Genomic DNA, 72,089 nt, shown 5'->3' with positions numbered 1-72,089 from the left:
CTGGCCACACGGCTTCCTCAGTGACCACTCCGTTTTCCCTATTAACATTGGTTATCTTACAGGGAGGGGCACGCGGCATGGAGCCGGGCCCAAAATCAGTTTTTTTCTACTTATTTTTAAAGATGGACGAGAGAAACAGAGATAAGATTTTAAGCGAGAAAGGCTATGACTTTTTGCAAACAGCCTGAACCTTAAGCAAGCCTAAGTCACAAATCTCAGGAATTTCTGAGCAGGTGCTCTTTTAAACTCCATTACTGAGGATCTCCCCTCTGCCCCACCCTCCCAAGGACTGTAGGGTCACCGTCAGGTCTGGGTGGGGAGAGTCGGGGGTGGAGCTACTCAAGGGGCCCAGAGCTGAGGAGAGTGCGGCCTGCTTGTTTGGATTGCTGTAAATGGGGCAGATGACAGCGTGTGCGCCTGCTGACAGAAAAATATGGAGGAACAGCGATGCTGGGGGAGCCAGCAGAGCTCCGTGGGTTGACAGGGTGGGGGGCCTAGGGCACTGGCGGGGCGTTTGCTCAGGACCGAGACAGCGACAGGTCACACGGTTACATTTTCCTGCCTCTTGCTGGTTGTGGAAGCAAAAAGACTTGTCCATGCAAAAAATCCTTGAGATGGTTGAAGAAGTGGTTGGCAAAAGTTCAGGTGAATATGGTTGATGTAGAAAAACTTCGTAGCCCAGTTCGTCCAACTTTTGAAACGCTGGTTGTGCGATGTACAGTCAGGCATTGCCATGGAGAAGAACTGGCCCTTTCTATTGACCAACACCGGCTGCAGGCATCGCAGTTTTCGGAGCATCTCATTGATTTGCTGAGCATGCGTCTCAGATATAATGGTTTCCCTGGGATTCAGAAAACTGGAGTGGATCGGACTGGCAGCAGACCACCAAACAGTGACCATGGTCTTTTCTGGGGTAAGTTTGACTTTGGAAAGTGCACAGAAGACAGGCCATGTGCGGACCGTCCACAAGTCAGGGAAAGAGTCCTCACCAAAACCCACCTGCTGATGCCTTGATGTTTGACATCCGGACTCCAGGTGGCCCACTGTCTAAGCCATGGGTCTGGGGCCTTTGTTAAGGGGGCCCTCCTGTCACTGCCTTCAGGGCAATGGACCGGATCCCCATTCAGTTTGGGTGACTGATCACACTCCTAGCCTGTTGTTCAAACCAGTGTTCAGACAGCCTTGGGTTTGGAGAATGGGACTCCTCAGATCTCTGCCCCAGATAAGCACATGCAGCCCTCTGGACCTGACAGTGTGAGGCAGCCTGGACCTCCCTTCTCCAGCCAATGACACAGGAGGAGCTGTGTCCCCACGGCTGCCCGGAGCTGGCACCGGCAGCCCCACCTGCCTGGCTCGGTGTGGACCAGGCCTGGATCTGCATCCCATCCTCCCGCTCCTTCCTGTGACTCTGGGTAACAGGACCTCTGTCTCTCCATCTTGGGATCTGGGAGATGGAGGTGCCAGGCTCATTACGGGCCTCAGAGGATGCCGTCACATACGGGGGCCCCTGTTGGGATACAGCTCTATCTGGGGCATCAATGGCACCAAATGCAGGCCCCCAGGCATTGCAGATGGATAGCTCTCTTCTTCCAGGCCCTCATCCCTAGATGACAGCTGGTCCAGAGCAGATGGGTGGTTCTGCTTCAGCAGGCCCTCAGGGGACCAGGATCCTCGTCGAGCGGACGCCCTTTGGCATGTGGGCCTCATCAGCACAGGGTTTGAATTCCAGCTCCTGGGGGAGGAGGCAGGGTAAACTGGAAGCAGAGGGCAAGCGTGTTTCTGTGAAGCACGGGGATATCACACACTCTGCTCAGAACTCTGGAGGAAATCGTTCAGTGGGCCCACGAGGCCTCCCGGGGGGCTGTGATGGGGGTGGGTGTGGTCATGTATCTGCTAAGCCCCTGCAGAGGAGCAGAGGCTAGGAGTCCCTTCCCTGTGAGGAGGGGTATCCTGGGGCAAGCTCTACCCAGCATCGCAAACCTGTGGTTCTCACGTCTCTTTAATCAGGTGACTCACTGGGACGCATCCTGAAACAGATGCGTATTCTTCACAAACTCTTTTCCTTGGGGAGTGACTCAGACAGGCTTTCCTGGGGAGGCAGGGCTCTGGGTGGTGGTCTGTTTCTTCTGTGAGGTTATAAGCGTCTGCTTGGCACAGCGGGGCTGGCCCACTGCTCATCTGAGATAAGCAGAAGCAGGAAAACTGCTGAAGGGAGGGGTGAGACAAAGGAAGGGCCGGGACCTCAACTCCCGGAGACACTGTGGGTTCCGGGAGGTTGGTGGACTTCAGGGAAAACCCATCAGTATTGCTGGAATTTCACAAAAAATAATGTTAATTTCTGAGCAACTTCCAAACTTCTGTGTCACGATTCAACTCTGAATTTCCAGCGCCCATGATCGGAATTTGGTGGATTTCTCTCAAAGGTTGCATGGTCACGTATTCCTTACAGCAGCCAGAAGGGAGGCGAGGCGCTCCCCACCACGTTCCTGGGGGGCCATGACGGTGTCCAGTGAACTTGGGGGCCTCTAACTCCCTGACCCCCAGGTACCATCTACAAATTCTTAGGAAGCACAAGGCATGAAGAATCTCCAGCATGGCCCCTGGCTTTTGATGAGTAAAAGTCCCAGAGGAACATTGCTGGGAGTCTGTCCCCCATGACGCTGCCCGGAGGATACTTCCAGGCTGCCTTACGAGAGGGTCAGCAGAACTGTCGTGATGGATCATCACTGGGTTTGCAACATTACAAACCAACTTCATTGCTTGGCTTATGATTCCAACTGTCCACTGTCTGTGTTTGGGTTTATGGAGCTCCTCATGGTTAAGTGAAGGCTGCGTTTCTCCCCTTTCTTCTCGGAGGCCCAGAGAGGGTCCAGGGGAGCAGGGCTGTCTGAGCCCCAGCCCTGTGGGCGCCTGCCCTTGGCTCTCAGTCCCCTGGTCTCTGGCAGCGGCCACGTCGCTGCAACTCCTGGCAGGAAGAGGCTGAAACCCCCATTTGCTGGCCCACGTCCCAGGGCGGCAGGAAGTCTCCTAGTGTTCTTTTTTATTTTCTTACCAGACAAAAATTCTTTGACTTCAGAATGATTTCCAGGAATTACAGTATGAGAACTTAGTATGTGAGAAATGCTTTTCTTTTTAAAAAATAAAAATAAAACCAAAGCAGAAGAAACCAGACGGAACACACCACGTGTGGCCATGGCCACCTTGTAACAAAAAGCAATTGTTTCTGATCCTCTCCGAGGGACCTTCAGGGGAGGGGCTGCTCCTCAGGGGAGACCGGGGGCAGGCGGTGCTGGGGGACCCGGGGAGGCAGGGGGGCTGCGGTCTCTCCTGCTGCGCCCTTCCTGGAGGTCCAAGCATCCTCCAGAAGTGGAGTCACTCGCTCCTGTCGCTCGGTAAAATCAAGGAATGGCTCAGGAAGGCGCAGGGACTCCGGGCGGGGCTCCAGCAGGGAAGGGCCTCAGCGTCTCCTCAGGCGGTGGCTGAGGAGGAGGCGGGGCCTCAGCGTCTCCACGGGAGGTGGCTGAGGAGGAGGCGGGGCCTCAGAACTCGGGGCGGGGCTCCGGCAGGGCAGGGCCTCGGCGTCTCCTCAGGCGGCGGCTGAGGAGGAGGCGGGGCCTCAGCGTCTCCACAGGTGGCTGAGGAGGCGGGCCTCAGAATTCGGGCGGGCCTCGGCAGGGCATCTCCACTCAGGCGGCGGCTGAGGAGGAGGCGGGGCCTCAGAGTCTCCACAGGAGGAGGCGGGGCCTCAGCATCTCCACGGGAGGTGGCTGAGGAGGAGGCGGGGCCTCAGGACTCGGGGCAGGGCTCTGGCAGGGCTGCATCAGGAGGAGGCGGGGCATCAGCGGCTCCACAGGAGGAGGCGGAGCCTCGGCGTCCACATGGACTCCAGCACCGCCCAGTGTGCCTTGGCCGTGGCTCCGAGGGTGCGGCGGGCAGCTCCCTCTGTCCACTCAGGCGTCGTCCCTGGTCGGGTGGTTCCCTCATCGTCCCTCACAGGCTGCAGCCAGGGTGTTGGCGGAGGCTGCAGTCAGGCCTGCTGGGACTGGAGGCCTGTCCTCCAAGGGCACGTGCTGGAGGTTGAAGGTCTCAGCTTCCGCTCGCGTGGCTTCTCGTGGAACTACCTCTCAGCATGGCGGCCAGTCACCCAGCAAGTTGTTCAAGAGCCAGAAAGTCTGCCATAACCTGATCTCAGGAGTGACCTCGTCTGTGCCCCGTCTGCTGGTCACACAGACCCCCTGGGAATAAGCAGTGAAGTGCGAGAATGTCGGAGTCCAGCATCTTTGTGGGACCCCTGGGGACAGGCGGTCACTCTGGGCCGCCCTTTCCTGCTCCGTTGTTGAGCCAGGAGCCTCTGGGGCGCAATGTGAACAGGGAGGTGTGTGCTCTTACCTGAACTGTGAACCTGCCGTGGAGTCGGAAGTCAGAGCCGCAGGTGGTGGGTCGTTCCTGACAGCAGAGGTAATGATGCTGCTTCCCTAAGGAGCAGAACAGTGAGCCCGGGGAGGGGCGTGTGGGGGTGCTCCGTGCACTTCCCCTGCAACCAGGACACCTGCGACTCCCAGAGCTCTGAATCATCTCAGGCCTCGCAAGGCTGCCGCTGTTGGCAGTCACTATGAAGCAACTGCCAGAAGAAAATGAGCACTTCTCTGAAGTAAGGCAACACTCTCCAAAGCTTCCGTAATTTTTCACAAACTGTAATCAACATTCAAAGAAAATTTACGAGGTATAGTAGAAAAATAATTCAAACAGAAAAGGTTTTTTAAAAAACATTAAATATAAACAAACCCACTGTTAATTTAGGTAAGAAGTGTATAAAACCAGAGACTTTAAATAAACATAATTAATGTGTATAGAAAACCAGATGACATTTTGAAGAACTACATGGAAGACTAAAACCTGTAAACTGATATCATAGAATGAAAATATAATAAATAAAATCAAGAACTCAATAGATGAATATAATAGTGATGAGATAGAGTTGAAGAGAGGATTGGTTTACTGAAAGATAAGATTGAGGAAATGTCAAGAAAGAGAGACATCTCCCAAAGTGGAAAATATACCAAAAGAGCCCAAGAGAAATAGAGAAAAGTCTGAAACATATTAACTGGAGATCCAAGAGTTCAGTTCAGTTCAGTAGCTCAGTCGTGTCCGACTCTTTGCAACCCCATGAATCGCAGCACGCCAGGCCTCCCTGTCCATCACCAACTCCCGGGGTTCATCCAGACTCATGGCCATCGAGTCAGTGATGCCATCCAGCCATCTCATCCTCTGTCATCCCCTTCTCCTCCTGCCCCCAATCCCTCCCAGCATCAGAGTCTTTTCCAATGGGTCAACTCTTCGCATGAGGTGGCCAAAGTACTGGAGTTTCAGCTTTAGCATCATTCCTTCCAAAGAAATCCCAGGGCTGATCTCCTTCAGAATGGACTGGTTGGATCTCCTTGCAGTCCAAGGGACTCTCAAGAGTCTTCTCCAACACCACAGTTCAAAAGCATTAATTCTTGGGCACTCAGCCTTCTTCACAGTCCAACTCTCACATCCATACATGACCACTGGAAAAACCATAGCCTTGACTAGACGAACTTTTGTTGGCAAAGTAATGTCTCTGCTTTTGAATATGCTATTTAGGTTGGTCATAACTTTCCTTCCAAGGAGTAAGCGTCTTTTAATTTCATGGCTGCAGTCACCATCTGCAGTGATTTTGGAGCCCCAAAAAACAAAGTCTGACACTGTTTCCACTGTTTCCCCATCTATTTCCCATGAAGCAATGGGACCAGATGCCATGATCTTCGTTTTCTGAATGTTGAGCTTTAAGCCAACTTTTTCATTCTCCACTTTCACTTTCATCAAGAGGCTTTTGAGTTCCTCTTCACTTTCTGCCATAAGGGTGGTGTCATCTGCATATCTGAGGTTATTGATATTTCTCCCAGCAATCTTGATTCCAGCGTGTGCTTCCTCCAGCCCAGCGTTTCTCATGATGTACTCTGCATATAAGTTAAATAAGCAGGATGACAATATACAGCCTTGACGAACTCCTTTTCCTATTTGGAACCAGTCTGTTGTTCCATGTCCAGTTCTAACTGTTGCTTCCTGCATACAAATTTCTCAAGAGGCAGGTCAGGTGGTCTGGTATTCCCATCTCTTTCAGAATTTTCCAGTTTATTGTGATCCACACAGTCAAAGGCTTTGGCATAGTCAATAACGCAGAAATAGATGTTTTTCTGGAACTCTCTTGCTTTTTCGATGATGCAGCAGATGTTGGCAATTTGATGTCTGGTTCCTCTGCCTTTTCTAAAACCAGCTTGCACATCTGGAAGTTCATGGTTCACATATTGCTGAAGCCCGGCTTGGAGAATTTTGAGCATTACTTTACTAGCATGTGAGATGAGTGCAATTGTGCGGTAGTTTGAGCATTCTTTGGCATTGCCTTTCTTTGGGATTGGAATGAAAACTGACCTTTTCCAGTCCTGTGGCCACTGCTGAGTTTTCCAAATTTGCTGACATATAGAGTGCAGCACTTTCACAGCATCATCTTTCAGGATTTGAAATAGCTCAACTGGAATTCTATCACCTCCACTAGCTTTGTTCATAGTGATGCTTTCTAAGGCCCACTTGACTCCACATTCCAGGATGTCTGGCTCTAGGTCAGTGATCACACCATCATGATTATCTGGGTTGTGAAGATCTTTTTTGTACAGTTCTTCTGTGTATTCTTGCCACATCTTCTTAATATCTTCTGCTTCTGTTAGGTCCATACCATTTCTGTCCTTTATTGAACCCATCTTTGCATGAAATGTTCCCTTGGTATCTCTAATTTTCTTGAAGAGATCTCTAGTCTTTCCCATTCTGTTGTTTTCCTCTATTTCTTTGCATTCATCGCTGAAGAAGGCTTTCTTATCTCTTCTTGCTATTCTTTGGAACTCTGCATTCAGATGCTTATATCTTCCCTTTTCTCCTTTGCTTTTCGCTTCTCTTCTTTTCACAGCTATTTGTAAAGCCTCCCTGGACAGCCATTTTGCTTTTTTGCATTTCTTTTCCATGGGGATGGTCTTGATCCCTGTCTCCTGTACAATTTCACGAACCTCAGTCCATAGTTCATCAGGCAGTCTATCTATCAGATCTAGGCCCTTAAATCTATTTCTCACTCCCACTGTATAATCATAAGGGATTTGATTTAGGTCATACCTGAATGGTCTAGTGGTTTTCCCTACTTTCTTCAATTTAAGTCTGAATTTGGCAATAAGGATTTCATGATCTGAGCCACAGTCAGCTCCTGGTCTTGTTTTTGCTGACTGTATAGATCTCCATCTTTGGCTGCAAAGAATATAATCAATCTGATTTTGGTGTTGACCATCTGGTGATGTCCATGTATAGAGTCTTCTCTTGTGTTGTTGGAAGAGGGTGTTTGTTATGACCAGTGCATTTTCTTGGCAAAACGCTATTAGTCTTTGCCCTGCTTCATTCCGTATTCCAAGGCCAAATTTGCCTGTTACTCCAGGTGTTTCTTGACTTCCTATTTTTGCATTCCAGTCCCCTATAATGAAAAGGACATCTTTTTTGGGTTTTAGTTCTAAAAGATCTTATAGGTCTTCATAGAACCGTTCAACTTCAGCTTCTTCAGCATTACTGGCTGGGGCATAGACTTGGATTACTGTGATATTGAATGGTTTGCCTTGGAAATGAACAGAGATCATTTTGTCATTTTTGAGACTGCATCCAAGTACTGCATTTCAGACTCTTTTGTTGACCATGATGGCTACTCCATTTCTTCTGAGGGATTCCTGCCTGCAGTAGTAGATATAATGGTCATCTGAGTTAAATTCACCCATTCCAGTCCATTTCAGTTCGCTGATCCCTAGAATGTCGACATTCACTCTTGCCATCTCTTGTTTGACCACTTCCAATTTGCCTTGATTCATGGACCTGACATTCCAGGTTCCTATGCAATATTGCTCTTTACAGCATCGGACCTTGCTTCTATCACCAGTCACATCCTCAGCTGGGTATTCTTTTTGCTTTGGCTCCATCCCTTCATTCTTTCTGGAGTTATTTCTCCACTGATCTCCAGTAGCATATTAGGCACCTACTGACCTGGGGAGTTCCTCTTTCAGTATCCTATCATTTTGCCTTTTCATACTGTTCATGGGGTTCTCAAGGCAAGAATACTGAAGTGGTTTGCCATTCCCTTCTCCAGTGGACCACATTCTGTCAGATCTCTCCACCATGACCCGCCCATCTTGGGTTGCCCCACGGGCATGGCTTAGTTTCATTGGGTTAGACAAGGCTGTGGTCCTAGTGTGATTAGATTGACTAGTTTTCTGTGAGTATGGTTTCAGTGTGTCTGCCCTCTGATGCCCTCTTGCAACACCTACCGTCTCACTTGGGTTTCTCTTACCTTGGGCGTTGGGTATCTCCTCACCGCCACCCTTCCTGACCTTCAGTGTGGAATAGGTCCTCTAGGCCCTCCTGCACCCGTGCAGCCACGGCTCCTTGGACGTGGGGTTGGTCTTCCCAGTCGCCGCCCCTGGCCTCGGGCGTGGGGGCGTGTGGTAGCTCCTCCCGCCTGCCGCTCCTGGCCTCGGGCTTGGGGAAGGAAAGAGAAAATGTGGCAAAAAATATTTAAGCAGCCAGAGGCCAAGTATTTTCCCAAAGTGGTGAAATCCATCATTTCACAGATTCGATAAGAATTATGAATGTGAGAGAGGAGAAATAGAAAGAAGTCACACCTAGTTACATTACTACAAACATTTTGAAAACTAAGGACAAATGAAAAAAAGAACTTACTACAGGAGGAAGGCTAAAAGACACACCACCCTTAATGAGCAAGAATAAGACTCTCACACACACACACACACACACACACACCACACGATACCTTCTAGGAGACAGTGGAACACAATAATTAAAATTATCAAAGAAAAAATAGTGAAGTATTCTTCAAAAGTAAAGGTAAAAATAGTATTTTTAAGACTAATACCAAGGGAATTTGCCAGCAGCAGACCTTCACTAAAGGATTATTTTAGGAAGTTCTGCAGGCTCAAGGCAAATGGCCCCACAGAAATGCAAGATGCTAAGAGGACCACATCAAAAAATAAACACAGGCTTCTATTTAGCAATAATAGTGCAGTCCAGATCTGTAGAACACCTACATCTCACATATTAACCCACTAAGCTCAGTAATCACGTACTCTATTACTGTTCCTTTTCAATACTGGGCTGGAAGTTCTAGCTAAATCAATAAGAAAGGAAAGGTATATAGACTGGAAAAAAAATAATAAAACTCTCTTTTTTTCACATACAACATGAGTTTCTATGTAGAAAATCCAAAAGAATAAAAAAAAAATCTTGGGATTAATAAATTATTATAGTGAGTCTGCAGGATACATGTCCATTGCTTTCACTTTTATATGTACTAGCAGTCAATAAGAAGCATTTGAAATTTAAAGCATGATGCTATTTTTGGTAGCATTCTCCACAATTGAATGCTTAGGTATATGTCTAACAAATTATGTACAAGATTTATATAAGGAAAACTACAGAATTTAGTTGAATGAAATCAAAGAGCTAAATAAATGAAGATATAATCCGTTTTCATGGAAATAAAGCTCAATATTGTCAACATATCAGTTTTTTCCAATTTGGTCTGCAGATGCAATGTAGTACCAGTTAAAAGGACTGCAGAACACATAACTCCACATAACTCAGAAAGACAACAGGCTGTATCCACAAGACCCACCAGCAACAAGAATCACCTTTGTGATTGGAGAGTATCTTGTTCTTTTGCTTGAAACACATCCTTCTGCTTCTTCTTATGTTAATGGGCACCGCCAGGGCTGTCCCCCTAGGGCTCCAGGTGGGACTGGGGTGGGACAGGAAAAACCAGACCTCCTTCTCTTCCTAGAAGAGGCCCATCTGCTCATTTGGAAAGCTACTGCCTGAAGCACAGCTTCTAACTGAGCACCCCAGGGACTGGGGAGACCGCAGACACCTCACTCACCTTCTCCCTGTCCCCCTGTCCAAGTCACCAGAATCCCCCTGGGAGGAATTTGTCACACGTCTGAGTCCCAGATGTGGCCTGAGGGATGAGTCTCCAGGTCCTCTGGCTCTGACAGCCAACGGGGATTCCATTAGCAAGTCCCACAGGCCTTCGGGGAACAAAGCAGCAGTTTGCTGTGGGAGCAGCTGCACGTCCTTCCACTCCCCATCCCCCACCAGCATAGCCACACCTCAAAGCCCAGCACAGAGACACCCACCTCCTGGTTTCTCTCTGGAAGGGGCTTGGCTGCATACTTTCCTAGCTAATGAGGACTGAGGGTCTGGGTCCCCGGTCAGCCCATATCTACTGCTGACTGTGACCCTTCCTTCGGGCACTGACAGATCAACTAGGGGGCTTCCCAGGTGGCTCTAGTGGTAAAAAACAAAAACAAAAAACCTGTAAATGCAAGAGACGTCAGAGACCAGGGTTCGATCCTTGAGTCAGGAAGATCCCCCAGAGGAGGGCATGGCAACCCACTCCAGTGTTCTTGCCTGGAGAATCCCGTGGACAGAGGAGCCTAGTGGGCTACAGTCTATGGGGTTGCAAACAGAGACAAGACCGAAGCGACAGCACACACAGCATGTCTACTGGGACCTCTGAGAACAAATAAGGTGGCCTGGACCATCCCAAAAGTTTGACAAGCAGCCAGGAGCTCGAGTTAGGATGATCATCAAGGTTCATCTCCTACATTAGTGAAGACTGGGAGACATGGCTGTTTTAATCTGATGTGCAGAGTGGAGATGAATGAAGAAGGAAAAGAGTGTGTTTCAAACAAAAGAACAAGATAACTCTCCAGAAACAAAGGTTGATAAAATAAAGATAAGGCAATATCTTACAGAGTTCAAAAGGAAGATGCCCACTGAGGTCAGGAAAACCGAGAAAGGTTGGCTCAGGCGGCCTGTGTGGACTCCAGCACCATGACCACCTTAGGGCCAGTGCCCATGCACTGGTTTAGAAGCTGCTCTGCCTGATCCTCTGGGAGGTTGCCCCCCAACTCTGCGTCCACCTCCTCCGTCCTCCCGCTGGCGTTCACCCTCGGCTCTCTCAGTTCCCATGGCCTGAACTGCTGGCCACATGTGATCCTGGAGGGATGGGGCTGGTTGTGAGAGAAGTGGTGTTAGCGTCTTAGTTGCTCAGTCATGTCCGATTCTTTGTGACCCCATGGACTGCAGCCCGCCAGGCTCCTCTGTCCATGGGATTCTCCAGGCAAGAATACTGCAGTGGAAGCCACTGCCTTCTCCAGGACCTTCCTGACCCAAGGATCAAACTGGGTCTCCTGCAGGCAGGTTTAGGTGGTAGATGCTCTAAGATGTTACGGCTGGCTGCCTGGAGGCTGCTGAGAGAGAACAAGGCAAGCCTGTCGCGTGGCCTCGCCTTGAGACCTTGGAGCTGGGAGGATGCACCCAACCCGATGGGTGTGCTGGGGGAGCAGAGGCTGTGTTTGCACAGGAAGAAGGAAAAGCTGTGGGTCTGGGAAAGGACGCTGAGCAGAGCCCAGTGATATGCGCCGTCGGTGTGGAGATGGACCCGGGGACTTTTTGTGTAACAACTGTCATTATTTCTGATGATGACAGCAGGGACAGCTGTAGGTTATGTTGAAGACTTAAATTTGGAATTAAGTTAACCACCCCCTCTCTAAATCTGAACTTCCTCTCTTTTCTGGGTCGGATTCACAGAGAAGCATCTACTGAGCTGTACCATGTGCTGTCCTGACGCCCCGCCAGGAGCCCAGACCCCCCTGCAGCCACGTGGACCGATGGTGGTGAAGGCAGGAAACGAGGGAAGCCAGGCTGCTCCCGCCACGGTGCATAGTGGGTCTTTGTTACTTCATTTCGGAAGGAGGAAATTATTCCTTTGCGTCTTGATGAAACAGATGATCCTTCCACTTCTAAGAGAATGAAATAAACAATTCTGAGCCCGTTGCTTTAAAAGCCTCCTGTTTACGTATCGGTTTCTGCCAAAGATGTTGAAGAAGTGAGCTGCTGCTGGTGGTTGGCTCTCCCGCCCCCGAGGCCACGCTGCTTTCGTTTCTGGGTTTGCGCTTACTTCCTGGGGTGAAGAATCCCAGGGATTTGTGCTTGGACCCAACACAGAAGGCATGTGTTTCTTCTCCGGAGAAGCTTCCTCCTGCCCCTGAAAGGGTCAGTACCTGTTGCCACCTCTCCAAGGAGGCTCCATGCTGCGTGGAGTTCCTCCAGGCACCAGTGGTCAGTGGCCCAGGAACAAAGTGGAACACCCGTCTTCACGGAGAAGAATCTGCTACTCAGATTCGGGTTTGGAAGCCAGTTCGGGTTGTTTGTCTCAGTGATTCTGAAGTATTTCGGAGACCACAACCACCATAAAATACGAGCTTGGGATCTTTGTTCCTACGGATGTAGCTTAAGACTTATTTCTTTGTTCATGTTCCATGATTTTGCGTATCATTTTCAAATGGGATAAGCATGGTATATATTTTAAAATTGCTGATTATTTACTTATGTGGCTTAGAAAGCTATCCAAGAGAGAGCTTATTCAGCATGACATGGCCTCAGCCAGGATTCCACAGTCTCAGCCACGTGCTGACTGTGCTTTTATTGTCTACCAACCATGCACCAATTCAGTTTTTAAATTAACACATATTTATGTTAACATATTATATTAACATATATTTACACATTACACATTGCTAGAAAAAGCCCAAATTATGCTGATGGCTTTTATTGTCTCTCCAAAGAACACAGCAAGACAAACCGCAGAAATATTTCCTAAATTAAAATGAAATTCTATAAGAAGCTACTTCACCTCACAGACCTTTAAGACTAACATTCTAGGACTGCTTAGACTTTATTTAAAAATTTATGTTCATAAATAGTTCTGTGGATAACTTTACAAAACTAGTATTTGTAGTTTTGTGGTTCTATAGTTTTGTAGATAGTGACAATTGAAGGCCTTGGAGTAAGAAAAAATACATACTGGCAGGCTGGGTTAGGAACAGGGGGTGCGAAGCGTACAAATGTGGTGAATTAGCTGGTTAGTTGCACTCAACCCAAGGACACTGCTCTGGTCTGCCTTCAGCATGGGTTTGCAGATACGGATCACAAAGGACTCATGAGCAGAAGCAGCACCTCCCTCCCGTCCATCATGATCCACACCCACACTGTCCTTCGGGGACGACAGCTGCTTGCTTGGTCCACAGGGGAGGTTCCTCGAGGCCTCTGAGAAGCAGTGTGCAGGGCTGGGGAGGAACGGCTGGCGTTCCAGGCCAATGTCAGGAGAAGGCCTTTGTGTGTGATATTTGCCATATGTGATGATCTGTTTGGGATGATCTTTGGCTAGAAGATCCAAGCCATGGGATCTACCCCAGTTCCAGGCAACTTGTGCCTGTTCTTTAAGGACTGACTCGTCTCCCGTCCTACTGAGCCCCGCCTACCTGGTCAGGTCCTCCCCTACCTGAGCCCTGCTTGCTCGGGGGTCAGGTCCTCCCCTGCAAGCCCCGTCTGCCCAGTTTGGGGCCCTTCTTTGCCCTCGTGGCTGCTCTAACAGGCCTAGGCATGGCGTGCCACGTCTTCTGTATGAATTCACTTTGGACACTGCCTTTTGCTCCTGTGCTCAGCGCTCTGCCTCACACGCAGCGGCTACAAGCGCTCAAAGGGGATGACTGTCTGTCTGGGGGACAGCCGCTGGGCCACAGTATGCCGGGCTGAGCTTGTCCAGCCTGCCTACTGCCTGGTAACCCAGGGCCGGTAGAGACAGAGTCAGGCTTTGGCAAACGTCCCGAGTTGTTTGCTGACTGCTTCTGAGCAGCGAGGCCTGTGCTGTGCTGTCCCCCTTGGGTCTGTACTCAGCCTCTCGCCCACAATACCCTGTGACACTGCCCCTCACCTCCTCAGATGCCCCTCAGATCACAGAGGAAGCCAGGACCCTGTGAAAGGAGGCCCCTCTTGTTGGGGATGACTGGCGGGGTGACAACTCTTGGTTTTGGCCAAGCCCTTGAATGTAAACAAACCCGTTCTGGGGAGGGCATGGTGGGGTAAGGCAGTTCACAAGCCTGATTCCCAGGCCTGCCTGATAACTTCTCCTCCTTGTTGTGGGGTGCAATCACGAATCACCCAGAGGGTCATCGTGGCCTGCCCAGGGGTCAGGGGTCAGGTGTTAGTCATCACTTCAGCCACACAAACAAGAGAAAAAGCTGACAAGCATGTGAGGTCATTTTTCTTGAGTAACCAGATTGCATCAGCACCAGGAGCATCAGAGATGTGGAAAATTCCACAACACTTAAGGCCGTCGCCTGGGAAGCAGAGCCACTGGCCATGTTCCCACTTATCCCAGTGCCCAGGGGCATCTGGAAGATGGACTTTGTGGGCCCGGGATGTCGGGTCAGTGTGTGACGGGATGGAGCTGTGGCCTCCTGGGGTGGGGTGTTGGGCCAGAGTGAAAAAGAGCGGAGCGTCAGGAGTGGATGGAAGGAGCCCCACCCTGTGGAGGTCCTGCCCGTCTGCACAGGGCCCCTGATGGCTGACCACCTCCCCACTGGAGACGCAGCCCCCACCGGAGTCCTGCTGTTGGGGGCTGAAGCGTGCAGAGCTCCCACCTCATGCAATTTCAGTTACTTTTTTTTTCTTGTCAATCAGTGTGGAATTGATGCTGCTTTTAACACTAATAGTGTCATCATTGCCCTGAGAGCTGGAAAACCAACGCCGGACATCAGCCGAAGAGTCCTTGCGGCTCGGCATGGCAGGGAACTCCCTAGAGGAACGGGCACTGCAACTGGGTGAATCAGACCTAGTCACGCACAGTTCTCCACCATTCCGTCCTGTAAATTTATTATTTTTTTGCATGTGGTAAGGTTACCTACCTTTCTTCATGTGAGCTTTGACAGGCGTGAAGCCAGGTACCCCATCGCCCCAACCCACTGATTTCCTCATGCTGACACTTCATAATAAACCTCCAGCCCCAGAGAACTCCTGATTTTCCCCTCCATTCTCAGTAGCCTTTCTTTTTCAGAATGCCATAAAAATGAAGCCATACAGTCTAAACTTTTGCCTCTGGCTTCTTTCATCCACCACAATGCACTTGTCTCACCTATTTGCACATATCAAGAATGTGTTATTTTTTCTTACTGAGTAGTATTCCATTCACCCAGGTAAGAACACTTACGTGGTTTCTAGTTTTTAGTGCTTGTCAGGCTTCTAAAGAAATTCACACCCAGTTTTCATGTGACTTTAGGCTTTTATTCTTCTAGTGTAAATACAAGTAATATTGCTGTACCATTTGAAAGTGTGTGTTTAATTTTGTAAGAAAATGTCAGAATGTCTCCAGAATGGCTGTGCATTTTGCTTTCTATCTGGCCGTGTTTGAGGGTTCTAACACGTAGGCTTGTTTGTGATCCATGCACTTCCTATAACGCAGCCCCTGCCAGGCCTGAGTGGTATGTGCCTGTGTCTCCGTGCTTGGCATCCTGAAGGGCACGTGGTGTGTGTCATGGTGCTTTAAATCTGCGTTTCCCTGATGACCAATACGGAGAAGCCAGTGGCACCCCACTCCAGTAGTCTTGTGTGGAAAATCCCATGGACGGAGGAGCCTGGTGGGCTGCAGTCCATGCGGTCGCTAAGAGTCGGACACGACTGCGTGACTTCACTTTCACTTTTCACGTTCATGCATTGGAGAAGGAAATGGCAACCCACTCCAGTGTTCTTGCCTGGAGAATCCCAGGGATGGGGGAGCCTGGTGGGCTGCCGTCTATGGGGTCGCACAGAGTCGGACACGACTGAAGTGACTTAGCAGCAGCAGCAGCAGATGACCAATAAATTGTAGCATCTTCTCATGTCTTAACTTTCCCCTTGTCTATCTTCTGCAATGAAGCCTCTGTTGAAATCATTGGACAATTTTTTATGGGATTGTTTGCTTTCTAATTATTGAGTTTAGAGAGCACTTTATAATATTGTGTAAATAAGTCCTTTGTCATATAAATGATTTGTAGATTATTTTCCCCATATATTTTTCTTTTTTCATTTTCTTAACAGTGTGTCTTTTTACAAAAGTTTTGAGTTTTTATGAAGGAAATTTATTTTTTTTCTTTTATGGATCTTGTGTTTGGTGTTAGATAAAAAACTCATACTCTTATATATACCACTGCTTTTTCCTCACACTTGGGTTAAAAGTCTGGGATTTCAGTCTTTGGGCACCATCACATACTTCATTTTAGAGAAAAATCACTCTTCATGCCAGAGGGGCCCATTTTCAAAAATTCTTAAATTCAAAGAAAACTTCCACTGTAATTTCATAAAATCATCTTCCACAATATCTCAAAATATTATTCTCCTTGCTCTATAATGCCAGTTTAGGTAACACAGGGTTATTGGAGAGGGATCTGGTATGGCCTATACCAAGATCAGAGGATGAGATGGTTGACTGGCATCACCGACTCAATGGACATGAGTTTGAGCAAGCTCTGGGAGTTGGTGATGGACAGGGAAGCTTAGCATGCTGCAGTCCATGGGGTCACAAAGAGTTGAAAATGACTGAGCAACTGAACTGATACCAAGATCCTACCCTAGCTATCCGAGCATCCCGTGACACATCTCCAAAATATTTATACATGCATGATCAGGAAATAATGACTGTCAGCATTTGCTTTCACAGGAGAAAGATGTTCTTATATTTTTTGTTTCATAAAGAAAGAAACAAAAAATATATTATGGATATTCCCAGCTAGTATTTTTACATTTATGTGAGCAAATGAAAGAGAACCATTCTGAATAAAATTTGTCATTTTTTTGCACTTAATTTTAATTTTGCATAAGTTTTTTCTCCATGTGTATTAACATTGCCTTACAGTTCTCTCTTCGTAGAGAAAAATTAATTAGCATTTAACACCAAGATATTAAAAACAAGTTGTTCAAATTCCATAAAATTCCTTAAAACTTAGAACATATGTATGAAAGATGAGTGAAGAATATGGTGTTGATTTATAGAGACGGTTTGGGAATGTGACAATGTTTTAAATATTTTTATTGGGCAGCTCCAGCTGCATTTCTGAAATGTACACTCAGACAGCTCAGCTTAATTTTAAAATATCGCAGGTGACTGATTTCCACTCCATGGGTCCAACTCAGTTTTCCGTGAGAACTTTCCAGCTATTTCCCTACGAGGGTTTTCAGTCCTCCCTAATTACGACTTTTAAACATGCTCTCTTTGGGAGGTGGGTCGTTTTTTTGTCTAGGAAATTCTTTCCTTTGGAGTGGAGCCTGCCGCTCTGGAGGGCCTCCATGGAATGGTGAGGGATGAAGTGGACAGCACGAAGCTCGCCAGCGAGCCAAGGTGGGACGCTGCCAGGGTGAAGTCGCCTCGCCCTGCAGCCTCTGTGCCTCGCCCGTGCTTTCCCCTACCCTCCAGGACGGCCGCCTCGCCTTTGTTGGAGTGTTGAGTGGGATCCCTTTCCCTTCCGTATCAAGAGGACGTTTTCCTGGCTTTCCATCGCATGAACACACCCTTCTCGCATTCACTCAGCATGTGTTTCTTGTCTCCCAGGCTGCTTCAGCGTCTTCACATGATCAGTGAGCTTGCAGGCCCAGGTTACCACTGTCACTTCTACAGAAGCTGAAAAATTCCCCCAAGGGGACTCAAGTGTGCTCATTTGCACGAGCAAATCTTTGGGGCACAAATGTAGAAGGGCTGGAATGGAGCCAGTAGTTGGTAGGACGACCAGCTTGCTACACAGACAGCACAGTCTGAGTGGTTGCTGCTCTTGCCTACTGGTTGGCAGACGGTCTAATATTCCCCTGATGACATACGCTGAATTGAGGAAACCACAGGGCCCTGGGTCCTTGGAGGACAGGTCGAGCAAACGTCCTAGTGACAGTGACGAGGTGATAACGCTGGCAGGAGGCTCCCTAGGAGGTCAGGGGGAGGGGCCTGCCCGGCCGTGGGCGTGGAAACTCACTGCCCTACAGTGATGGCTAAACAGCAGACAGGTTGTCAGAGACGGATTGGTGAAAACAGCGGCCTCTCAAATTTCCAAAAATGTAATTCTAAATCTCAAATTGCTTCAATTTTCTATGTTTTAAATTTAAAAAACAGCAAACATTAAAGCTGAGAGTCCTTCAAACAGTTATGTGTACAGGGGAAATACTGATGTCATTTTGGTTAGAACTAAATGTTAAAACTACAACTATAAATCTTGAAAATGACAAGAGAAAATCATTACAACCTTGGGTTAAAAAAATGTTTTTCAGCCACACCACACACAGAAAACAGACTCCATCAAAATGAAAACTTCTCTTTGAAAGAATATACCAAGGGAATGAAACAGAAAGATAAAATATTTACAAATCATATAACTGATCATGTAGATCATTAAAAACTCATTCATTTGAAGATAAACAGCAACAACAACAAAAAACAGCAAATGAACAAAGTATTTGAGCAGACACGTCACCAAAGAGGATACTATTTCAAATCAGGATATTAAAGATATTCAGCATCCTTAGTCGACAGAGGGATGCAAATTAAAACTACAAGGAGAGAACACACCCCTTTAAAACACTGAGATTCATCGTACAACCACATCAAGTGCCGGCCAAGATGTATAGGACCTGGGACTGTCACTTAATGAAACTAGTGGGAAAGTACAATAATGCAAGTACTTTGAAAAACAGTTTAGAAGCTTCTGGAAAACCAGTAATACACACACCCTACAGTACGTTCCATCCGAGGCATGTATGGCGGCATGCGTCTGCACAAAACCCTGCAGACAAGCGTCCGTTGCGGCTTTTTTGTGATAGCCACCTTTATTTCGGATGCGAAACAACTTCACATCCATCGACAGCTGAGTGGATAAATGTTGTACAATCACACAGTGGGGTGCTCCTCAGAAATAAGAATAAGCTGTTACTGCATGCTCCTACACTGATGAATCTCAGAATAATTATGCTGAAAATGGTGACAGAAACCAGACTAAAAGTGTCCATAATCCGTAATTCTGTTTGCTTAAGATACAAACTACTTTTTAGCAACAGAAAGATCCGTAGTTTGCTCGGAACCAGGGGCAGGAGCAGGAAAGTGGGCGGAGGAACAGAAGCGCCTTCCGGAAGCCGGGGGCGCCCCTCGCTCTGCCTGTGGCCTCGAGTGGTGGAGATGCCGGCAGTCCCGCGGGAGCACGCTCCGTGTTAGAGCAGCAGCCCGTGCGCTTCAAACGGACGCCGTTGTTTCACGCTGGTCGCTCCGCTTGTTAAAAGCACGACGGGACGCGTTTTCACTGTGACGATGATGACACGTGTCTGTGGGAAGTGGAGGAAATGTGGAAGGAGGTCTGAGGAGCTCCCACCCGGGCCAGAGTAGAAGGTCATCCTGGGAAGAGCTCCACGCTTGTCAGCATGGAGATGAAGCGCGTGGCTTCATTGACAAGGGGTCCTTTTCGCTTTGTTTTCTGAATTTATTTTTTGATCTGTTCAGTATTCTCGGAGAAGGAAACAGCAGCCACTCCAGTACTCTTGCCTGGAGAACCCCATGGATGGAACAGCCTGGCAGGCTCCAGTCCATGGGGTAGCAAAGACTCAGACAAGACTGAGCAACCCGCAGGCAGCATTCTTGGCTTTTCAGATGGAGCCCTCTGCGCAGCTCAGCACCGAGTTACATCTGGCTGACTCCCAGCTCTGCAGTGCTTATGTTTTGTCAGCAGACAGCTCTCTTCCTTGAGGGATGCGGTGTTTCTTCCTCCATATAATTTACCATGACCAGGAGCTTCTGGTGGATGGTGCGGGAGCACTGTCCCCCGAGCACCAGACCTTCCTAACAACTGTGTCCGCTTCCTCTCCGGCACCCGCGCGTCTCCACAACCCTGTCTGAACAGTGCTCTGGAACACGTGTTCTCGGAGCTTCTGTCTCGTCTCCACGACCCTGTGAACGGCACCCTGGAACGCGTGTTCTCGGAGCTTCTGCCTCTGCCGAGTGTTGAGCAGAACCGCCTGAAAGAGGGTCGGTGTTCACAGTAATTGAGAAATGAGTTTAACAGAGGGTTTTGTGTTTGTTTCAAAATCCTTTCATTGCACATCTTCCGAAGGTCAAGGGAGGTAGCACTTGCACAGTTTCCCCAGGTATTTTCTCCAGGTATGGTTTGCTCTGAGCATCTCTTGAAAGCAGCAACCCGCCAAACAGACCCAGCCGTGCTGCAGCAGAGACAGTCACAGGGACACGGGGCCTCCATTCAGCGGGGCACGTCTCTATTCTATAGGGATGGTCTCTTTTCCACGGTGACGAGTAGGGAAAATGTCCCTTCCTTCAACAAGTTCCCAAGGAGTGAGTATATATTGAGTTGTCCAAAAAGTTGATTCGGGTTTTCCCATACCGTCTTACAGGAAAACCCAAATGAACTTTCTCGCCAACCCAAGATATCAAGTCCCTTCAAGGGCTGATGTGGGGGAACTGGAGAAGACAGACAGGGTTTCTGCTCTTTTGGAATTATTTTAAGTAGTTTCACATGATTAAAAGTGCTATAAGGAAAGTAAGTCAGAAATGGAAGAGGCCCAGAAAATGATGGAGTGGGGTGGGTACTAATACTTGTTAAATCTTCTCGAGGATTCCAACCAGAAGTCTGAGCGGAGATGAGTGGGCTGGGAGGCCCGGGGAGGGGAGGGGAGGGAAGGCCTGGCAGCGTCGGAGGAGCTGGGCCGGCCGAGGTGCCAGGCCAGCCAGCAGGCTCCCAGAAGGGAGGTGGTCCAGAGGCCGGGAGAGCAAGCAGGCCGCAGAGAAGGCGGGCCGGGCTTCAACTCAAATGGCCACTTCAGAGCCATGAAGAACGTGTTGCTTGGATTAGCATGCAAGTTTCACCAGGCTTCCTCTGCCACTGGGCAGATAGCAGGACAGGGTACTCTCCGCATACGTAACTGTTAGGGCTAACTCTTTGAACCCGTGCACGGTAAGGTCTGTGTCATGTTAGGCCTGGCCCGGAGACCTGAATGACACCCGCACCAGTGCCTCCCAGAGCAGCTGCCGGATCCCCACCCCTCATCCTCCTGGGGCGGGGAGCCTCCTGGGGGCTCCACCTGGGAGATGCTGGGCCTCTCCGCCTGTCCCAGAGCCCCAGCTCCCCCCACCCGCATCCCCAGGCCTGGCCTGGTCCTAGCAGCTACTCTCCAGGGAGCAAGGTTTCCCCGCAGGAGTCTTCCCATGCGCTGACTTGAGCCGATGCTCTGGGCAGCGGGTGGGGGGTGGGGTGGGGTTGCAGGGGTGCCTGTGTGTTTCTGCCACGTGATTCTGCATTTGTCCCAAGGCTGATCCTCCTCTTAGATTTGTAGGCCTGCTGTCAGCCTCTTTGAGTCCTGCCTGGGAACCTGTGGTGTAGCTGGCTTTGGTGAATGCAGACTTCACGCATGAGCACAAATGACCATTTCCAGGTATCAGCAGCAGCAAACGATATTCATCTGGAACAAGACTTGAAGCAGCATTTAGTGATGAGGGAGAGATGGAGGGCGAGAGCCAAGAGACAGTCTGAAAAACCGCTGACAAACAGCACAGTGAGACGCGGGTCCATCAGAGAGTCACCGCCAGGGCCCCCGCATGTGCAGGAGGAGTGGTTCTGAGGCGCTGGAGGCGACAGATGGGAGAAACCGGCTTTACAGGAACAGGAGGTGAAGGCGTTCACGCTGGAAGTCAGGTGGCCTGCCGGCGCAGCGAGTGGAGCTGGGCAGGGGTCCACACGCAGTGTCGGCTGGGGGAGCTGGGCGGTGTCTGGCGGGGGGCTCTGTGTGGCTCCAGGGACCCAGAACCCTGCAGCTCGCCCCGACAGCTGAGGAGTCATAGCCGGAACGCCGCACTGCACAGCCTGGAAGCAACGTTAATAGTTATCAGATGTGACTTCAAATTATTTTTATCTTGGGAAAGGAAAATGTTGACCAAGAAATCATTACATATTTATTTTAACATTTCTTGAATAGAAACACATTTTCTTTGCTTTGTTTGCCCTTCAGCTAGAGTTCTGTAAGAGCTGAAAGAGAAGAGTTTTGGGAAATATAAAAAGGCGCAGGCATGATTTTCTTCTTGCTGTTTTTATTGTTGCTTATACATTTGTTTTTGAGCTTTGATATATTTGGGATATTTCTAAGCTTACAACCTTTATGGAATTTTATCAGAAGTATCACCCTGTGGACTCAGAGCTGTTATTGTCAGTAGCAGGCTCCAAGCTTTCTCTGGGATGAATTATACTTCTATCCTCTAGGAATCTCTGCTTGTGTTTTCATGAACTATAGAAGCAAATTTTACTTTGAGTTTTCTCAGAGAAACTATAGTAGCAGACACAGGCCATAAGCACTTTCTAGAAAAAAGCATATTTCAAGAAAGCTCACCAGTACTATGAAGCATCTTGAAAAGATGGAAATAAGATTTCAGTTTCAAAGAGGAAAGATTACAGGGGTTACAAGATAGACATTACAAATGCTGGTGGGCTTTGAATGTGGTTGAGAAGAGCCTCGGCTCTGTGTGATATCAGGGTGGGCGACTTGGTCTGATACTCGCAAGTTTGGCCCCATGAAAAGAGAACGTCATCCTCGCGGGTTACACGTGAGGTCACAGACTCCCTACTTTGCCATGAGTCCCGGCGAAACCCAAAAGAGAGTTGTGGAAGTGGTGATGTGTGTGGTCGGTGGGACTGGGTTGTTTTTCTAAGGATTATCGGTGAATCTAATTCTTGCTTAGCTCAAATATCTTTCCTTGCAATTGATCGTGGATTCAACCACAATTTGAATTTTCAATGTCAAGAAAGAAGGCTTGGATGATTTGAAAAAACTGTAGTAATTTAAGCATTTTTAGACTCATGGGCCTTCCCTGGTGGCCCAGCGGTGAGTGTCCATTGTAGGGGGCGTGGGTTTGATCCCTGGTCGGGGAATTAAGGTGTGCGTGTCGGGCAGTGCAGCCAAAAGTAGAACAAACAGAAAGCTGTCCTAAGTTACTCTTGACTAGACACACCTCTGCTGAAACCCGCACCAGCTCTGCTTGTTCCTTCCTGGTCTCACACGACCTCATTCTCGCCTTTTCCTGTGTTCACACCTTGATGCTACATGGCCTGCATTTCACCCCTAGGATCTGGTGGAGGGTCGATGTTGGAGACCTCGTCCCCAGCGTTCATGAAGCTCCAGATGTCACTGTCTTATTTAAGTGATAATCAAGTGTGCAATAGGTCATCGTGCAGTGCTAGGGCTCTTAACAGTTCCATTCCCTGAAGGAGCAGTCTCCAGGATCTGGTTTTGCTGTAGGACTTAAATGTAGTTTAGGACATCATGGTAATGTTTACATAGCTCTTATCTTGGCTGCTATATAAATTTTTCGGACTATAACGATGGGAAAGTTAAATAAATGTCAAGAAACAGCTACCCCTAAAGAAAAAGTCCTCATTTCTTTTCAACAATCCATTGCAAACAAAAAATAAATACATTCTTTATAACTCCTTTCAGGAGAAAAATGCAGTCATCACTCTAAAAAAATGTTTAACCCATTCTCAAGGGACCTGGAATTTATGGTCGATTAAAACAAACTTCCTCTTGATAGTTACACTTTCACATGATTTTTACACAAGGGCTGAGAAGGGAGTACAGTAAGGGTGTGTGTTTACACAGCAGTTCCACCAGGAATGTCGGTCTGGACCATCCGGAACACAAGCATTCCAGCGGAAATTCCTGGCTCCACATTCATCAGGTTCCCAAGAAGGAACGTTTCAGTGCTGCGTATTTCCCCCACTTTCCAGAACATTTCTTTCCTTTGTTTGCTTCTTACTGTATTTTACTGGGTGTTACTTTTCCAAGGTACTGTTTGGAGCGGGGGAGGTTAGTAAGAGGAGAGAGCGATGGACGAGGAGGGCGTGAGAGAGGTTTGCAGGCTTCAGAGCCCACACGTATGTGTGGGCCCTCCTCGTCCCTCGGTCTCAGCAGTGACCGGGACAGCAGCGCTCCCGCCCCAGGGGATCCCGCTCCAGTCATGCTGCCTTGACTTCCGATCCCCACGTGCTAACGTGTGAGGCATTTTACTAACCCACTGCCTGGAAGACTTATTCTTGCTTATTGCAGTTTCTATGAGCTGCACACTTTTTTCAGTGTGTCTAAAAGTAATTTCCATCATCTGTCACATTAAAAAAAAAACAAAACCTTCAGTGACTCCAAGTAAAAATAGGTTTCTTCTTTCTAATTCTTCATATTTTCAGTTCAGTTCAGTTCAGTTCAATCCATCAGTAGTGTCTGACTTGGCAACCCCATGGACTGCAGCACACCAGGCCTCCCTGTCCATCACCAACTCCTGGAGTTTACTCAAACTCATGTCCACTGAGTCGTGATGCCATCCAACCATCTCATCCTCTGTCGTCCCCTTCCTTCTTCCCATCTTCAATCTTTCCCAGCATCAGGGGCTTTTCCAATGAGTCAGTTCTTCGCATTAGGTGCCAAAGGATTGGAGTTGATGCTTCAACATCAGTCCTTCTAATGAATATTCAAGACTGATGTCCGTTAGGATGGACTGCTTGGATCTCCTTGCAGTCCAAGCGACTCTCAAGAGTCTTCTCCAACACCATGGTTCAAAAGCATTAATTCTTTGGCGCTCAGCTTTCTTTATGGTCCAACTCTCACATCCATACACGACTACTGGAAAAAAAAAAGCCTTGACTAGACGGACCTTTGTTGGCAAAGTAATGTCTCTGCTTTGCAATATGCTATCTAGGTTGGTCATAACTTTCCTTCGAAGGAGTGTCTTTTAATTTCATGGCTGCAGTCACCACCTGCAGTGATTTTAGAGACCGAACAAGTAAAGTCTGTCACTGTTTCTGTTTCCCTATCTGTTTGCCATGAAGTGATGGGACCGAATGCCATGATCTTAGTTTTCTGAATGTTGAGTTTTTCTTATTTTAAGATATGCGTTTCCCATCTCAACCAATTAAGCAAAGTTGTGCGTTAAGTTCAGCCCACTTAATTGTGTGCTTTTTGAACTATTGATGTCTCTGAAATTAAGTTGATATAATTTCTAGTAAATTAACTCTGCTGCTGCTAAGTCACTTCAGTCCTGTCCGACTCTGTGCGACCCCATAGATGGCAGCCCACCACACTCCCCCGTCCCTGGGATTCTCCAGGCAAGAACACTGGAGTGGGTTGCCATTTCCTTCTCCAATGCATGAAAGTGAAAAGTGAAAGGGAAGTCGCTCAGTCATGTCTGACTCTTAGCGACCCCATGGACTGCAGCCCACCAGGCTCCTCTGTCCATGGGATTTTCCAGGCAAGAGTACTGGAGTGGGGTGCCATCGCCTTCTCCAAATTAACTCTAATTCTCTAATAAAGCATTTATTTTCAAGTGTACCTCGATTTAAGAGTCACTTGTACAGGTAAATGCATCTGGACGTTCTCAGATGTGGTTAGCTTTGTAGAATTTGTGTTTCCAACCTCTGATTCAGAGCGTTAGAAAGCACAGTGGTAACAGGCACAGCTACGGACTCGCAAACGGAAACAGTATTTAAAAGTGATCAGTGACACCCGCCTGACTGGGACATTCAGACGTCTTTGAAAATGGTAGTAGAATTTGCTTATGATTCCCGGTGAGACGCCTGGAGGACTGGGCTGGTTTTGGGAAGACAGGTCCACACGGTGCACAGAGATCAGAACACATCTGTGGGGCGCACAGCACTGCAGGGAAATTTAAACACGTCCTCTTGGGCCAAAAGATTTCAGATTTGGGAAAGCACACGAGTGGTGGGTTGGAGGACAGGATTCAGCAGCTTAAAACCTCCAGAACCGTGATGCTTTGTTACAGCAACTCTGGCAAACTAAAACCCCTGGATTATCAAAAAAGGAATGATTAACATATAGCACACATATGAACATGGTGAAAGTGAAGTGAAAGCGAAAGTCGCTCGGTCGTGTCTGACTCTTTGCAACCCCATGGACGATAGTACACGGACTCTTCCAGGACAGAGTACTGGAGTGGGTAGCCATTCCCTTCTCCAAGGGATCTTTCCCCAGGGACTGAACCCAGGTCTCCTGTATCACAGGCAGATTCTTTATCAAGCTATGAGGGAAGCTCTATAAACACGGTATCTTGACACATTTAAAGATGGTATGTTTGAAGAATATTTAATGCCATCATAAAATGTTCACTCTCGAATAGTGAGCAAAAGATAGAAACACGAATCCTCTGGTCTTGCTCCCTGCCTGCTTCCCGACAGGAAGTGGGTCTGGAAATGAACACAGAACATGTAAGTAGAGACTTTGTGAAGAGGGAGGAGCAGCAAGCTTCACCCTTGGCTTAATGTGGACAACTGGAAGCCGTTTCAAGGAAAAAGCTTCTTCTAATTCTGCCAAATGAAACGATGATGCTGCTTTATTTAGTAACTTGAAACCTTGATTGTGTCATTTGAATATTTATTCATTAGAAAGGCAAATAGAAGCATACTTTGCTGATCATTGAAACAATGTGTGTAATAAAATGGCCTCATGCTATCATGCAATCTAATTGGTTTTGTTATAAGTTATTGGGCTATTTCATATTTTAGCAAGTTTATTATAGAATTATGGCTCTAGAATTGTGACATGTTCTGTAATTAAACTTCACATAGAGGGAGTTTGACATAGTATGGCCCATAAACTTTGGGTATAGTCGCACCAATCAAGTTTATTATAGAATTATGGTTCTAGAACTGTGGCATTTCTAGTTCAATTCTGAAATTGAACTTCACATAGAGGAAGTCAGGTATAATATGGCCTACAGACTTTGGGTATGGCAGCGCCAATCTAGATAAGAAGGTTTTGAGAGGTGTGGTGTCTGACTTTATGTATTTAAAGTGCTATCAGATAAAAAGAGCAACAGCTACATTTGCTCTACTTGTTTCCTATAAATCACGGTGTGATGTCCTGAAGAGGTGACTTGTTCTCTGTAGCTCTAGGAATTGAGCCCAACAGTTGTAAAATTGAATTGATTGATAATCTCTGCTCACTGGGGTGTAAGTTTGATCTTGTCCACACTAATGGCTACCAGCTGGGCTCTGTTAAGTGCCAAATCTTCTGATGTTAAAACAAGAAAATTTCAGTCACTGTCAATAATTATGAAGTTCTTTTGATTATTAAACTAATCTTATTTCAGTTATTCAGTGCATTTTTTAAATTCTGTGGCACAGAAGTGCTTTCTAGTAAAGAATCCACCTGCAATGCAGAAGACCTGGGTTCGATCCCTGGAGGAGGAAGATCCCCTGGAGAAGGAAATAGCAACCCACTCCAGTATTCTTGCCTGGGAAATCCCAAGGAGAGTGGACCCTGGCGGGCTACAGTCCATGATGTTGCAAAGAGCTGGACACAACTGAGCTCATCAAGTGGACATGTACGCAAATAAGCCTTGTGAGTGAGTGCGCATATGTAAATACATACGGCTATGTGTATCCGCATACACATATATGTCCATGTACGGGTGTGTGTGTGTATACATGTCTCTGTCTATATACTTCCAGTTTTGATGTGACACGAATTTCCAGGAGAGTGGCGGGCACTGTGCAGAGCTCCCACCCACCTGCCCCTGCTTCCCAGACGTGGAAATCGTCTCACCTATGGTTCTACCATTGATTGGCCAGAGACAGGAGGGTCTTCAGTGCTTATATTTTTATAAATTTTAATTCAATGCAATTATATTGGTCCCTTTCCTTCATGAGAAATAAGCACAGCTGAACACATTCTGTTTCCCGAGATGTGAAGTGCAGAGGCCTTGGCACTGGGCGTGGCGAGGCAGTCATCAGCTTACTCTGGGAGAGAGGCGCAGCCCGGCAGGGCGCGGCTGCGGTGCTGTGCTAGCTTCTCCCCCTGGTTTTAATGTTTGTCTCTGTTTATACATCTGAAGTCCTCTTGCAGTTGGGTAACAAGAAACATATGCATTGCTGTCTGAATTACTTTTCTGTGATTATCCTTTAGGAGCTGTTAAAAGTGATGTGCTTTTGCATCGTATTGTTTGAGTTCCAAACACACCAAATGGCTTGATGAGTTTTTATCTATTAAATTAAATAAATGGAATTCTATATACTTTGTTTTAAACAACATGAAAAATATTTTTATATATCTCAACTTATGGTACACACAGAAAAAGACACAGGGTATAAAAGGTGCGTAATCCCTCCAGAATTTTTGTTCATTTTTGACTACGTGTTTAATGCAGCACAAAGATACTTAAATATTAGTGTTTATGTTTACCATTTTCTGATTTATATAATGCAACAAAAACCACTCTACCTTAAACTAATTCCAAATAAATCTACTTAATAGGTTTCCACATTTATCAAGATACTCAAATCTACCTGTACATTTTTGGGGGGTTGGTGGAAAAGCAAAGAAGAAAAGAAAACATTTTAGAAATAGGGATTAGCTTTGAATCTGGATAAAGTTTCAGTTGTGAATAAAAGAATAGAATTATTTCTAAAACAACCTGATGTTACATGTTTATCCTTTTAAATAAAGGCACAATTGAAGATCGTATTTGCAGGCTAATTTTAAAGTTGATTACAGCAGTAAGTATTAAAACTATCTTCTTCTTCAAAACACATGTGAAGCATGAGTGCCCCAGAAAACAGTCTGTCCTGCCCACTGTTCCTGACAGGTGAGCTCTGAGGGCTCAGGCAGGTAGACGCTGGACGCTAGCTGCCCTAGCCCAGAGCTGCGACCTTCTGGCATGGAGCCCAGATCCTGCGTCGCTTCCTCCTGTGAGACCTGCGTGATCCCTGATCACGCAGAGCATCCCCACAACACGCCTGCCACGTCTCCCCAGCATCACCCATCAGCGTCTAAAGCTGTGATCACCACCCCCCGAAAATATCCTTTAGCTTCCAGAATGCTTTCCCTGGTTTTCTTGACTTCCTTTGGTTTCTCCTCCGCAGCCTCCACTGAAGGGGTGTCCTTCTCTCCCAGCCATAAAATGGTGGGGTTCCTCCAGTCCAGGCTAGCACCCTCTTCCTTATCTTCCAACTCCAAGCTGTCTCTAGAAGCTCCTGATCCATCCAGGGCTGACCGTCTAAATATTTGCAGACGACCCCCTTCCCAGTCCAGGTGAACCAACCCTCTCTGTTCCAGAGCCACACAGCCTCCCGGATCCTTGATTTTTATTTTGCTTTTCTCCAAGGCACCACACAAACCAAAAAGTAATGACTCCCACACACAAACCTATCCTTGTGGGTTCTAATATTATCTTTCAAGTTGCTGGCACCTCTTCCCCTCAACAAAGCAGGCCAGGGACACTGCTAATACCCGCTCCCCCAGGGCCAGCTTGCTCCCTCATTCCGTCAAGTGAAAAAGTGTTAGTCACTCAGTTGTGTCTGACTCTATGACCCCGTGGACTGTAGCCCACCAAGCTCCTCTGTCCATGGGATTTCTCAGGCAAGAATACTGGAGTGGGTTGCCATTCCCTCCTCCAGTGGATCTTTCAACCCAGGGATCAAAGCTGCGTTTCCTGTGTCTCCTGAATTGCAGGCGATTCTTTACCATCTAAGCCACCAGGGAAAACCATTCCATCAAATTATCTGCTGCAAAGTCTGTCAAGTGTCCTAGAAGTCTCCCGCATCTCCCCCGGCGCTTTGGTCTGAGCCAGGAGCTGCCCTGGACTGCTGCTCTGCCCTCCCTCCTGCCCCTCCCCAAGAGCAAGGCGCTTTCGTCCTAAGCAAAGCCCCGGAATAGCAGTACCTTCCCACTTTCCAGGAGCTGCCTGTCCCCATGGAGATATTGATGAGACACTTCATATGGCCTTCAAGGCCGCACTTGACCTGGTCCGCACACACCTCTGCAGCCACAAGTCACACCCCTGCCCCGTCTTCCTGTATCACAACCACCCCCTCCCAGGAGATGGTGAAGGACTGGGAGGCCTGGTGTGCTGCAGTCCATGGGGTCGCAAAGAGCCGGACAGGACTGAGTGGCTGACAGCAACAACATTTCTCGGTATCTCGGGCCGCCCTCAGCCACCTTCCAGGGTTTATCTCAAGCAGACCCCTCACTCTGGCTCTGCCCCCAGTAGCCGGGGTAGCCACCTTCCTCGGACACTCCAGCCTCACTTCCTGTTACTGTCCAGTGAAGCTGCGTGAGGCAGAGCCCTCTGCCGAGATGGCGGAACCAACTGCTGGTCAGAAACAGGCCGTTTTATTCTTCTCCTGATTTATTTTGCGTCAATCATTAGTGCTAAGAATGAAGAGCGTGGGTCGGCACCCTTGTCCTTCAGGTTCTGTGTCCGTGTCTTTGGGGCGAGCTCTGTGCAGCTCTCTGCTGGATGCGCCCTGGCCCCCAGGGACGGGAGGTGGACGTGTGTCCTGACCTGCTGAAGCACCCTCTCGTGTCGGCTCACCACATCTGGGAAGGGAGTCTGCAGCCCATCTCTCTTCTGTCTGGGATCTGGGCCACATGCTGAAAACAAAAGCAAGATGTGTTTCCATAGTTCCTCCGAAACAGTGACTGTCTGTGCTCATTCAAGAACCCTCCAGCCTTTCCTCAGATCCCTTTTCCCCAACCCCTCGAGTTTCTAAGAGGATGAAACTAACAGCCATGTTAGCGGTTTATTTTTTGGTTGTTCTCTTCTGTACAGATGCTGTCTTATTAGTTAAACCGAAAGTGGGCTTCTTCACCACGTGAGAACCTTTAGTGACTGTTTATTTAAAGCCTGCTGGGCAGCCAAAAACAACACCCAACAGTATCTTCAGAGCCTCATGACCTCTGACACTCTAATGCTCCAAGGGGGCTTGTGCGTGGCTGTCCTCGCCTGACTTTTAGGTCTTGAAGCCACATGTGGTGAGGCAGCTGTCCTCACTGGTCTCTGAATTTTCAGCATAGGGTAGCCTCTGGCTTACTTTCAAGCTTACTTCCAAGCAGTGTGGTTTGTTTATTTTTCCTGCATCTTCCAAGACCAGCTCAAAAAGAATGAGAAATAGACGCGATGGAGTGATCAATGGGAATTCCCGGGGCTGAGAAGGAGCAAACGGCCTCTGAGCGTCTGGATCTTTCCTCGCTGCGGTCAGTCCTCTCGGTGGGCAGGAGGCTCTCTGCTGTAGGACAGGAGTTTTGTTTTAATGTGGAGCATTCTACAGGAAGGCAGCTCCTGTCTGATGAATGCACGGTGGCCCCTGGTGCCCGGGGGGCCTGGAAACAGGTACAGGCCTGATGCTAGGGTGTTTTCCTTGACATCACACACTCGGTAGTCAGCCTGAGGTCTGTCCACATCAGGCTATAGATTTGTTTTTAAATCCCCTCATCTTGTCCTTGAAAATATATGACCTTTATCTCTTATCAAATGCTTCTTTCCCAGAAACCAAGTGGAGGCCAGTCACACCAGCGACTGCCAGTGTCTTTGGGAAACCTGCCTTCTGCTCCTGGCGGTGGGTGTGACTTGTACGAGTATGAGAAGTGAGGCTGTGGGGAGTGAGACGCGCCAGTGATGGGGGAGCTGGGGTGGGGAGCCTCAGGGTCTGATCCCAGAGGACGATCTTCCGACCAGAAACCGCCCCCTCCCTGGGTTCACGTCTCCTGTAGCCTTGGCTGGAGTTGGGGCGTCTTTGGTGAGGGGCAGTTCGCCTAGTTTCCTGGGTTTGCAGTGCGGCAGTCATGTGGGATCGAGAGGAAGAATTCTCAGAGCCAGGCAGCTGGGGTCTCCTGGCCGGCTCCCAAACACTCTGTGACTACAGGATACCCTGAGGGTCTGTGGTGACGGCCAGCATTCAGCCAGAGTGTGGAGAACTCCGCCTGACCCCAGTCCCACAGCCGTCTCGTCAATTCAGCTGAGCTGCTCTGGGGCTGGTGTCTCATCCCCAGACATGGGGCCGGGAGACCAAGAACCCGGATCTTCTCAGGCCGCCCAGAGCCCTGAGGTGGGCTGTGCAAGAACCGGCTCCTGGGCTCTGGTTTCCTTGTCAGCGTAGGCTGCTGGAACAGACGTTCTTATGAGCAGGCTTTTTTCGAATGGCGATTTCATCACCAGTTTAAGTCTCGCCTTGAAAATTCTGGTTTTCGTTGCTTCTCATGTGCACAAATTTTAATTCTAACAGCACAGCATCAGGTCTTTTTTTGTCCCTATGAACATATATGGTGTGTCCATCTTTTTGTGAAGATGCTTATAGAAGCTAGATGTGTACATTAGGTGCCACTTAGGAGAGCATTATTCTTGCTGGGAGGGGGCAGGGGGTGGATCTGGGGAGATGCACCATCACAGATTCCAATCAGCCTAAATCTGCACCCCCAATCCAGCTGGTCCCCAACTTTCTGGGAAAACTAACTCAGACATTTGCTGTTTTCTTCAAACCTTGGATCTCTCCCCTCTTCTTTCATTCTGGAAGCAGCTGAGTTCACCTGAACTCAAAGGGAAAATTGCAGTTTTTTAAGGGAACTCTTACAAATTCCTTAGAGTAAATGGCCCTCCTACAATAACAGATACTCCATCTCCCCTCCTGGTCTTCCCAGTTTCCATCGCTGTGTGTCATGGGTGTGAACTGGGCCTGTGCCAGGCTTGCAGCATCCCAGGTCTTTACAGGAGAACGTCCCCAAAAAGATGCGCACGCCCAGGCCCGGCAGTGCCCTCTGCACCGGAGGCAGCCATACTGTGGCCACTGGTTCTCTTCACCTCTCCTTCCCTTCTCATCAGTGGGGTGACCCGGGGCAGGTACTCCTCTCCTTCCCTTCTCGTCAGTGGGGTGACCCGGGGCAGGTACTCCTCTCCTTCCCTTCTCGTCAGTGGGGTGACCCGTGGCAGGTACTCCTCTCCTTCCCTTCTCGTCAGTGGGGTGACCCGGAGCACGTACTCCTTGTTGGCCAGGCTCTCTTGGCAATCGTGCTGCATGTGGGCTTCATGGAGTCACCAGGTTTATCGGGACTTGGTCCTGCATCCTGCCCTGTCCTGTCCTGGGCGCCGATGGAGGGGTCACAGTTCACCCACTTTCCTGCTATGGACGCGGGGGCTGTGCCCACCTGGGGCTCTTATGAATGAAGCTGAAATGAATATTGTGCATGTCGGTGATAATATATGTACTCCCTTTTAATTTACTGGATTTTATTAATTTTCTATCATCGGTTAACAAATCACCACAAGCTTGGTAGCTTCACAACACACTTATTACCTCATGGTCGTCTGAGTCGGGGTCGGGTTTTGTCCACCTGGGAGCTCTGCTCAAGATCACCCAGGGATACCCTGATGCTCTTTGGGCATCACGGTTGTTGTCTGAGTCAGGAGATCCCTTATGGCCCCCCCATGTATCCCCTCATGGCCCCCCATGTGGCCCTCATGGCCCCCCATGTGGCCCTCGCGTGGCTTTTCCCTGCATTCATTATGTCACAGTAGCCTCCACAAGGTTCTGGGAGGTGGGGCTTTCTTCCTCAGTGATGGGCGTTGGCGTCTGGCAAAATGTACCATGATCTCAGATGCCCCCCTCGCTCAGTGCACAGCCTGTCCTGGGGTGACGTCCGTCCCCTCCCCCAGGACCCGGGAGAAGCGCACCCCAGGGCCTGGGGTGTTCGGAAGGAAGCCACCCAGGACGTGAAGCAGGTGAGGCCCAGGCCACGACACCCGCTCACGGGTGACAGTGAGGACCGGCGGGGCCCCATTCCCTTCGATGCTGAAACCCGTTTACAGAGTGTTGTGCTGGCTTATGCTCCTAAAAGGAGGATCAGGACTCAGTTCTTCCCCTCCTCACCAACACGGACGGGGTAGTTCTGTGGTCTGTGCTCTGCCAGCCTGACACAAGGGTTCTGAGAGAGGCTTCCCGGGTGGTGCTGGCTTCTTTATTGTGACCTTGGTCAAAAGTGACCCTTGAAAGGGTGGTGGGGTCCCGTGTTGAAAGGGGTCTGCCCAGGGTCTGCCCGGGGTCTCTCCAGCCTGCATTCCCTTCCTCACGCTGTGTAACTGGGGGTCTGTCTCCAGGAGGGCCCCCAGGGTATGTACGGAGCTCGATCCTTGAGCAGCCGTGTGGGCAGGGGCGCCTGGATCCAGCCTCCCCTCCCGGCGGGTGGGCCCTCCAGCCGGATCCCAGCAGCTCTGCGCACCTACCGTGGAGGCTGCGTCACCGCCCCAGGAGGCTGACTCACCGTCCGCCCGCAGCCTGACTCACGCTCACGCTCGAGGCTCTCCCAGATGTCTCCAGCCTCCTTCAGGCCCAGGGTGTCTTTGATTCCCTCTGTAATTATTAGCACACGGTCCTTGGGGAGAGCAGAGTGAGGTGTCTGCAACTAGTTTCTTTTAAGTGGCTCCAGTTTGGCACCCGCTCAGTTTCAAAACATCTTTCAGAAAATGACCCAAACTCTTCACTTGTGCCATAAAACACATTGTATCTGACACTTGCCCCTCGTTACACTAAATGTCACTGAACATCTTCTCCGGTGCATTTTAAAGAGAACACAAGGAGCTACTTGGAAATTGAGAAGCTGATTTCGCTGATTTCACTGGCCACTCATGCAGAAAGCTGTCCTCTCCGAGTTCAGTGTGACCAGAGGCTGATGGATGTGTTTTTGCCTCTGTATTTTGGACGGCCTGAGTGGAAACATGGCCCACAGGGAAAATCAATTGGCAAAGGCAAGAATTCTCTTAAAATTAATCATCACCGTGATCATCGTCATGACCCTAAGTATGTTCAGCCCAGAGCGGTCCTTTCACCGTAGTTCAACTCTACATACCATGTGAGAGTGAGGACACGTGTCACCTGGTGGGAGATCACCTGTCTATGTTGCTACAAGTCACATACCCTCAGACTTCCCTTGCGCTTCTCGATATTACTTTTATTTCTAGTTTCCAGTTCCTCGAGGTTCAGGGATGACTCACACCGGGAGTGGAAGTGTGACATTCTACATCCACATGACTGGACACAAGTGGCGTTTTTCTTCTCGTTGATTTTTACTCATTCCTCTAAGAAGCTCCAGAAATATGCAGGTCATTCAAGAACATTGAAGAGTTTCAGATTGTTTAAAAACTAACCCATGCCTAGCTGCCTGGGACCTACAAGGAGCCATGAATTAGCCTCATTCCCAGTGCCAATACCCTGCCCTCATGTATAGATCGGGCACACGAGAAAAGCACACTAGTGATGTTGGAAACGTGGTGAGAACTGAGAAATAGATGGGCCATAGGGCCACCAGTTTAAGACCCTTGGCCTGCGTCGCGTGAAATACAGTGACTCAGGTGGAAGACTGTCGCATTCAGGGGACTCAGATGCGGGCAGGCGCGGCCGGCAGGAGCGATCTATGGACGGCTTTAGGCTCCAGGTCCTCTGTCCTCGACACTGACCCTCTGCGCCGGCCAGTGCTGTCACACTTTGTTAAGAGTCGGGCTTTGCGGCCCTGAAAGGACAGCTTGGTTAAAAGGCGTTGTTCCTTTTCTCACCTGAAATTTTTCTTTTCTTTCTTTCTTCCCCTCTTTGTTTAAGTAAACTTGATGATTTTTCTAGGAACAGATTTAAATGAAGTCACTGTGGGGACAATCCCACATGGCTGCGTTTAAGCCCAGCATTAATTCCTGGTGTGGCAGGATGTGCTCTGACCATTTTGTTCAGTGGCAAAGGCATCTTATAAAACAGAACAGGAACTTTCTGGGTCAGTTGACAAAGTGAACTTCTGATTAATAGAGGATCAAACCATACAATTCTCTGAAAACAAGTCTCGGGACTGAGTTGCCAAATCACCAAAGTTGCTAAAGTACCACCTTTACTAAAGTACTGAAGTTACTAAGGTACTAATTACTAAAATTGCTAAAGTATGAACGTTACTAAAATAGAGGACATAACTCCAGCGGTTTTGTTTTTTCCTTTTTGGTTACTAAAAAGCATCGTAGATTATCTAATACTTTAGAGTTTATAAAGCACTTTCTCCACATACATTTTATAGTTTCATTCTCTTAAAAGCTCTTTAATATAAATGGTTCAGTTATTTGTATCTCATAAAAAGAATATGGTACGAATTGGATGACCTCCTCTGAGCCAACCAGAGTCATTCCTGAGTCAGCAAACATTTCTGTTAACACATTCATTCACCTTTTTGTTCATTCAGTCATGTATTTTTCTGGCAAATGTGATTAATCACTACAGGCTTCTGTGAATTCTGACACCCTGAAAAATACAGAGATTATCTGCCCTTACCAAATCTGAATGTGTGGGCATATATTTAATGGCACTAAATGATGCTACCTTAGTTTAAATATATCCAACATTTTAAAATAGATTATTAAGGCACTAAATTAAATGTTAGGAGTTGAGGATGTAGGACTGAGTCATGTACATACTATATAGTCAAATAAACACTATGGATAAATATTAATCAGCTTCTCTTTAAAAAAAAAAAAGTCCTGACGTTTCAACACCACCTCAGCCGCCCACGCCCAGTACTGACACACCACGTGTCTGCTGGCCTCTTACACCTGCAAGCTCCTCGACACTGAATAACCAGGTAAACTGCAGACACGTAAGAGGCAGACTTAAGTTATTCTCTAGATGCCTGATGACCCAACCAAAGCTTTCAGGCGGGACAAATGATGATGAAACATGCGATATCTTAACCGCTAGTCATTTGTTCCATTACATGCCCCAGCGATGAAGCGAAACTTTTCTTAAATACAACAGCATCAAAAACATGAATACCTTGGAGGCTTCCTGACTAATAAGTAGCTCATCTTATTTAAAATACCAAAATGCAGAGACAGTTCACGTGCAGTTTTGGTGTCTCAGAATCTATGTTATGGGTCAATATTAGTCAAAAGAATATTTGATTTGCTTTTGCAATCACCTACACTGCACTAGAGTTGTATAAGAAAGAATTATGAAGTTCGTATGAGGTTTTGGAAACAGAAATTGACATGAAATAACTGAGTAGCAGTTTAAGGAAAGAATATCTGGACGATATTATGAAGCAGAGAGTTAGTTATAAAAGTGACAGAGCCCCCAGATTTCATGGGCATCCTGTGCATATGCTGGGACAGAGATCTTTCTGGTCCCTGAAACTTATATATATATATATATTCAGTAAACACATTTTACTTAAATGAGTCTTTTGCTAAGAACCCATTCAGTTCAGTTCAGTTCAGTCGCTCAGTCGTGTCCGAGTCTTTGCGACCTGATTTAAATCATGGAATCACAGTTCAGAAAAGTGTGAGACAGGAAGGTGTCTTCACATGAAAGGGAGACTGGAAAAGTCGGGTGGAAACAGGTTCAGAGGACCATCCTGAGTGGGTAAACGTCTGCGTGAGGGGTAAGAGTATACAGGCATAGAAGTATTTTTTAAAGGCTGTGAGTTCAGCCAAAAATAAAGATGTAGAAAAATTAAAATTCTTTCCCCACATTTATGTTTTCTTTTCCAAAAATGTGATAAACTATTCTTTGAAGTCAATGTTCAAAATCAATAATATAGGCAACTATTGTGAGCCATTACATATTCTTCATTTTAAACAATAAGGGGGATTCTTAAAGCTTAAAAGTTAAGATGGGTAATCAAAATGTTGCTACAGAAATTATATATATATATATATATATATATATATATATATATTTGAAATGTATAGGAAGCTCTTTTTAAATAATAAAATGATACAAGTTTAGAAGTATTTTCTACCAGCACCTGAACAACAAGATTCAAGATTAAATTCATGCTAAACTGTGAGCTTTGTACTTTTCTATTTTTCATCAGCGTTCTCCATATCATTGCAAGCTCTGAGATTATGATCTTGGCTCCACATTGGCCAGTCAGCTTTAAAACTTTGTCACTTAATGGTCCCCAAATTAATGGAAGGTAAATAGCTCCAATTTATTTCAATATTTATTTTAAAATACGAAAGGCTGGTTCAGTGTTTGGAACCAATTATGTAACCCATCACATTCATAGACTTTTAAAAAGAAAAATCACAGGATTATATCAACAGAGAGAAAAAGTGTTTGCCAAAGTCCAACTCATTTATGACAAATAACCAGGAATAAAGAGAGACTTTTTCAACTTAATAAAGACTATCTACAAAAATGTACAACTAACTTCATACTGAAAGATGAGAAACTCTAAAGTTTTCCCCAAATTCAGGTACAAGGTACGGGCTGTCCCGTCAGCACTCCTTTTCAGTACCAAGCCTGAAGTCCTAGCCAATACAATCAGGCAAGGCAAGGAAATACAAACTGGGCAGACTGGGAAGGAAAAGTAGAAACTGTCTTTGCAGATGACAATGTCGTCTATGTAGAAAATTTGAAAGAATCGACAAAAAAAGAAAGAAACAAAAAACCCTCCTGGAACCAATATGTGATTATAGTCAGGTTGCAGGATACATGGTGAATGTGAAAATCCTTTGCTTTCTTTTATGCCAAAATAAGCAAACTGAATTTGAAATTAAAAAACACAATTCCATTTATATTAACATCCCTCAAAATGAAATACTCAGACATAAAACTAACTACATACAAGAGCTATTTGAGGAAAACTACAAAGCTCTGGTGAAGAAAACTGAAGATAACTTTAAAAATGGAGGGATTTTTCATGTTTGTGGGTAGGAAAACTCACTATAATCATGATATCAGTTCTTCCCAACTTGATCGGCAGATTCAATGTGATCCGAATCAAATATACTGTGTAGATATCAACAAAGGGATTCTAAGTTCGTATGGCAAGGCAAGAGACCCAGAATAGATGGCATAATACTGAAGGAGAAGAACAAAATTGGAGGACCGATGCTACTCGACTTCAAGGCTTATCATTAAACAACAGCAATTGCGATCATGTGGTCTTAATGAAACACTAGACAGATAGGTCAGTGGAACAGAATGGGGATCCCAGAAATAAACCTTCACACAGTCCCCTGGCCTTTGAGTAATGGCAGCACACTGAAGCAAAGTCAATCTTTTCAACAAATGATCCTGGAACAACGACACCCACCTGCATAAAAAATAAAAGAGACACACATCTTCTACTCGTCACAAAAGTTAACTCAAAGCAGATCATAGACTCAAGTGTAAAATCATAGTGAGAAGACTTAGAAAATCACATAGGAGACTAGATGACTTTGGGTATGCTGATGACATTTTAGATACTACACCAAAGGCATGATTCATAGAAGAAATAATTGACAAACTAGACTTCATCAAAATTAAAAACTTCTGTTCTGTGAAAGACAATGTCAAAGAATGAGACGACAAATCACAGACTGGGAGGAAATATTTGCAAAGGCACAGATGATAATGGAGTATTATCCAAAACACACAAAGAACTCTTGAAGCCGAATAACAAGAAAACAAGCCGCCTGATTTAAAAAATGGGTTAAAACCTCAACAGACATCTCATTGAGGAAGGTATGCAGATGGGAATAAGCATATGCACAGATGTTCCATATCATGAGGCATCCGGGAAATGCAAACACAACCAGATGTCACAATTCAGCTATTAGAACAGCCAAAATCCAGAACACCAAAAGCACCGAGTGCCAGCATGGGTGTGGGGCAACAGGAGCGCTCATCCATTGCTGATGAGAATGCAAAACGTGCGGCCCAGCCGCTCTGGGTCGGTGGCTTCTTATAAAACTAGGCGTGCTCTTGGCCCCTGATCCAGCAGTCACGTTATCTGGTGTTTATGCAAAGGCCTGGAAACTTCTGTTCCCTCAGAAACCCGCACATGGGTGTTTATAACAACTTTATTCATGACTTGGAAGCACCCAAGATGTCCTTCAGAGGGTGACTGTACTGATAAATTGTGGGCTATCCAGACAGCAGAATATTATTCAGTCCTAAAAGAAATGAGCTATCAAACTACGAAAAAACATGGAGGAAACTTGAATGTATATTGCAAACAAAAGTCACCAATCTGAAAAGACCCCATACTGCGTTATTTTAAAATATGTCATTCTGCAAAAAGCAAACCTGAGACAATAAAAGGATCAGTGATTGCCACAGGGTCGAGGTGGGGACGTGAGGATTCTTATGGTGGGAAATACTCCTCTATGGTGTCCGATACTATGATGCTGGTTATGTGTCACACACTTGTCCAAACCCATAGCATGTACAACAACAAGAATGAACTACGGTGAACCACAGACATAGGGAGGTTGTGACGGGTCAGTGCAGGCTCGGACACTGTAACAGGTCGCTCTCTGGTGGCAGGTGTCAATAATGGGGGTGGGTTCTACGTGTGGGGGAGGGTGTGTACCGAAAACCTCTGCAATGCTCTCAATTTTGTTAAAAACCTCAAACTGCTACTAAAAAGATAAAACTAAAAAAAATTAATTAAGATGACCAAAGCTAAAGACTCTACATGTAAAAATAAATAAATAAATAAAATAAAGACTCTACATGTGGACATCACCATATGGTCAACACCGAAATCAGATTGATTATATTCTTTGCAGCCAAAGATGGAGAAGCTCTATACAGTCAGCAAAAACAAGACCAGGAGCTGACTGTGGCTCAGATCATGAACTCCTTATTACCAAATTCAGACTTAAATGGAAGAAAGTAGGGAAAACCACTAGACTATTCAGGTATGACCTAAATCAAATCCTTTATGATTATACAATGGAAGTGAGAAATAGATTTAAGGGCCTAGATCTGATAGAGTGCCTGATGAATTATGGAATGAGGTTCATGACATTGTACAGGAGACAGGGATCAAGACCATCCCCATGCAAAAGAAATGCAAAAAAGCAAAATGGCTGTCTGGGGAGGCCTTACAAATAGCTGTGAAAGGAAGAGAAATGAAAAGCAAAGGAGAAAGGGAAAGATATAAGCATCTGAATGCAGAGTTCCAAAGAATAGCAAGAAGAGATAAGAAAGCCTTCTTCAGCGATAAATGCAAAGAAATAGAGGAAAACAGCAGAATGGGAAAGACTCGAGATCTCTTCAAGAAAATTAGAGATACCAAGGGAACACTTCATGCAAAGATGGGCTTGATAAAGGACAGAAATGGTATGGACCTAACAGAAGCAGAAGATTTTCAGAAGAGGTGGCAAGAATACACAGAAGAACTGTACAAAAAAGATCTTCATGACCCAGATAATCATGATGGTGTGATCACTCACCTAGAGCCAGACATCCTGGAATGTGAAGTCAAGTGGGCCTTAGAAAGCATCACTATGAACAAAGCTAGTGGAGGTGATGGAATTCCAGTTGAGCTATTTCAAATCCTGAAAGATGATGCTGTGAAAGTGCTGCACTCAATATGCCAACAAATTTGGAAAACTCAGCAGTGGCCACAGGACTGGAAAAGGTCAGTTTTCATTCCAATCCCAAACAAAGGCAATGCCAAAGAATGCTCAAACTACCGCACAGTTGCACTCATTTCACATGCTAGTAAAGTAATGCTCAAAATTCTCGAAGCCAGGCTTCAGCAGTACGTGAACCGTGAACTTCCTGATGTTCAAGCTGGTTTTAGAAAAGGCAGAGGAACCAGAGATTAAATTGCCACCATCTGCTGGATCATGGAAAAAGCAAGAGAGTGCCAGAAAAACATCTATTTCTGCTTTATTGACTATGCCAAAGCCTTTGACTGTGTGGATCACAATAAACTGTGGAAAATTCTGAAAGAGATGGGCATACCAGACCACCTGACCTGCCTCTTGAGAAACCTGTATGCAGGTCAGGAAGCAACAGTTAGAACTGGACATGGAACAACAGACTTTTCCAAATATGAAAAGGAGTACGTCAAGGCTGTATATTATCACCCTGTTTATTTAACTTATATGCAGAGTACATCATGAGAAATGCTGGACTGGAAGAAACACAAGCTGGAATCAAGATTGCCAGGAGAAATATCAATAACCTCAGATATGCAGATGACACCACCCTTATGGCAGAAAGTGAAGAGGAACTCAAAAGTCTCTTGATGAAAGTGAAAGTGGAGAGTGAAAAAGTTGGCTTAAAGCTCAACATTCAGAAAATGAAGATCATAGCATCCGGTCCCATCACTTCATGGGCAATAGATGGGGAAACAGTGGAAACAGTGTCAGACTTTATTTTTCTGGGCTCCAAAATCACGGCAGATGGTGATTGCAGCTATGAAATTAAAAGACGCTTACTCCTTGGAAGGAAAGTTATGACCAACCTAGATAGCATATTGAAAAGCAGAGACATTACTTTGTCAACAAAGGTCTGTCTAGTCAAGGCTATGGTTTTTCCAGTGGTCATGTATGGATATGAGAGTTGGACTGTGAAGAAGGCTGAGGGCCGAAGAATTGATGCTTTTGAGATGTGGTGTTGGAGAAGACTTTTGAAAGTCCCTTGGACTGCAAGGAGATCCAACCAGTCCATTCTGAAGGAGATCAGCCCTGGGATTTCTTTGGAGGGAATGATGCTAAAGCTGAAACTCCAGTACTTTGTCCACCTCATGCGAAGAGTTGACTCATTGGAAAAGACTCTGATGCTGGGAGGGATTGGGAGCAGGAGGAGAAGGGGACGACAGAGGATGAGATGGCTGGATGGCATCACTGACTCGATGGACGTGAATCTGAGTGAACTCTGAGAGTTTGTGATGGACAGGGAGGCCTGGTGTGCTGCGATTCATGGGGTCACAAAGAGTCGGACACAACTGAGCTACTGAACTGAACTGAAAGCTTTAGGATTAGTACTTTATACAAAAGTTTGATATAGAAAAATGCAGTAAGTAAAAGATACACAATGTATTGAAAGGTTGCTGCTGAATGACACAACAACGCCGGGATTCTCCGCCTCCAGAGGAGAAGAATTCAATCCAGGGCCAGAGACGAGGCTTGATCACTCAGAGCTTCTGTATAATAAAGTTTTATTAAAGTGTAAAGGAGATAGAGAAAGCTTCTGACATAGGCATCAGAAGGGGGAAGAAACAGTACCCCCTTGCTAGTGTTAGCCATGGAGTTATATACTTTTTAATTAGTTATTACAGTGAATCAAAAGAATGTCTGGAGGTTGTAAAGACCTCACTAGACCTATTCCCATAATTTACACCTTAAGATAACAGGATTAGCCAGAAGGTTTTTTTCCAGAGACTATCATCAAGCAGGATACATTATTGTTATATAATCCTAAGGAATGTAGAGAGACAAAAAAGCTTGTCCTTTCCTCCTCCTTGAGAATTCCAGACTCCTCTCTCCTTGGGGACCCCTGGACTTCTTATCAATCTGCCTAGGAATTGACTCTCTCAGTATCTAATCAGTATTTGGAGAGGAATATTTTATATTCCTTTATATTGTTCAATACATAATATAAAATACAAGAAAAAGTTATGAAAGCAGAGGAATCAGCTTATAAAATCTCATTACTTGGTTTACATCTTTTTTGTATCTGTCCAGGTCTCTGGGGAACAAAGGCCAAATTGGAGTTAGAAGTGCAAGAGATTTGTTGTTGTTGTTTAGTTGCCAAGTCATGTCCGACTCTTTACAACCCCGTGGACTGCAGCACACCAGGCTTCTCTGTCCTTCACCATCTCCCAGAGTTTCCTCAAACTCATGTCCGTTGAGTCAGTGATGCTTTCTAAGCATCTCATCCTCTATAGCCCCCTTTTCCTCCTGCCTTCAATCTTTTCCAGCATCAGGGTCTTTTCCAATGAGTCAGTTCTTCACATCAGGTGGCCAAAGTATTGGAGCTTCAGCTCCAGCATCAGTTCTTCCAATGAATATTCAGGGTTGATTTCCTTTAGGATTGACTGGTTTGACCTCCCTGCTGTCCGAGGGACTCCCAAGCATCTTTTCCAGCACCACAATTTAAAAACATCAGTTCTTTGGCACTCAGCCTTCTTTATGGTCCAACTCTCACATCCATACATGACTACTGGATAAATCATAGCTTTGACTAGATGGACCTTTGTCGGCAAAGTGGTGTCTCTGCTCTTTAATATGCTGTCCAGGTTTGTCATAGCTTTCCTTCCAAGGAGCAACCTTCTTTTAATTTCATGGCTGCAGTCACCATCTGCAGTGACTTTGGAGCCCCAAACACTGAGACAAAGGAAAGAGGGGCAGAGGTGGTAGAGGGCAGAAAGCCTTAGGCAAGAGAGGCAGGTCTGACACGTGAGGGATGAAGGTGAAGGGGAGGATTTGGGGGAAGGAGCCTCAGAGCACGTCTCTGAGAATCATTTTCATCCAGCGCTGTGCTGGGGCTGTGGGCAGTCCATGAGGGGCACAAGTGATTGGAGGTTAACACCCATCGTGAAATGAGGGAGAAAGTGTCTCACATGCTTAACATTCTGCCAAAATAATCTCATCTTCATAGCGTGTATCATCAGCCCCCAAATCAAATGCAGAGACGTTCTTTATATCTCTAAACGAAAGGGTTGGAAATTATGGTTTCAACTTCCAGGGAAAACTAACAAAAATAGTAGCTGACGGTGTGTGAGGCTGTGATGGACGTGCAGGCGGGCGTTCTGAGGGCTCAAGGCTGTTCATTTTGCACAACTTAACAGATTCCAGGAACCACATTTTGTCCATTTCCTGACCCAGAATTTGAATTCCATTTAAAATGGAATGATTTGAAAGTGAGTTATTCAATAAATTTAAGAGAACACAAACTAAGTATAAGAAAAATGGCTTTCCCCGCCAAACATCTGCTGTTGAAATTCAGATCCAGACTGCTGAGCCTGAGTCAAGCCCGCTTGGATTACTTTAATCCTGATAAATGCCTGTTGAAACTCCAAGGCCTTCTTATACCCAATTTAAGTGCATCTTTCAAGATACTAAAATCTAAAGGCCACAGCTCTTTGCATACAGTAGCTCATATTCCAGCTTCCAGAAAGAGAAATTTCAATCCAGGAAAGACCCTCCATTTGGGGTAACGCCCTGGGCTTGGAGTTTCACTCCATCTTCTTTCAGACGAGTTATTTAGAAGACCTCAATCCATCTTTGGTATTCAGATGTGCTGATTATTTAAAAATTGCACATGTGTTTCAACAGGAAACAGCTTAAATATGTGGTTGTATTTCAGAAGAAAATAAAGCATTTAAAAAACCTCATCCCCAAATTTATGTCTTCAATATAGGAACAACAGGGAAAGCATTTAGTGGAAGAAAAATGAAACTAGATTTTCTCCGTCATCCATCATTTTCTTCTGCTCTTCAAGAGGAAACTTTCCCAGAAGCATGCGTGGCATTGCTGAGGCACCACGCTCTGGAGCTCCCCATGACATGACGATTCAGACAGAAAGTGCAAGAGCGTCTTTTTCATGTAGAAAGTCAATAGATTCAAGGAACAATACAAGAACATTACACTTGAAAGAAAACAGAAATGCTTTATTTAGTCTTTTTTATTTCATAAATACAAAAACTGAAGCCTAGAGAAGTGAAGCAATTTGACCAAAAATCAAGTTAGCTGGTGACAATGAGAAATGAAATGTCAAGAGAGGAGTTTAACGAAAGCTTTGATTTATCTAATTGTGATTTTGGAACATGTTAGAGATTACAATTAGAGCTGTGTGGTACAGGCGTAAAAACTATCAAGAAATCAATCAAGAAGCATAAATATATAAACATTTTAGAAATTCTATTGAAGTATAGTAGATTTATAATTTCACTTCATGGGAAATAGATGGGGAAAGAGTGGAAACAGTGTCAGACTTTATTTTTTGAGGATCCAAAATCACTGCAGATGGTGATTGCAGCCATGAAATTAAAAGATGCTTACTCCTTGGAAGGAAAGTTATGACCAACCTAGATAGCATATTCAAAAGCAGAGACATTACTTTGCCAACAAAGGTTCGTCTAGTGAAGGCTATGGTTTTTCCTGTGGTCATGTATGGATGTGAGAGTTGGACTGTGAAGAAGGCTGAGTGCCAAAGAATTGATGCTTTTGAACTGTGGTGTTGGAGAAGACTCTTGAGAGTCCCTTGGACTGCAAGGAGATCCAACCAGTCCATTCTGAAGGAGATCAGCCCTGGGATTTCTTTGGAAGGAATGATGCTGAAGCTGAAACTCCAGTACTTTGTCCACCTCATGCGAAGAGTTGACTCATTGGAAAAGACTCTGATGCTGGGAGGGATTGGGGGCAGGAGGAGAAGGGGACGACAGAGGATGAGATGGCTGGATGGCATCACTGACTCGATGGACATGAGTCTGGGTGAACTCTGGGAGTTGGTGATGGACAGGGAGGCCTGGCCTGCTGAGATTCATGGGGTTGCAAAGAGCTGGACACGACTGAGCGACTGAACTGAACTGAACTGAGATTTATAATCTTGTATTAATTTCTGCTGTACAACAAAGTGACTTAGTTATTCTATTATTTTCCATTATGGTTTATCTCAGGATACTGAATATAGTTCCCTGTGCTATACAGTAGGACCTTACTGTTTATCCATTCTAAATGGAATAGTTCTCATCTGCTAACCCCAAGCTCCCGATCCTTCCCTCCGCACCCCCTCCCCCTCGGTAACCACATGTCTGTTCTCTATGTCTGAGTCTGTTTCTGCAGATATATTTCTTTCTCATATTTTAGACCCCACACATCACAAGGTATCGTCTCTCCCTTTCTGACACACTTTGCTTAGTGTGACAGTCTTTAGTCCATCCACGCTGCTGCAAATGGCGCGATCCCACTCTCCTTAATGGCTGTGTAACGCTCCACTGTGCGTCTGTGCCGCCTCCCCTCTACCCACTGCTCTGTTGATGGACATTTAGGTTCCTTCCATGCCTTGGCTGTTGTGAACAGTAACGCTATAAACACAGGAGTGTGTGGAGCCTTACATGGATGCCACGAGAGTTTATCATACTAAGCGAAGTGAGGCAGAAAGAGAAAGACAAATACCACATGAAATCTATATATGGAATCTACAATATGGTACAGGTGACCCTACCTACAAAACAGGAACAGACTCACAGACATGGAGATCAGACTGTGTGGTGGCCAAGGGGAGGCGGGAGGGAGAGGAATGAGCTGGGAGTTCGGGGTTAACTGATGCAAATGACTGTATTGAGAAGGAATAAGCAGGGTCCTACTGTGTAGCACAAGGAACTATATTCAATACCCTGTGATAAACCATGATGGGAAAGAATATTAAAAAAAGAATGTGTGCATGTGTACAACTGTCACTTTGCTGCAGAGCAGAGATTGGCACAAGGTTATGAATCAACTATATTTCCATTTTGAAAAAAAATCGATAATGAGGTGCACCTCACAGCAGTCAGAATGACTATCTTTAAAAGTATCATTATTGCTTAAGAAATGCTGGAGCTGGTGTGGAGAAGGGGCACCGTCTTACCCTGTAGGTGGGAATACAAATTGGTGTAGCCACTATGGAGGGTCCTCAGAAAGCTAAAAATAGAGTTGCTATATGATCCAGCCCTCCCACTCCTGGGCATATATCCAGACAAAACTGTAATTTGAATAGAAATTGATTTTATTAAGATCAACACTAAACAGAACAGATAAAGATCTGACTGCTCTTGGGAAAACTGACAAAACTTTGGGCAAAAATTAAATGTAGACCATAACAACTGCAATCAGACGGTCTACAGTTTTACTGTAGATGAGGCCACATGAATGTACCAGAAGCAAATGTGGGTTGATAAGCCGAGATGAGGACTCTTGGCATTTCTCAAGCCTGGCGTTTTCTGGGCGTGCGGGGTCTGTGGTTTAGTGTCGGACGTTAATCCGGGGACACTGGCAGACATTATCGTTTCAAGTCTCTCTCCTTCCCCTTCCCGTCTTCTCCTTCTGGTGTTCCCATTACCCTGAGCCGTGTCTGGTCTGCCTTCTGTCTTCGTCCTCTTTGCTTCTCAAGGCTGGAGCTTTCTATGCAGTATCTTCCAGCTCGGCCATGCAGAGTTGGCCGACCAGTCCATCAGAGATGCTCTCCGTTCCTTTCACATTTTTTTTTAATCTCCAGTATATTTTTTTGGTTCTTACTTGGGGTTTATGTCTCTTCTCACACGGCTCATCTGTCCTTGCATGCCGTCCACTGCACCTGTTACAGCCTGCGGCATACTCATCACAGTGTTTTGAATTCCAGGTCTACTAATTCCAACACGCCGAGTGCCGCAGATTTATGTTCTGCTGCTGCTGCTAAGTCGCTTCAGTTGTGTCCAACTCTGTGTGACCCCATAGATGGCAGCCCACCAGGCTCCACTGTCCCTGGGATTCTCCAGGCTAGAACACTGGAGTGGGTTGCCATTTCCTTCTCCAATGCAGGGAAGTGAAAAGTGAAAGTGACGTCGCTCAGTCGTGTCCGATTCCTCGAGACCCCATGGACTGCAGCCCACCAGGCTCCTCCGTCCATGGGATTTTCCAGACAAGAGTACTGGATTGGGGTGCCATTGCCTTCTCCACATCATCTCAATTATGGACCACCAGCAATTTTTCCTTGATTCTTCCTGCTCACCTTTCAGGTTAAATTTAGAAATGTTCAGACTGGGCTTTATGTGTAAAACACAACTGATGGGAAAGCAAGTGTGAGGACAGCCCTGGGCCGTTACTGCTGGGAAGACACAGGAGACCATGGGTCAGATACTCCTCTTGTTAAAAACAAAAGCAAACTTTTTTCTTGCATTTAGTACTTTTCTGGCTGATCTGACTACCTTCAGTCAGTCAGTTCAGTCGCTCAGTTGTGTCCGACTCTTTGTGACCCCATGGACTGCAGCACGCCAGGCCTCCCTGTCCACCACCAACTCCTGGAGCTTGCTCAAACTGATGTCCATTGAGTCCGTGATGCCATCCAACCATCTCATCCTCTGTCGTCCCCTCCTCCTCCTGCCTTCAATCTTTCCCAGCATCAGGGTCTTTTGCAATGAGTCAGTTCTTCCCATCAAGTGGCCAAAGGATTGGAGCTTCAGCTTCAACATCAGTCCTTCCAATGAATGAATATTCAGGACTGATTTCCTTTAGGACGGACTGGTTGGGACTTCTTGCAGTCCCTGGGACTCTCAAGAGTCTTCTCCAACACCACAGTTGAAAAGCATCAATTCTTTGGTGCTCAGCTTTCTTTACAGTCCAGCTCTCACATCCATACGTGACTATTGGAAAAACCATAGCTTTGACTAGATGGACCTTTGTTGGCAAAGTAATGTCTCTTGCTTTTTACTATGCTATCTAGGTTGGTCATAACTTTTCTTCCAAGGAGGAAGTATCTTTTAATTTCATGGCTGTAGTCACCATCTGCAGTGATTTTGGAGTCCAAAGAAAGAAAGTCTGTCACTGTTTCCATTGTTTCCCCATCTATTTGCCATGAAGTGATGGGACCAGATGCCATGATCTTAGTTTTCTGAATGTTGAGTTTTAAGCCAACTTTTTCACTCTCCTCTTTCACTTTCATCAAGAGGCTCTTTAATTCTTCTTTGCTTTCTGCCATAAGTGTGGTGTCATCTGACTACCTTAGAAACACGAAATTCTTGTTCCTTCAGAATCTCTTTGGTCATTTACCCCCACAGTGCCCCCCTGCAAAGGACCTTGGCTTGGATTCCTTTGGGCAGGGGTGGGCCAGGGAGATGAGGGATGGGGTATGGGGGTGGGGCTGGGGCAGGGGGATGCAGGTGGGGTGGGTGAGAAGGTCTCCTCTGAGATCCCTCCAGGGCGCTGATGCCAGAAAAGCCTGCCCCTGGTGCGGGGTGCAGCCCCGCAGCTCCCTGTGCTGTTTCTCCAGCATCGTCGGATCCTCAGACTCAGAGATGCCCGTCCACCTGCCACCCGCTGAGTGCTGTCTGATGCCCACCCCCCTCCTCTCCAGCCTGATGCTCTCAGGGTCCCTGTGACCTGTGGGAAGAACTGGTCCTCTTACAGAAACCTGCTGGGAGGCAGTATGCACATGGTGGCCATCTGTCCACTCCCGCCTTCTTGTGGCCTCTGAACGACCTGAGGACAAAGCCCATAGCACTCATATGGGGGCCCTCGGCCTCCAGCAGTTTCTGGACCATAATAGGTTCTGATAAATCTTTGTAGAAGGGGGTTAGGTTGAGGGGCTCATCAAAGTCCTACTGGAGAAGTACAGGGAGGGGCTTAAGGCAGGAAACAGCCTGTGGGGGTGGGGGTGGGGGCCATGGGGACCCCAGCAGTGGGCCTCCACGCTGCTTCCTGCAGAGGGTCTTCTCAGTGTCGCCAAGTCCTCAGACTGGCGAACTCAGACCCATCAGGGTGATCATCCCCTTGGCTTAAAGGTGACCAACTAAGGGCTCTCATCAAGTCTGGAATGACAGTCTTAGACTGGTTATATAAGAGAAGGAACGCAGGCTCAGTTTTGGTGGCTAGATGCATTTATGGTGATATTTCATGATTACGTAGTTATAGAAAGCAGCTGGATAAACATATCCTAGTATAAACCACAGAGAGCAGATGAGCTGAAATGGGTAATTCACTTAATTCAATACAGGAAATGGTATCTTGGCATTCAACTTATATATTCCAAATATTCACTTCTCCATGCACATAAAAATGTGAAGCCTAATAAAACACAGATTACAAAAATAAAATCTTTCATACTAGTTTTATTATAAAATAGTATTTCTAAGCCTTTCCATTATCTTGAAAATTATTATTTTTCTTCTATAAGGTAGAATAAGAGGCATTATAAAGTCTTGAAGGAAGTTAAAGTTTAGAAAACTAACTGATCATTGGTACAGACGCTGGGCTTGTCTGCATGTTTCCGAGGCCGTTAGCTTTGCGTTCCAGGCTGTGTCCCCAGTGAGCTTCTGCTGTGTTGTTGTTGTTCAGTTGTTAAGTCGTGTCCGACTCTGCGATCCTGTGGACTGCAGCACACCAGGCCTCCCTGTCCTTCGCTGTCTTTTGGAGCTTGCTCAAACTCATGTCCATTGAGTCGGTGATGCCATCCAACCACCTCATCCTCTGTCATCCCCTTCTTCTCCCGCCTTCAGTCTTTCTCAGCATCATGGTCTTTTCCAATGGGTCAGCTCTTTGCATCAGGAGGCCAAAGTACTGGAGCTTCAGGTTCAGCATTGTCCTTCCAATGAATATTCAGGACTGATTTCCTTTAGGATGGACTGGTTGGATCTCCTTGCTGTCCAAAGGACTCTCAAGAGTCTTCTCTAGTACCACAGTTTGAAAGCATCAATTCTTTGGCACTCAGCCTTCTTTATGGTCCAATTCTCACATCCATACATGACTACTGGAAAAACCATAGCTTTAACTACACAGACCTTTGTTGGCAAGGTGATGTCTCTACTTTTTAATACACTGTCTAGTTTTGTCATAGCTTTTCTTCCAAGGAGCAAGCGTCTTTTAATTTCATGCTTACAGAACAAAAGGACAGTCGGCAGACATGGGGGTTTCTGTTTGGTGTTGGGACAGCTGAACGTCGGTAGGAATGGACAGGGTTACAGCCTTCTCAGAGGTGAGGACTCTGTGTTCAGGGCTAGGGAGCCACCGGCTCACACAAGGTCACAGAATCCCAACTCCTGGCTGCCCCTTTGTGCTTCTTCCCCTGCCTGAGGCATAAACTTCCTCAAAATCCAAGAGCCCCCACTTTCCGTGAGAGTTTGGCCTTTTTGGAGTTAATACAACTTCATCATTTTTAAGTTAAAACATCCATCCTGAACCAAGTAGCAAGCTCTGGTCTAATTCAGGTCGTTTCTCTGCTTCTACGCATGACTACCCCCCGAGGCAGTGGAGGCATCACTCGTGCAGGACGGTAAAGGAGGCGGAACAAAGACCTGGCTGAAGCAGCCAGCTGTGCAAAGAACACGCTTCACAAGTACATGCTTTTGCTTTTCAGGTTTCATGTGGAATATGGCACAGAGTTCTCTTCTGCTCTGCAGGAGGGCCTCTTCCATAAACAGCTCACCATTTTAACCAGTTAACTGAATTCTCACATTGCCCCCAATGGAAACTTGAGCAGATCCTTCTTCCTTTTGCTGCCAACGATGGAGCAGCCCCTGTGCAGCTTCAGGCCCGTGTGGGATGGCTCTGGAGATGGCTCTGTGTGTGATGATGGTGTTGGAATTTGCAGGAAAGTGCTCAGAGCTGGGCTTCCCCGGTGGCTCAGTGGGGAAGAATCCACCTGCCAATGCAGGAGCCACCAGTTCGATCCTTAGCATTGGAAGATCGCACGTGTCAAGGAACGACTAAGCCTGTGGCCACAACTACAGAGCTTGTGCTCTAGAGCTGGGGCCACAACTACTGAAGCCTGCAGGCCCTAGAGCCTGTGCTCCCCAACAAGGGAAGCCACGGCCAGAAGAAGCCGGGCTCCACAAATAGAGTAGCTCCCACTCACCACAACCAGAGAAGAGCCCTCACAGTGGTGAGACCAGGCTCGGCCAACAATAAGTAAACACAATGCTATATAAAAAAGTACTAAGTGCTGTGCTCAGTCACATCAGGCTCTTTGCGACCCCATGGACTGTAGCCTGCCAGGCTTCTCTGTCCACTGGAATTCTCCAGCAAGAATACTGGAGTGGGTTGCCATGCCCTCCTCCAAGGGATCTTCCCAACCCAGGGATGGAACCCAGGCTTCCCCCATTGCAGGCGGATTCTTCACCACCTGAGCCAGCGGGGAAGCCCACCAAGTGCTGTGTCCCCCCTTAAACATGAGTGGCTTATTTACATGAGAAAAGCAAATCCATGCCCTAGCCTTAGGAAGGTGCTGCAAATTTAGCAAGGTAAATATTCTACACTCGTAATTATTTTCCTTTGTAAACTTGCAATATTCCCATTCGTATATTGCAATATTTGAGTCCTGTTGGGTAAGGCCTCAGTCTGCTTTTCTCACAACGCAGGAAGCTTTAGAAGCACTTTCCTAAGAAGATGCTCAGAATCCTGTGCTTTCATCATCACTGTTTTTGTAGAGGAGCAACCCAGTCTAAACACAGATGAAGAAGCCGCAGGGTAAGATCAAATGACCCCCAGCAGAAAGGAAACAAGAACCAGAGACCGGTCTCCTCAGAGTCCTCAGAGGTGCCTGTCCTTCAGAGGCGGCGGGTGGTCCTGGCGTCCCTCTCTGTGTGTCCCCCAACCCCTACTCGTCTTCATCCCTGGGGCTGAGCCCGTGTCCAGTTTCACTCCCTCTGACTGGCCACCCTCCTGTACCCGCTGCCAGCACGACAGACACACACCAGGCCATTCCCTCACGTTTATTTCCGTACATGCTGCCTTGGTGCCCCCCAATGTGGCCTCTGATTCCCAGTTAAGAGGTCTTCAAGGTGGGTCTCCATCCACAGGACTGGGGCCCTTGGCCAAGACACTCACGGACACATAGGCCCTCAGGGAGAAGACCCCAGGGACAGGGGTGGGGATGGGGTCGCAGGCAGTGCCCTATGCTGGCCCTGTTGATCAACGGCCCAACGCCTTGCCGTTTGTTGGGAGTCTGGCCTCCAGGCCTGAGCGTGCATTTATGAGTCTGCGCCACCCTGTGTGCCCCGGGCCTTGGCCCCAGGGTCCTCTCAGCCCCGCCCTGCGTCCTGCTCCCCTCTCACCGCAAGTGGCTCCACACGCTTCTCTTCATCCTGCTCAGGAGTCTCGTCTATCTGGGTGCTTGTTTGTGCCCTTGCCTCCTGTGATCGCAGGGTGGTGTTTGGGGACCCTGCGGGTGCCCGGGGAACAGTGTCCCGAGGCTGGTCCAAAATCTTCCAGCTCCTTCCCCATCACAGGCCCTGACAGACCCCGTCAGCTGTGACTCCAGTGAGGAGGACAAAGCCGCCCGGAGCCCGGACGGCCCCTCAGCTTTACAGAAGGGCAGCCAGGTGTGCCCGGGGGGTGCCTCGCCCTCACCCAGCCCTTCTCCGGGGAGGACCCGCCCTGTCTCATCGCGCCGGGAGGCACACAGGAGGCCCGGCGCGGCCTCCAGGCCGGCTTCTGTCTCAGGTATGAACCAGCAGGACGCAGCCAGGCCCCGGCCGGAGGCGGCCCCCCAGCACTGACGGGCTCTCAGAGCGGCTCCCTCCCCGCCAGCCGTCCTGATTCTCAGCCAACTGGGACGGATGACCCGGAAGAGGATCGGCGACCTCACAGAGCCCCACCCCCGCCCACCTCTCTCTCAACCTGTGGTTTCCTCGACGAGGCTGACGTCACATAACGTAACGTAACGTGAGGGTGCACGTGAGAACCACAGAAACAGACGCGACATCTGAGGATAAAAGCTTTCTCAGGGCCGTCTGCGGCTGATCCTATGGTTGTGCCCCACTCAACACCAGCTTAGTTCAACTAAGCGGCACTGACCCTGGGACGCGGGGCCTCCTAGAGCCGTGGGAGCCGAGGTCAGGCGACCCCGGGTCTTTAGGGAGGAACCTGATCTTGGAAGAACAGCAATGTAACCAGACACGAGAGACACTCTGCGTCCTGCACAGACACATAAAATATTTATGTTTTCTAATTTGGGGAAGTTTTACTTTATAATTTGGAAAAAAAAATATTGAAGGTCCGTCTAGTCAAGGCTATGGTTTTTCCAGTGGTCATGTATGGATGTGAGAGTTGGACTATAAAGAAAGCTGAACACCAAAGAATTGATGCTTTTGAACTGTGGTGTTGGAGAAGACTCTTGAGAGTCCCTTGGACTGCAAGGAGATCCAACCAGTCTATCCTGAAGGAGATCAGTCCTGGGTGTTCATTGGTAGGACTGATGTTGAAGCTGAAACTCCAATACTTTGACCACCTGCTGCTAAGAGCTGACTCATTTGAAAAGACCCTGATGCTGGGAAAGATTGAGGGCGGGAGGAGAAGGGGACGACAGAGGATGAGATGGTTGGATGGCATCACCGACTCAATGGACATGGGGGGTGGACTCTGGGAGTTGGTGATGGACAGGGAGGCCTGGCGTGCTGCAGTTCATGGGGTTGCAAAGAGTCGGACACGACTGAGTGGCTGAACTAAACTGGACTGCATGGAGATCCAACCAATCCATACTAAAGGAAATCAGTCCTGAATATTCATTGGAAGGACTGATGCTGAAGCTGAAACTCCAATCCTTTGGCCACCTGATGCAAAGAACCGACTCACTGGAAAAGACCCTGATGCTAGGAAAGATTGAAGGCGGGAGGAGAAGGGGATGACAGAGGATGAGATGGTTGGATGGCATCACTGACTTGATGGACATGAGTTTGAACAAGCTCCTGGATTTGGTGTTGGACAGGGAGGCCTGGTGTGTGCAGTCCATAGGGTCACAGAGTCGGACACAACTGAGCGACTGAACTGAACTGAAGCATAGTCAGGGGCTAATGTTAATTCGCCTAACCTCTGCAGACTGCTGCCCTGGGCACACTTCTTTGTATAAATACATCTGTATTTGCAGCATTATCTCCATCCACGTGCTCAGAATGTCTGAGTCCAGTCTCATCAGTGGGAAACACTCACAGATGAGGTTCCTTATGTCAAAACTGTGTTCCTTCTCATGCGCAGCTCACCTGAAGGAAGCAAGCCCAGGCTTGGGAGCTGAGCTGCTGTGCTGGTTTGTTCTGTGTCGTGTTCACCTTTGCACGTCCAGTGTTGTTAGAAACCTGGTTACGTTTGACACTGTTTCTTTTTTCTTTTATTTATATATTTTTTCTTGAATTGCTAGAGAAAGTCAAGGTACTTCAGCTCAGTCACTCAGTCTTGTCCAACTCTTTGCCGGGAACTCCCATTTAACAAAAGCAACATAGCCACATTTCTCCCAATGGTAAATTAAAACATTTTTTCTTGGTGTCTGCTGAATTAATTACTCATAAATGCTTAAATAATGAAGATGCTAAAAAATTAATACCAGTTTTGGGAAAGGCAAAATCACAGTACAGATGAATCAAGACAATGTCGCTTTGTTGAATTTTTATTAAGTCTGTTTCATATTGTTCATGGAAAAAAAAATTCTTTGCCGAAGCTTGGAAAACCAGACATGCCTGTGGTACTTATAAAAGTCTGCTGTGTTTCCAGTAACTCGCTCGGCCTGGGCACGGGATCAAGACAGCCGTGATCTAGGCTGTGAGCCCCTGCTGGTCCGGGGGCCTTGGGCTCCAGCACACGGGCCCGGGCTCCCCGGGAGGAAGACCAGCCACCCTCAGCCTCGCCGTGTGACCACGGCTCCGTCTGCCACAGCCTCCGGCTCAGCCCTGGGGTTGGGCCTGGCCTGGCCTTGGCTGCTCTGGGCTCTGGGCCTGTGTCCTGGCCCCGGACCCCAGCCTGCTCAGGCTGGCCGGGGCCCCAGGGCCAGCTTCTCTGCTTGGGACCCCTCTCCTCCAGGTCTCCAGAGGGTGGAAGAGAATCAGGTCCCCAGGGTCCCACCCCCCCGCTGGCCCCATCCCCACCTTCCTGCGCTGCTGGTGGGTGAGGGGCCTGCAGCACGTCTGGGTACCCAGGGGGTCTACCTCTGGAGCCCTCAGTTGGGATTAAATGCTCTGGAAGAACACATGTGGGCACAGCCCTTGTCTCTGTTCTTAAGCTGTGGTAGGTGGGAACAGGTCATCCAGAAGGAGTCTGTCCCACCAAGGAGGCAGAGCAGATGCCACAGAGAGCAGGTGCCCAGATGTCCATGGGGTCTGTGGGCTCTGGCACAGTGGGGATCTGGCCGTCAGTGTCAGGACAGGGTGGGGATCCCCGTGTTCATGAGGGGTTCACAGAAGAGGGGGACGAGAGCCAGAGCCCCGAGCTCACCCTGCAGCAGCTGGGAGCAGGCTCCACACCGTGGACATGGAGTGGTCAGGCCCAGAGCTTGGATGTCCTGACAGGCTTCCACCCCAGCTGTCCCGTGTCCCCAAGGCTGAGACTGACACACAAGGTGAATACGTGGCATCTGTGGCTGGTGGGCCTTAGAGGGGAAAGCCTTTAGGGGAGCAGGCTTTCCAGGGGCCAGCTGGTGAACACTGTCCAGAAGGATGCATAAGCGCCTAAGACCACGTGTGTCATCCAGAAAACAGATGTTCGTGGGTAGATCCAGTAAGCAGTGCATAGTTAATCGGTCTTTGTGGCTGTTCCCTCTGTGGACTCTTGGTTTCCAGGCCACAGGCCACTTGGGAGCAGAGGAATGGCTTCTTTAAAACAGATGCAATTGTTTATTGACACCAATGTACAGACAGGCTCAGTCATGATCATTGTCACAGCACACAGAGTGAGCACACAAGAGCAAGCACACACGAGCGGGTGCACACTAATGGACACACAAAACTGGCACACACGACCGGGCACACACACCCAAGCACACACAAGTGGTCAGCCCAGGCAGGCGGGCTCTTCACAGCCCTATTTTATCCTGGATCATCTGTGTCTCCTCCACCCAGGGCACTGCCCTTCCCTGGCTTGGAAGCACCCATTTGGTTCTCTGGTTTAGCTTGCTGTTACCCCAGAGCCTCTACTGCATCTGACCCTCCTCATGGACCGGAGCAGAAGCCCCAGAGCCCACCGTGCAGGATGAGCTGGCGAGGGTGTGGGACGGGGTTGTCAGGAGTAGGTGCCTGCCTTCCTCCTCCATTGCCTTCGCTATGTGATGAACAGCCTCAAAGTCCAGCGGCTTAAAGTTTGTGAAAGTGTTAGTTGCTCTTGTGACCCCAGGGACTCGAGCCACCAGGTTCTCTCTCTGTCGGATTTCCCAGGCAAGCGTACTGGAGTGGATTGCCATTCCCTTCTCCAGGAGATCTTCCCAACCCAAGGACTGAACTCGCATCTCTTGCATTGCAGGTAGATTCTTTACTATCTGAGCCACCTAAAAAAACACTAAATCACGTTGTTCTCAAATCTGCAGCTTTTGGGGCCTGGGGGTATCAGCTGGCCCCTGCTCTCTTGGCAGGAAGATCGTGGTTGGGGGTCGGGGGCTCCATCCCACAAGGCCTTTTCCGTGTGTCCCCCACGTGGGAGCTTCCGGTGCAGTGGCCTCGCTGCCAGGGGCGCTTCTTACCCCGTGTGCCTTCTCTGGGGCCGAGCTGGGCCTGGGAGGGGCTCAGGTGAGCGCCAGCGCAGCCAGGCGGGCCGCGGCATGTGGGTCCTGTCCGGGCCGCTTCCTGTGTCCCTGCGGTCTCCACACTCTGCTCACCGATTCCAAAAGAAGCAGCTCTTGCTGAACTTCAAGTCTGCTTTGCTCGGCTACACATGCGCCCACAACCACCCAACATGTTTAGTGTGGACTCCTCCTGGTCACTCTCGTATGACTTCATTGCACCAGAGTGCTGTTAATAATAACACTAATAATTAGTAGTCTCATTTAGAGTTTGCAAAAAAAAAACAACAAGGAGTGAGTCCTTTGGAACAGAGAAGAACCAGGGTGGTGACAAGCCGCTGGAGAGCAAGGCACAGGGGCTGTGCTTCACAGAGGTGTGGGGGTTGGGGGTGGGCAGGGAGTGTGTGCAGCTGCCCCCGGGGGGTACAGGACCACCAACCTACAGGGCTGTGCTGTGCTAGTTGCTCAGTTGTGTCCAACTTTTGGGGACCCCATGGACTGTACCAGCCAGGATCCTCTGTCCATGGGATTTTCCAGGGAAGAATACTGGAGTGGGTTGCCATGGCCTCCTCCAGGGGATCTTCCCAACCCAGGGGTGGAACAGCATCTCCCCCACTGTAGGCAGATTCTTCACCCTCTGAGCAGCCAGGGAAGCCCTCAGTTCAGGGCAGGGCAATTCTGATCATCACAGGTTGTAGAGCCAGGAGTTGTGATGAGTGTTGTCAGTCTGCTTGGGTTCAGTCACCGGGAGAGAAGTGAAGCCCCAGAACATGGAGGGGAGGGCTGGAGAGACCCCATGACCACGGAGGGGAGGGATGAAGAGACCCCACAGAGTGGAGGGGTGAAGAGACAGACGCATGGGTGCACAAAGGCGATGCATCCACTGGGGGAACAGTTGCTGGGAAGGTGCCGCCGAGGGAGAAAGCATCTCTCTGAGCCACAGAAACGCCATCTCCTGATGGCGGCTGCCTGTTCTCCGTGGTGGAGGCCTGCAAAAGACATCTCCGCATCAGCCAGGACCTGGACTTTGAACTCAGCTATTTCACCAGAGATGTTTAAATTGGGGAAAACCAGAGTCTGTTTGAACTCAGTACAAAAATAGCATTTGTGCTCTCTGCAGGCTTCTCTAGCAGATTTAATTATGGTCTTTGCAGTCAGGTGAGTGCCCTGGATTCTTTTTTTTTTTTTTTTCTTCTTCTTCTTTTGAATTGCTACTTTCCAGGCAGAATTTTCCTATCTTCCAAAAACCCGTAATTATGTCAAGGAATCCTCAATAAATTATACTCATTTAATTTTATTATGGGAGGGAAGGCTCAAGATGTATGGCTGCTGGTGAAATATCAAGGTGTGATCTTTGAACCACACTTTTCAAGAGTCAGTCTGGCAATTTTAGAAGCTTGAAGAATTAATGAACAGAATAATGATGTTAATTTCAAACAAGCATATGGAAAATAGGAAAGAATAACAATTTCTTAACTTAGTGGGAAGCTGAAGCCTCATATTACAGAAAAACCCACAAAGCAACCATTTTAGAAAACATCCTCTTTGCTTCCCTTACAGAAAATTTTTCTCTTAAAGGAAAAAAATATACATGTATTTAGGTGCGAAAATGTCAGTGCATCTTCATTTTTCTTCCTTGGCTGGAAGCAACAAAGCTGAGTTCCGTGTGCGCTTCACTTCATCACTGCTCATTTCCAGCAGGACTGTGATGTCTTGTGTGGTCACACCACACCTGTGTCACGGTTAGCTTGTGGCCACCACAGATGGATCCTGACTCTGTGGGCTCTTGATGCGGAATCAGGGACCTTCTAAGGTGGCTATTGAGGACAGATTCTTGTGCCAGAACACAGAGACACCTAAAACCTCTGCAACACCATCATACAAAAGGTAAAACTCTAAAGGATGACTAGGGAGGACAATTAGATTCACACATAAAACGCTGAAGTGTGTAACCTAGCAGATGGGGTGCAGAAAACGGTATACCCCCTGAGGAGATCGTAAGGGTTGCTGGCCCTGGAAGCATGAGTAAGCACAGAAAAATTAAGTTACGTAAAAAAGAACCAGAAGCTTAAAAAGAGACTAGACTCAGGAAGTATCAGGCATATGTCAATACACGGAATAAAGAGGCCCAAGCTGAACAGTTATTGGAGGAAGTGGGAGGGGGAAAGTAAAGTAATTTACATACACACACAGAGTTTGTCAATGATAATTATTCTACATCAAACTGGGGAAGCAAACATGCAGAACTGATCACAATGAGGAGATCAGCACAGAAACGAAAAAAGAAAAAGAAAAAGAAAAATGAATGTGCCCCTCGAGGAAGACCAATGGTCCCGAGAACAACGGAAACAGAATCTTGGGATGCTGCTGTTGTGCAGTCACTAAGTCGTGTCCGACTCTTCACCACCCGTGGACTGCAGCATGCCAGGCTTCCCTGTGCTTCTCTATCTCCTGGAGCTTGCTCAAGCTCACGTCCATCAGGTCGGTGATGCAGTCCAACCATCTCACCCGCTGGGATGATTATAAGAAGCCATGGAGACAGACCCTACATCATCAACCCTTTAACTAGGGCTGGCTTCACTATCGCTCATATTTTCTAAGTTGGACTGAAGAATACAATGCTTTTATCTAAGCTGAACGAACTGAATTTGCAGATATTCACCTCTGTTGACCAAACCTCGGGATAAAAAGGTGTTTCCACGTGGGCCATCTTAGTGTCATGTAGTCTCTGTGATGCACGCTTTTTCAGCCACGTGAAGCCCACGGCTGACTCCTGTCCATGGTCCCCATCTCCCCGGGTGGGCCTGAGGGCACTGACCCCACTGTGTCCAGCAGCCCTAGACGGAGGGCCCTCCCTGGGGTACGTGGAGAAGCCGCTGGCACCGCCAAGTCTGTACAATGGGGCCAGTACGTCGACGCCAAAAAGTTGTTAGAAAAACAAAATGAAGATCGCGGTCCACTGCACGTTGTGTGTAACAGGCTAGAGACTTCTCCTGTTCTGGGAACCTCCCCTCCTCCCATGTCACCCCCGACCCCACAGCAAACCGAGAGAGGCCCTCCTCCCCACTCCCCACGGCCCCTCCTCCCCACTCCATGCTGGGCCTCCTCCCCACTCCCCACGGGCCCACCTCCCCACTCCCCATGGGCCCTCCTCCCCGCAGGCCCTCCTCCCCACTCCATGCTGGGCCTCCTCCCCACTCCATGCTGGGCCTCCTCCCCACTCCCCGCGGGCCCTCCTCCCTACTCCCCCCAGGCCCTCCTCCCCACTCCATGGTGAGCCTCCTCCCCACTCCCTGTGGGCCCTCCTCCCCACTCCCCGCAGGCCCTCCTCCCCACTCCCCCAGGCCCTCCTCCCCACTCCATGGTGGGCCTCTTCCCAACTCCCCACGGGCCCTCCTCCCCACTCCCCCCAGGCCCTCCTCCCACTCCATGGTGGGCCTCTTCCCAACTCCCCCCGGGCCCTCCTCCCCACTCCCCGTGGGCCCTCCTCCCCACTCCATGGTGGGCCTCTTCCCAACTCCCCGCAGGCCCTCCTCCCCACTCCCCCCGGGCCCTCCTCCCCACTCCATGGTGGGCCTCCTCCCCACTCCATGCTGGCCCTCCTCCCCACTCCATGCTGGGCCTCCTCCCCACTCCCTGCAGGCCCTCCTCCCCACTCCATGGTGAGCCTCCTCCCCACTCCCTGCGGGCCCTCCTCCCTACTCCACGCGGGCCCTCCTCCCCACTCCCCGCGGGCCCTCCTCCCCACTCCATGCTGGGCCTCCTCCCCACTCCCGTGGGCCCTCCTCCCCACTCCATGGTGGGCCTCCTCCCCACTCCCTGTGGGCCCTCCTCCCCACTCCACGCAGGCCCTCCTCCCCACTCCCCGCGGGCCCTCCTCCCCACTCCATGGTGGGCCTCCTCCCCACTCCCCGTGGGCCCTCCTCCCCACTCCATGGTGGGCCTCCTCCCCACTCCCTGTGGGCCCTCCTCCCCACTCCATGGTGGGCCTCTTCCCCACTCCCCGCGGGCCCTCCTCCCCACTCCCCCGGGCCCTCCTCCCCACTCCCTGCAGGCCCTCCTCCCCACTCCCCCCAGGCCATCCTCCCCACTCCATGGTGGGCCTCCTCCCCACTCCCCGCGGGCCCTCCTCCTCACTCCCCCCGGGCCCTCCTCCCCACTCCCCGCGGGCCCTCCTCCCCATTCGTTGCTCACCGTCCATTTGGAGGCTGCTCTGTCTTGGCATCTGGACGGCCATCAGCTCACCTGCCACCTTGACTCCCACCTCCCTCCTGTTCGGTTTCACGCATCTGAATCGAAATTGTGAGAACTCCACCTGACGTCCGCAGGGGCGCCGCCTGCTGCCTGCGTGCCGCGGAGGTGAGAGCAGACGGCAGGCGCTTTTCTGCCGGTCTTTCCCAAGTCCCCCTCACCACCAGCAACCTGTTGGTCCTGAATGAGGGCTGGCTTTGTCATTCTGTCTACAAGTGTAAGAGTGAAGAAATCATTCATCAGGGCAGTGTGTGTTGAAAGAGGGACAATTTGAAACAAGCTGCGTTATTTGATTTTTATCTTTCACTGAGCCTGGAGACATGATTATTTTTAAACTTTCCTTTTGGTAAGCTTGGCTTGTCATTTTATATCACTGACGTTTTTTCTTTATTTATTCAAGCTGAGGGTTCAGAAATTATTGAAAGCAGGAGTTGTGGGCTGTTACATGTGTGCCCAATAAAAATAAGTTTTCATCAAGCTGTTTGAAGATGTAGTTATAAAATATTTTTAATAAAGTGGCTCCACCTACTCACAGGCTACTTTTTATGGCTGATGTGAATTAAAATCCACACCCAAACTTTATGGCTAATGTGCTTTGCCACTGATACAAAGCACAGAGGTGGAAGGGATTCCAGAAAGTGGCTGCAGGTAACGTGGCCGACACCCCAGCTTCTTAATCACATAGTCTTTGGATACCCGGCACATCTCTGGAGATGATCATCTTTGGAGAAGTCCAAATCAGCAAACAGGACTCCAAAAGTATGGTGGTGAGGCACCAGCAAAAGTGAAATAAAGTGAGTAAATTGAAGGTAAATTCCAACTCTAAAAATGAAAATGTATTCTAAGGCGCCAAGAAGTGAAATCTGGAGGAAACACTAACAAGAAGGTAAGTGGGCCCTTCCAGGTATGAATAAATCATCCACCAAAGGACTCCTGATGTCTCCCCTCTACCATCCATAATGGGGGGGTCTCTTCAGAACACTGGTGTCTCTCGTTTCACTTGTGGGCCTGTCTACTAAGAGCCAACCATTCTCAAAACTTACACGTGGTTTTTTTTTTAGTCTTTTTTTTTTGTATGCAGAAGTAAAAAGCCGTAATAAAATTATTGTCCTCATTGCAATTAGTGAAAAGCTAGATATGTTTTTTTGCATCTGTTTTTGGTATTTGCGGAGAAGGCGATGGCACCCCACTCCAGTACTCTTGCCTGGGAAATCCCATGGACGGAGGGGCCTGGTGGGCTGCATTTGGTTTCTCAGGGGTGCTAGTGGTAAAGAATCCGCCTGCCAATGCAGGAGACAAAGGTTTGATCCCTGGGTCAGAAGATCCCCTGGAGAAGGCAATGGCACCCCACTCCAGCACTCTTGCCTGGAAAATCCCATGGACGGAGGAGCCTGGTGGGCTGCAGTCCATGGGGTTGCTAAGAGTCAGACACAGCTGAGTGACTTCACTTTCACTTTTCACTTTCATGCACTGGAGAAGGCAGTGGCACCCACTCTAGTGTTCTTGCCTGGAGAATCCCATGGACAGAGGAGCCTGGTAGGCTGCAGTCCATGGGGTCACTAGGAGTCAGACACAGCTGAGTGACTTCACTTTCACTTTTCACTTTCATGCATTGGAGAAGGCAGTGGCACCCCACTCCAGTATTCTTGCCTGGAAAATCCCACGAACAGAGGTGTCTAGTGGGCTACAGTCTGTGGGGTTGCAAAGAGTCAGACATGACTGAGCAACTGAGCATATATTGATATTTAGTATTGCTGGGTTTAAGCCTAACAAATAAGTAATTTAGTTAGGGGTGAGAGTGGAGAATGTGTGCAGACTTCTTATAGGTTTTAATTCCAATGGATAAATGTAAGTAGCTTTTTATTCTGCTGGTTATAATTTCATTCGATTTTTGTGGTGAGGTCTGTTGTCTGAGCATAATCAGTGTGGACTACAAAAGTGATAATGAGATTAATGATCAGAGGCCAAGGCTGTTCCAATGTTTTCTTCACATTTCAACTTAGACAAATACATAAAAATATGGAAAACTTCCATTGCACTGACAAACTGTGTTACATCATGCTTTGTGTTAGGCCTAGAATGTTCCAGCAAAAGACTGCCCCTATACTTAAATCCTGCAAAGTGGCCCATCCCCTTTCCTCTTCCACCTCAACACTTTTTCTGTTTCTCTTACTGTTTTTCTTGATGAAGATTGTGGTTCTGGCATTTTTCTTTTCATTTCAACTTAGAATGGAAAGAAAGAGTACAAGAGAAAGCATGACCTAGGGTTTTGCAGTCGTTCCTACAGCTTCTGGGATTGAAGGGCGCCTTGGGGACAGACCCCTGGCTCTCAGTGTAGGGTGACAAGTAGGACTCGAGCAGAGAACTGAACAGAAGACCCCCTGGCTCATTCCATTTTTTCAAGCAAGTCTTGTAAAGTAGGCGAGTGGGGCTTGAATTTAGCCAATAAAAAGTCATTCTGTGGTCAGGACACTGCAGAATATGACTTGCTTGAATCTTAAGGCTGGAGAGTTTCCACGTGCAGGAAGCCAGTGGAGACAGGGGGAGTTGAAGGGCAGGAGCTTGGAGGAGGGGTCACGTGTGCCTCGCCCCTGCCTTCTGGATGGTGAAGCTGGGACGAGTCCTGTGGAAAACAACGTCTACCCACTGAACCCTCCAGGAAGTCAGGCATTTGCCAGGGCTCCAGGAGAGAGGAGGTGCCTTGTCATGAGCCAACCATCACACCCCAGCATGTGAGTAGGCTACCAAGAGCCCCTACTCATGGCCTTGATGGTTGAGCCTTGTCCTATGGGATCCCAGAGCTTAGTGTCATCTGTGACCTGTCTCCTAAGAGTTTTACATGAAAATTATATCAGATTAAACTGTAAAAAGTGTGTCTTTGGGAAAGTATACAACATTTAAACAATAGTGTTAATCACCTAAACTTAATTGACATTTATAGAACATTCTAGCCCAAATCTCCAGAGTAGATATTCTTTCCTGTTATACATAAAATATTCACCAGGCAATATGGTTATATTCTGAGCTATAAAACAAACCTCAAAATATTTTTAAAAAATGCTTAAAATTTTACAGAGTACATTTTCTCATCATGATGGTATTGAGTAGAAATCAATTACAGAAAGATATCTGAAAAATCCCTAAATATTTGGAAATAATATAACATATGTTTAAGTAATTCATGAGCTGGAGAAGCTATGAGAGGAGTTAGAGTATATTTTCCAATAAGTGGAAATAAAACATAGAATTTCAAAAATTATTATATACAGCTAAGGAGATCAGTTCAGTTATCAGTTTCAGTCACTCAGTCATGTCAGACTCTTTGCGACCCTACAGACTGCAGCACACCAGGCTTCCTCGTCCATCACCAACTCCTGGTACTTGCTCAAACGGATGTCCATCATGTCCATGATACCATCCAACCATCTCATCCTCTGTCCTCCCCTTCTCCTCCTGCCTTCAATCTTTCCCAGCATCAGGGTCTTTTCAGCTCTTTGCATCAGGTGGCCAAAGTATTGGAGCTTCAGCTTCAGCATCAGCCCTGCCAATGAATATTCAGGACTGATTTCCTGTAGGATGGACTGGTTGGATCTCCTTGTAGTCCAAGGGACTCTCAAGAGTCTTTTCCAACACCACAGTTCAAAAGCATCAGTTCTTCAGTGCTCAGCTTTTTTTATAGTCCAACTCTCACATCCATACATGACCACTGGCAAAACCATAGCTTTGACTAGATGGAGATAATAGCTAAGGAGATATTTAGAGGGAAATATAGAATTTTAAGTGATTATAATAAAATCAATGCTTTCCAAAGAAATGAAAAAAAATAGGTTAAAGTAAACTTAAATTAAGTAGAATGAAGGGAAACTAAAAGAGCAGAAAATCAATTCAATAATAAATTGACAGTAGAAAAATCAATGGAACCAAAAACTAGGTCTTTGAAAAAAATCAATAAAATCTATTAAACTCTAACCAGGCTGAATAAGAAAAAGTTGAGAGAAGATGCTGTTCACTAACAAAAGATGAAATATATCTAAGATCTTACAGAAATATTTCTAAGATCTGAAGAATAATAAAGGCATTTTTAAGTAAGATTATGCACCAACAAATGTGACAAATTACATGAATATGCACATTCTTTGAAAGCTTTAAATTACCAAAACTGACCTAAGAAGAAATAGAAAACTAAGAAGAAATGAAAAGTCCTTTATACCTTAAAAAAAAAAATACAGAAATTTCCACCTAAAAGTCCGTATCATATCCATATAATAACATAATAAAAATGGGTAGATAGATTGGAAAACAAGTAAAACCATCTTTATTTATAAATGATATCATGAAAATAAAAAATTCTAAAGACATACAAAATAGCCACTAGAATTAATAAATGTGTTTAGTGGGGTCACAACATGCAACATAGAAATTGACTATATTTCTATATACTACTGTGAAAATAGGAATTTGAAATTGAAGTACTATTTACAACAGCATAAACCATGTCATACTTAGGGACAAACTTTAAACATGATCAAGATCTATACACTGAAAGGGACATAGGACAGCTGAGGGAAATTACGGAAGAGCTGAATGAATGGAGAGATACATGTTGTTCTTGGGTCAAAAGACTCAGTATTCTTATTGTGTTAACCTTGACCATTTTGGTCTATAGACTCAAAGCAATCCTAGTCAAAATTCCAAGATGCCTTTTCTTTAGGAGTCAGCAAGTTGATTTTAAAACTTAGAGGTAAATACAAAGCCTCAACCCTAAAAGAAAGAGAAATTTGTCTGTCTTGCTCTATATTATTTTGAAAGGTACTCTGAAGAGAAAACAAGTGAAAATGGCCTCCCAGTCACGTCCTCCCTTTGCGTCCCCACGGCCTGTAGCCCCCAGGCTCCTCAGTCCATGGCGTTCTCCAGGCAAGCATACGGGGTGAGTAGCTGTTTACCTCATCCAGGGGATCTTCCCAACTCAGGGATCGAGCCTGGGTCTCTGGCAGGTGCAGGCAGATTCTTTAGCATCTGAGCCACCAGGGGAAGTTACTGTGATCAGGAGAGCAGAGGACTGAACACAGCACCAAGTCATCCATCTACGCGGCAGACAGAGTCAGAAGGAGCGGTGGACAGAAACTAGTGACACCAGCTGGGAGAAGCGAGTCTTTCAATCACTGGCGCTGGGAGACGGGATCGAAATACCAGGGAGAAACACCTCTCAATCTTTCATACCATTAAAAATTAATTAAAAATAGATTGCAGACCTAAGCATAAAAGCTAAGTATATAAAACTTCTAAGAGGTATTGTAGGAGAAAATATTTGAGTTCTTTATGGTCTCTTCCTATACAGGAAGCAAAACGTCCATAGTAAAAGAAAATTTTCATAAACCGGACTTCATAAATTAAAAAGTTCTGCTCTTAAAAAACAAAAAGAATAAAAAGTTGAGCCACATGCTGGGAGAAAATATATGACAGAGAACTTGTGTCCAAAAATAGAACTAGAACACTTATAACTCAGTCATGTGATGAACAAATCAAGAGGAAAATATTTGAATAAATACTTTCAAACAAATTGCTAACAAGCACAGGAGAAAATTGTTAACACCTCCCGTGGGTGATGAAAACGAGAGCCAGCATGGCCACTGCAGACACACTGGAGCCTATTAGTCTTAAACTTGAGAGACAAAGATATTTCCAGAACATTTCCAGTCATACAGGTAAGCACAAAGTCAGAAGAGGAGGGAAGAGAGGAAGGGAGGCGGAAAGCAGCGTCCACCGGCCTCGCCGGCGCGGGCGGGGCCCGGACGCCATCGTCCTGGATTCCGTGCGCGTGCTCCTCAGTGACGTCATCCCGTTTCGCAGGCGAGACGATGGGGCCGCAGGGAGCGCGGCTGCCTCTGGTCCCAAATCCCTGCTTTGTCTGTGCAGTCGCGTGGCCGGTGAGGGACACACGGCAAGCTCGCCTGCCATGGAACTCCCTGTGTTTCCCTTTCTGTGGTCCAGGGTCAGCCCCACATTTGTGAGCAGAGCTGGTAAGGGTTAAAGGTAGTGAAGGAGAGGCAGACAGATGGCTGCAGACCTTCGGGTTCATGTGTCTTGTTCAGAAGAAATTCCTTGGAACCAGTCACACGTGAGCTATGGAAAAGCGATCACCTTCAAAGGGAGTGTATTATCTCTCAATCTTTGACAAATTTTGTTTGGAATCTGCTTGTTTGAGGAAAAATACACCATCCATTTTAGCCTGAGTATAAAAACCTGAAGACAGTCCAGGGAACTGGCAATGTGTCCAGGAAGCTATCAAATATGTTAAAAGAATCGAGTTAAAAATTACTACAGCCTAAAGTATGTTGATGGGAACAGTGCATTCCTTTTGCTCTTTGTTACGTTTAAATCTCTTTTCACATGGCTCAGTCACAGAGTTCTCAGTGCGTGTGGGACCAGCCTTATTTTCAGGCTGAGGCTTGACAGAATTTTTATGTTCGGTGAGGGACCTGAGGTCATGCACTTCCCTCACTCATGGATAGCACTTCAGTTTGTGATCTCAACAATTTCATCTCAGATGAGCTTGGTAAGGTGTCCCTGACTGGAAACAAGCAATTACTAAAAATAGTTTCCAGTTCCTCACCTAGTAAATTTTGCACTGAAATCAGGGCAGTCCTTCAAAACAGCTGGCAGGTTGACAGGGGAGAGTGCTGTGTCCACCTGAGGCCTTGGGAGAAGAGAGCGCGTCGGCGATGGCTCTGACTGCTCTGGGCTTCGCTGACAGGGACAACTGCAGAAGTCGCGTGTGTTCTCCACGTCCGTGTTTCTGGCCGTGTTGCGCTTCCCTTGGACGTGGCCTGCTGCCGGCCACGCTGTGTCTCCTGTGCTGTCTTGGTGAATATCTTGTACTCTCACCTTCCTTTCGTCTTTCTCCCTTCCTCCTTCCCTGCCATACTTTGAGTTAACTATTTGTGTCGGATTACATTTTATCTCCTCTTACTGTTTTTTCTTTTTTTTGCTGTAACTCTTCATATTGTATTTTAGTATTTCCATAAGGCTTATAAATACCAATCCTTAATTTAATAAATACATACTGAATTAATATAGTATCATTCTGTATGTAACATAAATTCCTCACAAAGGCATAATTCCATGTAACTTGTCTCATCCTTTGTGCTATTATACCTGTGTATATATACACAAGTATACATGTATGTGTGTGTCTGTTTGCATATTTGAGATATGATTGATTTGCAACATATTAGTTTCATGTGTACAGCAAAATGATTCAGTTATTTATAAACATATAAAATAATATATCTCTGTGTTTCAGAATCTTTTCCACTATAGGCTATTATAAAATCCTGAATATAGTTCCCTGTGCTATAGTATGTTACGTATTTTGATTAAATCTATATTGTAGGTTCTACAATGCATTATTATAGCACTTAAAGCATCAGTTTACTTTTAAAGATATTTAGTAAAAAATATTTTATACTTATCTGCATTTTTATACTTTCTAAGACTCATAATTCAGAATTTCCTTTACCTGGAAAAGTTTCTTTAGCAGTTGAGGTGTGCTGGCAACATATTCTTTCAGCACTTGATCCTGTGAAAATGTCTTTATTCTACTTTCATTCTGAGGGACATTTTAACTGGACTTAGAAACCTAGCTTTGCACTTTTCATTTACACCACTTTAAAGATATTCTGTTTTCTCATGGCCTCTGTTGTTTCTGATAAACATACTCTCATTATTATTATTGTTCTGATGTATGAAATGGATTTTTTAAAATATATTTTTTATCGACCCAGAAAGTTCTCTTCAACACAGCTCTTAGTATGTGATTTCTGATACACACATTTGATTAAGTCAAATTTTCTCCAGCCTAAAAACCTTCATCAGTGAGCAACCCAGTGTCCATAGAAAGCTGGTGCGGCTCTGTGGTCAGGGAGAAGGGCAGCCTGTGCTCATCCAAATCCCAACTCCAGCCGTGGGAAGCAGTCTGGCGTGGATTGCCACACTTGACAAAGATCCTTCAGCTGCTTGAGGATATGTGCTTGTTAAAGTTAAAATATATATGTTTGTTTTACTTAAGGAATGTTGTTTTTATAGAGTGAAAGCATTTATACTATAATAAATACAAAGTAGGAAATACATATAAAATATAAAAATATGAACTGTATACCAATATGTATTAGAACATGTGTTTAATATACACTCAACAGTGTAGTGTCTGGCGTATAACACATGCTCAAGGCATGGTAGCAATTATAAATATTAGTATCTAAAGACCTATATTACTATCTATAAATACTAACATTTATAAAAAGATATTTATAAAATATATTATCAAAGGTCCATCTAGTCAAAGCTATGGTTTTTTCCAGTAGTCATGTATAGATGTGAGAGTTGGACCATAAAGAAAGCTGAGCACTGAAGAATTGATGCTTTTGAACTGTGGTGTTGGAAAAGACTCTTGAGAGCCCCTTGGACTGCAAGGAGATCCAACCAGTCCATCCTAAAGGAAATCAGTCCTGAATATTCATTGGCACGGAGAAGGCAATGGCACCCCACTCCAGTACTCTTGCCTGGAAAATCCCATGGACGGAAGAGCCTGGTAGGCTGCATGCAGTCCATGGGGTCGCTAAGAGTCGGACACGACTGAGCGACTTCACTTTCACTTTTCACTTTCATGCATTGGAGGAGGAAATGGCAACCCACTCCAGTGTTCTTGCCTGGAGAATCCCAGGGACGGGGGAGCCTGGTGGGCTGCGGTCTATGGGGTCGCACAGAGTCAGGACATGATTGAAGTGACTTAGCAGCAGCAGCTTTCATTGGCAGGACTGATGCTGAAGCTGAAGCTCCAATACTTTGGCCACCTGATGTGAATAATTGACGCATTTGAAAAGACCCTGATGCTGGGAAATATCACAGGTGGGAGGTGAAGGAGACGACAGAGGATGAGATGGTTGGATGGCATCACCAACTCAGTGGACATGAGTTCAAGTAAGCTCTGGGAATTGGTGATGGACGGGGAAGCCTGGCATGATGCAATCCATGGGGTTGCAAAGAGTTGGACACGACTGAGCGACTGAACTGATGACTGAACTGATGATATTGTTATCTATGTAGTACGTATCGATCTATATTAATATCTAAAAATACTAAATTTTATAAAAAGATAAATATTAGTATCTAAAGATCACCTGTACTACATCTGAGGTCCTAATGATCTGGAAACCAATCTCCTTTTCAGTCGAAGTTTTACTGACCTCATTTCCTGTATTTGTGCTCCTCTCAGCAAATCACACTTTGGTTTTGCACACAGAGCTGCTGTGGGAACCACTTCCCAGTGGAGTCCTGCTCTGCCATCCACATTGCTCCACTGTGGTGCTTCCTCCCTGGACTGAACGTGCTTATGGGTCAGACGTGTCCTCCTGTTCCCATGGAGGGGGTCTGAACAGCCACATATCAGTTTTTAAATAGATCAGATTTTAAATGGAATCCAGCTGTTCCGTGGAATATCAATAAAACCCTGCCTGCATCATTACAAAACTGGCTTTATAATCTTTTCTCACACTCTCTGTACCCACACCTCCAAACCCTCCAACCTTTAGACGTGACTCTATGATGTCGTCTTGGGAAGTCAGTGAGTTCACTTTGAGGTTATAATTCTTTTGAAGATGCTAGTAGTCCTTACTGGGGCAGCACTGAAATGGTATTACAATGAAATTTCTGAATCCTGATTTATTAGTAACTGAGACACTTGTTCTCCTCCATGAGGTCCGAGAGGGAGTTTTTTTTTTTTTTAAAAAGAGAACGAATCTCAGTAGCACTTTACTCTGGGTGGGGTTGGATGAGAGATCTGTGTTTACTGTTTGCAGTGGACCAGGTTGAGGGCCCTGCATTTTTTTTCCTATTCCAGGAAGATCTGAATATTCTCAACTCAAAGCAGGCACTCTACAGGATTGTTCCTGTATATTTCCCTTTACTCTGAAACGAGGTGTCAGCGACCATCCATATGATGAGAAGGACTCACAGAGGACCCAGGGTTGCCACGGCCCAGGGCAGGTGCGGATGGGGAAAGCCTGGGACTGTGCAGGCCACCTCGCCCAGAGTCCCAGGGACCACAGTTCTGCAGTGAGGTTGACAGCCGCCTCCCTG

Source organism: Bos mutus, chromosome 9 (genome assembly GCF_027580195.1).
Source record: "Bos mutus isolate GX-2022 chromosome 9, NWIPB_WYAK_1.1, whole genome shotgun sequence".
Taxonomy (NCBI): Eukaryota; Metazoa; Chordata; class Mammalia; order Artiodactyla; family Bovidae; genus Bos; species Bos mutus.
The sequence above is the reverse complement of the archived record's forward strand: the minus strand, read 5'-3'. Positions refer to the sequence as shown.